At 36.0% G+C, this 72089-nt stretch overlaps 3 protein-coding genes across 3 annotated transcripts; all 3 read left to right on the forward strand.

Moving 5' to 3' along the window:
* Positions 1-4907: 4907 nt before the first annotated feature.
* LOC115964075 (putative GEM-like protein 8) lies at positions 4908-6514 on the forward strand. Its single transcript, XM_031083379.1, has 4 exons — positions 4908-5268; positions 5374-5460; positions 5544-5821; positions 6123-6514. Exons 1-4 carry the CDS (start codon positions 5121-5123, stop codon positions 6303-6305), a joined length of 696 nt encoding a protein of 231 aa, XP_030939239.1. The 5' UTR covers positions 4908-5120; the 3' UTR covers positions 6306-6514.
* Positions 6515-14540: 8026 nt separating this feature from the next.
* On the forward strand, positions 14541-22856 carry LOC115963619 (succinate--CoA ligase [ADP-forming] subunit alpha, mitochondrial). Its single transcript, XM_031082697.1, has 7 exons — positions 14541-14910; positions 16128-16337; positions 16868-17038; positions 17562-17685; positions 18305-18366; positions 21228-21309; positions 22488-22856. Exons 1-7 carry the CDS (start codon positions 14692-14694, stop codon positions 22625-22627), a joined length of 1008 nt encoding a protein of 335 aa, XP_030938557.1. The 5' UTR covers positions 14541-14691; the 3' UTR covers positions 22628-22856.
* Positions 22857-28951: 6095 nt separating this feature from the next.
* Positions 28952-35562, forward strand: LOC115963304 (dolichyl-diphosphooligosaccharide--protein glycosyltransferase subunit STT3B). Its single transcript, XM_031082262.1, has 5 exons — positions 28952-30598; positions 31327-31781; positions 32573-32695; positions 34123-34182; positions 35162-35562. Exons 1-5 carry the CDS (start codon positions 29144-29146, stop codon positions 35289-35291), a joined length of 2223 nt encoding a protein of 740 aa, XP_030938122.1. The 5' UTR covers positions 28952-29143; the 3' UTR covers positions 35292-35562.
* The last annotated feature ends 36527 nt before the right edge of the window (positions 35563-72089 follow it).

Below are 72089 nucleotides of genomic sequence, written 5' to 3' on the forward strand. Positions count from 1 at the left end.
TTGAGTGTCTGTTCAGTTGTTTATGTAAGATTGAATTTAATCAATCATTAGTAGGCTTTATTCTGTGCCAAATTTACTTATAATTCAGCATTTAGAAACCCTGTATTTAGGTGGGAATCATGTAAGGGTAATGTGTGAGAGAGTGTGAAGAAAAGCTTAAGAGTGTGCATTCAAGAAGGGCCTTGCGATTGGATCTCGCGACTGGCTCACGATTGGCAAGTTGCCAAAGGTGGCACACGTGTGAAGCATGCAGGGGAGATGAAGGGTCACGCCAGCTGTTGTACTATAGGACAAAACTTCTAGTCTGGCTAGTCAGTTAGCTCGTGACTCAAACTCGCGACTCATTCCAGTCGCGAGCTCGAGTCGCCAAAACACCCTGTTTGGTTGTAACTAACTCTTTGCATTCCATACACACCCTACTATAAATATCCTTATACCCACGAAATGTAGAGAGCCTCCAGAGAGAATTTTGAGAGAGAAACTCTAGAGAAAAACAAGATTAACTCATCCACAATCTTCATCCTTTGATTCTCTAAATTCCTCTACTCTCACCCTCTCCATTGATACATCCTTGAGAGAAACATTAGCCAAAATCCTTAACTCACCATACCCATATCTATGAGGAGGTTATTTGGTGCTTAAGAAGTTGTTCAGAAGGGACCAATTCATTTAGGTTGATGCAATGGGCTATTGCGGGATCCGATAAGATAGAGAAGACAAGGTTCGATGTAACCCTGTTAAAGTAAGAAGCTTGGAGGGCTTAGGTGCACTGGGTAGATTAGGCTTGGAGGGTCTTCTGCTATTCATGTATCCCAACTTTATTCTCTAGTGGATTATTGACCGCTTAGAGGGCAGCGGAGAGGTTTTTCGCCGAGGACTTCGATTTCCTCTTCGATGACACATTGCTGTGTTGTCTTTGTGTTTTCATCTCTTTTCCCTTAATCTTTGCCTTTTAATTACTGTTGTGGCTGTGATTAATTTCGATTTAGATTGTTTTACCATTTCTGTTTTAGCTTATTTTCATATTCCACACATACATTGTTTAATTATAAGCTTGTGTTGGTAATTTGTAAATTGGGGTTCTAAACGTTCATAGGTGTTTTATACACTATTTGAACATTCAGTTTAATTGTTTGTTTGCCTTTAACATGCTAGATTAGGGGTTTCTTTTCTTTTCTTTCTTTAATACCATGAACATGCATTCACATGTCCATTTATTGATGCATAGGTGTTGAGATGCAGTAAGAAAAGTCATGCATCCACATGAACATGCATTGGATATATATAATGATGAACTGAACATGCTTGGTTGGATGATGTGTCCTTGATGTCTAGAATGCAATCACATGTTTCTTTGATGTTGCCGTGTCTATGTTTCTACCCTTGTGATATCTTGTTGTTTGTTGCCTTGGATGAGATGATATGATATGCATGATAGATGTATGTTAGGATTGATGTGAGTTGCCATGATAGATGTATGTTAGGGTTTTTGGGATAATTGATGTCATGTTGATTGCTAGATGTATGCTAGTGTGTGTGTGAGTATAGATAACAATATTGAATGAGCCTTTAATGAGATTAAGACATAAGACACAATAATTAGAAGTTGACCCACAGGTCGGGTGGGGTTGGGTGCCTAACACCTTCCCATCCCCATACCTAAACTCCGAACATGTACTCTGGTAGTAAGACTAGTCATTCCACGAAAGGGCACTATATATATGGTTCTTGGACCTAATCTAGGTGGCAAATCCATTAGTCCACACTTATACATCATATTGAAATTCAAACTTTTACATAACATTTCATAATAATAGCATTTCTATTATTTTCTTTGAATATCATGTTCGTGAAATAAGTAATCAATATGCTTAAATCATATACTTTAGATTTTGTGAGCATCATGAACATATATTTGTTTGAAACATAAGTGTATGCAATATCTTTATTCAAAACCTTTTAATGCATAATAATATTTTTAAAATAACCCCATGACTTACCAAATGCCCATATCACTTATCCCTTACCTAAAAGTAAAGGAACCAAAAGCCTGAAGTTGAAGGAACTCAGACTTGGGTGTAGGTAACGCCTATACCAAGTAACAAAGCTTATTACTATCAATTCTACCTTAGCATAAATTTAAAGATACATCTTGAAAACCTAGCTCTCAAAATCAAGGCAATCCTAATCCCACCTCAAAGAGGTTCCGAAAACACAAGATACATATATCAAACAACATAATATGTCAAACAAAAAAAAAAAACAAAAAATCATTATTTTTATGTTCACATTCATATCATGTCAAACAGAGCTAAATTCAAGTATCATCTTCAATGTCCCAAATGGCATTACCGAACCACTTCTTAATGGAAAAGAGCTACTCTTGGGGGTAACTTTATAAGTACGTCATCGGATATCTATGATACTCTTGGGGGTAAAGCTTTCGGGTATGTCATCAGTGGATTAATGGACAATTTTTGTAATATGAAAAAATGAAAAGAAAAGCACATGATGAGATACTTATAAAGTTACCCCCAATAGGATATCTTTATACGGCAAAGCTACTCTTGTACAAATTGTTACCTTATCTTCGCTCAATCCACTTTTATTGTTAGGTACCAAGACTTTAGAGAGTGGGTACCTTCTAGCCCTAGCCTTTTTAGGTGCCAAAATGATTGAGACAATCGCACAGATGCAATGGATTTTTGGGGCATGCCTGCTAGGCCTTTGCCTTAGAGTTGCTCTTATATCTCGCATATACAAAAAAGGCTTACTCCTGTCAAGTCAATCCCACTAGAACCGTACTAGTAGAGAGATCATCAACCATATGAGTGTAGATATCCAAAGAATCATATACTTCATTTGTTAAGTTACTTAAATATAATATGGATGTTGCTTGTACAAATATTCTTAGCAATCTACATTCTACATACAAATCTAAGTTTGGGGTCATTTGCTGCATTAGTTGCAACTTTAATAGTTATGGGATGGAATATACCTCTTACAAGAGTCCAGAAGAGATACCAATCTAAGATCATGGGAACCAAGGACAATAGGATGAAATCCACTTCAGAAGTTCTTTGAAACATGAAGACTCTTAAACTTAAAGCATGGGACAATGAATTCCTTCAAAGGTTAGAGAAAAAAATATCTAAAAGTTAAACCTAGCTTTTAGATCTTCTTTTCTATTGATTTTTGTACATTACACCAGCCAAGGAACGTGAGAGTGCTAGCGTGGTTGGATTCGGACCTTATGCGTGGAGCGGCTGTAAGCAAAGGAAACGAAACGCTTGCTGAAGGAAAGGGTCTTTGGCCTATGCCAACAGCATGACCATGGGGAAGAGTGAGATTTGCACTTGACATGGACAACCAGCACTTGCACAAAAGGGAGATAGTGACCCCCTATGGTCAGATGCTACAAAACACCCCTTATGTCCCTTTCCTTGTCCAAGGTTTGCTCCCCACGTAGTAGAAGAGCCACCCTTTGTTCCATTACCCTAACATTGGCGTGCTTTCTCTATCCTCTAGCCGTTACATAGTACAATAACTGTATTAGGATTCAAATGGAGGAATCACGGTTTGACACATGTCCTTATGTACCTGGCAACATTCTTGTACTATAAAAGGAGCATGTTACTGAACTATTAGGGAAAGAACCTAGAGGGAGACTAAGAGAAAGGCTAGAAAGTTTGGGTTGGAAAGTGAGATAGAGAGGAAAGGCATTCTTTGGGAAAGAACATCACCATTGTACAAAGACCTTCATTTTTACATAATATAGAGCTCAAGAGAGTAAGGGATGTCCCCCTTTGCTCACCTGTGGTTTTTCATCCATTTCAAAGGGTTTTCCATGTATCTCCCATGTCTTCTTTACTTTCGTGCTATACTTTCTATTTCTCTTGACATTAAAGTGCTAAAGCTTTCATTTTTAGTTTTCTTAGGCTTTTTCACTTAAATGTACTGTTAGATCCATCACTCATTCTCTTACATAGTTTTGATAATCTAACTTGTACGTATAATTTTTTAGTTTTTTATGTTTTGAGAGGAGAGAGACACAAAAGGGTAGTAAAAATACAAATTTATCCTTGTTTTTATTAGAGGTGGGTAACAGGACACAAACAGAGCTTAGCTTAAGTGGGTAAAGTGCAAATTTTTAAACCACAAGTAAGCAAAATATTTTTTGGGCAAACCACAAGTAGGCAAAATGTAATTTCCCTTTTTCTTTTCATGTGAAAATACAAGTCGGCCTGACCCGTCCACAACCCGATTGATTTGACCTGTTTTTAATCGGTTTAAAATGACCCGTTCTTGAACCCGGCCAATTTTTGCCTATAACCTAATTGACTCGACTTAAACTTGACCGTTTGCCATGTTTAGGGATGGAACAAGATAATTTGCCCTATTATGCAAGACGAAGCATGGATAAAGTGAAGAAAAAAAAAAACCATATAGAGCTTTGGAGAATACTCCATCCTTCGACTCCACCTTGTCTCATTATCATGACTTAGAGCTCGTTTGGTACATGTACTTAAAAAAGAATTTTCAATTTTAAACAACATTATACATATTTCCACTTACCTCACACTTATTTCTAAAGTCCTTATTTGCTTCAAAACAAACCCCACGGAAAAAAGTTATTTAATTCTACAGTACGACTAATATGCCGGGGAAGTCTAATATGTCTAATCTACAGACAATAAATGACATAGTGTGAGCATTAAAAATAATCATTGCACATATATTTTAATATCAAAAATAAAATAAAATATTATTTATTCCGCCCCTTTTGTTTGTGTGTGTTATTATTATAATATTAATGTTCACACTTAAAGGGATCCATATAGCCACATTTCATTGACTGGAAAATTGAAATTTTGACTTTTATAATATAAAGCGAACTAACTTTCCTAGCTTGTAAATTTCCAAGAAAGTGTGCATGTTCTAGAAATCCTTGTTTTTCCTACTTTGAAAATTCAATCATAATAGTCCTTACTGCTTAGTCTAGTTTATATTCTATAATAATTTCTTCCCTCTTCTATTAATTTTGCATTAAAACTCGAAGGACAGGTGAGGTAAAGGCAGAGACTTTGAGCTTGAGATTGAATTTTCTGAAAGTGGATAAGATGGAACAATATGCGGCTCAGTTTATTGAGAGTCCATTGATGAACACTTTTGACAAAACTCCAGAGAGGAAAATTTCGACTCTATCTGAACCTGTCAGCTTGATTCATAGCCCATCTTCCTCATATGGCTCTTCCTCCTTCAAAACAAGTAAGCAATCACCTCTCTCTCTCTCTCTCTCTCTCTCCCTCTACAATTACAAGTTAAAACCAAATAAAACAAATTAAGTGATGGGCTACTCTTGGAAAAGTGCAGATAAGGGGGATTCAGAGTCAGAGATGGGCCAGAAGAAAAAACTTGGTAGGAAAAGTAGCAGTTTTGCATACAGGATTTGCGACCATGGTAAGGATATTTCATCTTAATTTTATGATGATGATAATGATGAAACTCTTTGTTTTGTTTGACATATGGAATATTAATTGTAGTGAAACTGGGTGGTCCTAAGTTGTCTCAAACTGTAAAGGGAAAGCTGAGTTTGGGGGCAAGAGTTATTCAACAAGGTGGGAGAGAGAATATGTTGAGACAAATATTTGGAATGAGTGAAGGAGAAGAGATGTTGAAAGCCTCACAATGCTATTTATCGACAACAGCTGGTCCCATTGCAGGACTCCTCTTTATTTCTACTGAAAAGATTGGCTTCTGCAGTGAAAGATCCATCACCTTTCCTTCCCCTACCGGCCATTTGATTCGAACACCATACAAGGTTTTTTTATTTATTTACTTTTTATTTTTATTTGGGGGGCTTTTGTGCGTATTTTCCAGAGTTTTGTAAAAGGAAACAGTGTGATGGAAAAGTAAGCTAAGGCCTGTTTGGTATATTATTTAAACACATGTTTTTTATTTTTAAACATTATACGTATTATCACACACTTTTTCACCCGTATATATTTTTAAAAAAATTGAAAATCGTTGTTTAAACAAACGTACTCCTAAATAAATATCTTAGATGGAACATTTATTTTAATGTCTACTGATCCACAAAGCTACGACTAATAAATTGGCAGGTTCTGATACCAGTAAAGAAGATTCAAAGAGCCAACCAAAGTGAGAACGTGAACAAGCCTTCCCAGAAGTACATAGAAATAATTACCGAGGACCATTTTGAATTTTGGTTTATGGGATTCATACGGTATGAGAAAGCTTTTCTTAACCTCCAAAAGGCCGTTTCTATGGCCAACCAAATGTAATGTAAGAAGCAAGCTTCTGTTTAAGTTAGAGGAGAGAAAATTTCACCAGGCATTAATCGTGCTTATGAAGTTGGGGAGTTGAAAAGTTCTTTCAGTGTTACTTGTACAATTTTGTTAGTTTGTAGCTGGGAAGCCACTTGTAGCCCTTTATTGTGTTAGGAATTTTAAATTAGTATAAAATAGCCATTTCAAAGTTATTTGTACAATTTTGTTAATATGTTAGTTTGTAGCCTACATGTGTGTGTGGCTGGCAGTTTGAAAGGAAAGGAGAGTTGAGGGATAATGGCTACCTCTCCTCTTATTTAGATGTTTTTAAAATTAAGTAGAAGAAAAATGAATTAATATCCCTCCTATTTGTTTGGTTGTTTTAAAAATCAAGAGGGGTGAATGATTGTATAATAAATTCATTATTTGGATTCACTTTTGCTAATTTTAAATAAACTAAAATAAATTGACAAAATTAACCATTTGAAATTTTTCTTTAAAAAAAAAATATATAAGAGAATTCTCCCAATTTGGATGATTAAAAATGAGTGGTTTGGAGGGTCTTTCCCCACTAAATCCTCTCAAACCCTTCCCCCTCCTCCCCGTTAAAAAAAATCCAAATAAGGTTTGTTAAATCCTACATATCCTAATTCTTTTTCAATTCTCTCCTTTCCCTCCATCCAAAAATATGGTAAGTTTTGCCCATTTTGAAAATATAACGACTCCATGGTTCAAGTTTTTACAATACAATATATCCAATTTTTTCTGTGGATTTTATTCTCTCACATCCACTTTTTTACATCAATTTTTCAAATCAACTTTTATGTTTTAGATGTAGATATTTTTTTTGCTTTTTAAAATGTGAACATTTCTGTATTAATTATGAATATGCGTGTAAAATATAAATATAAACCAGTATAAAAGAATATTTAAACCTCTTTATGTTGATATCACTTAGGCTCTGTGACTGTGAGTGACCCACTCTTCAACATTGTGGGCCAAGAAATTTGCAATTCATAAATGTCAAGAAGAGAAAAAGATGGAAACTTAAGGATCTGATTTCTTGAACAACGTCAGCAATTTACCAATCTGGGCAAGAGCATAGCTTAGAATTAAATCGGATCAAGAACATTGGATGGGTATTCTTCTAGAATGATGTTAGTTTAAGACCGAACGTTCTGACTTTTAAAACTGCTGAAAATGGCTTTTAAAACCTTCCTCTCAAAACTTGGGCTACAACAAGCACATTTTGAAGGTGACTCAGAACTTGTGATTAAAGCTTTACAGAGGGGCACTATGTTTTCCTTATCTTTTGGTCATTTAGCTATAGATACCATAACTCATGTTAGCTCCCGGAGTTTCTCTCACATTGTTAGGCAATGAAATATTGTTGCACATGCCTTAGCCCAGAGAGCAAAATTGTATTTTTCTTTATTAGTTTGGATGGAGTCTGTTATATCAAACATTGTTGGTTATGTTTCAAATGATTTTCTAGTTCATTGAATAAAATGAAAGCATAGTTTTCTTTCTCAAAAAAAGAAGAAGAAGTATTTAGACATATCCTAACCCAAGAAGGCTAGGCCAGCATCATCAATGGAATACAACATGTTAAAAAGCAAGGAGACATGCTAGAAAAGCTATAAGACATGCTAGAAAACAAGATAAAGCAAGAGAAATACTATGGAAAGGAATAAAGCATATTATAAAGCAAGATAAAGCAAAGGGTGTAGATTGTAGCTAAAAAGCTACATCTACACCCTTTGAACCTCAAATCCAAGTTCCTAAGACCAAGGATAGGAAAAAGGGAGTAAGAACACTACCTCTTGATTGTTGAGAAAATAGATAAATCAAAGGTTTTTTGGTGTGTTTGGGAGAGAATTTGGAGAAGAAAGAGAGAGAATCTACCTAGAAAATGCTCTAAAAAGTGACCCTTCAGCTTCGGGCGACCACTGGCTAGCTCCAATAGCCACTTTATGTGCGCTGAGCTGGTTGCCGCCATCAGTAGCTTTGACTTTTTCTAGTTCTGACTTTGACCGCGAATTTAAAGGTCTTCCCAAACTTTGATTGAGCTGATCTTGGTGCCACTGGAAATTTTTGGATGTCTAGTTTCCAAAACACTAAAGAAATTGAAATTCTGAAGGTCGGATCAAAAGTTATGTCCTTAGGAAGCATGCTAATGCGCTTTGCACTGTTTTTGAGATATCTTAACCATTTTAACTCTGATTTTGACCCATGAATAGTCGTTGGAAAGGGAATTCAATATTCTTTGTAATGACACTAGCCCTAATCCATTCTGATGGACGGATCAAAATTAGGATTTTTGGTGCCCCAAGAGTTAACCTTGGGTCAAACTTGGTCAAAATTGACAAAAATTTCTGAGTAGCTCGGGTTTGATGTAGAAACATGAAAAATGTTGTTTTGGGATGATTTTGACCAACTTTGGCTTTTCGTCAACTTAAGGTTGACTAGGGGCATTTTGGTCAATTTGATCTGAAATGACACCTCGAGTGCTCCGATGCCCAAACAAGTTATGTCACATAAATCTAGATGTCTCTGTGGCCCAATGGAGAAAAGTTAATATTTTTGGAATTTTTGGGGTTCGACACGCAAATCAAGGGTAGACAAAATACAGTATCAACACTAATCATTTTTATTTGATTATGAATAGATTAATTGAGGGGAACGGTCAAAATCAAGCTAAGGAGTTTTTGTGTTTTGAGGTATAATGTTCTAGTTCCTTTCCTTTTTCTTTTCCTTGTATTGATCTTCATTTCCTTGTTTTCTTGTTTATTTATGTTTTAATATGCCTACTTAGTCTAGGTTTTCCTTGTTTTATCGTTTTTTAAGCATGCTAGGATGTTAGCTTTAAGGTTTTGTTCTACTGTGTTCTTATGTTTCTGGGTTAGGGATTTAGGGTGTGTATGCGTACGCATGCTTTCGACATGCACACACATACTCGGAGTATGCGTACGCATACAACTGGGCTGAGCATGTAGGCCCTATGTATGCGCACTCATACTTATGTCCAGAAACCCTAATCCAAACCTTCTGCTTCTGTTTCTTAATTTTACTTATATACCTCTACCTTGTCTTGTTTTGTGCTTATGAGTCTCTGCCTCCATGTTTGCTGTTTGTTTGTCCTTCACATGATAATTAGGGTTTGTCTTTAATCTTGTTTTGTCATGAACATGCATATAACATATCCTTTCATTGATGCATAGGTGATGTGATGCGGTGAGGTAAGGCATTCATTCACATGAACAAGCATTTGGTTGTGGATGTGATCATGTCTTATCTTCTTAAATATAATGTGAGTTTTGATGAACATGAATATGCAAGTTTATATGCCATACCTTGGATGCTTATTTGATTGCTGCCATGTCTACGTTTCTACCTTGTATATGATATAATGCCATGTATGATAGATATATGCTAGAGTTTGAGGTATGATGAGATGCATCATAGATGTATATTAGAGTTTGGGATGATATGATGCCATGTTGTTTGCTAAAAGTATGCTAGTGTATGTGTGAGTCTAGAATGCAAATGTTAAATGTGCCTTTGATAAGATTAAGACGTAAGACACAATGAGTGGTAACCGACCCACAAGTCAGGTGGGGTTGGGTGCCTAACACCTTCCTATCCCCATACCTAAACTCCGAATATGTGCTCTGGTAGTAGATCAGTCCTTCCATGAAAAGCGCTATATTTATGATTTCTAGACCTATTCTAGGTAACGACTCCATTTTTCTTCTCTACCCCAATCCACTTGGCCGAGGTGTACTCTCCCTCATTGCACCCACACATAGCAATGGGGAAAAAGTCTCTACAAATTAAAGGGAGGTCACTCCTTATAAGTGCATTCTTACGTGTTTCCTTAGGTGATGTGGGATTCTATGGATTGCAAGACCCCCTTTTGGGTCTCTGCAAAAAACCTAGCTAGAAAGACTTTATTTTTGTACCTCTATGTTCTAAAAACCCTAGTTCATCTTTTCTAAATACTACCACAACACAAATGCACTTTTTTCTAAGTCTAAAAAACATTTTTCTAGCACTATAAGTAAGAGGGAAGTTTGTTCTTAATTGTTTTCAAAACCTTTTCAAAAGTTTTTGTTCTTGAGATATGATTATCTAATTCTACTATGTTCTTCATTTATCCTTGTAATCTTGATCTAATCTCAGTATCGTAGGCACTGAAAGGTCGGTAAACTAAGCTTCAAATCTATAATTTTTAAGCAAGGTGAGTCTTCTTTCATGACTTTTCCTTTGTTTGAATAAAATAATCTTGTTTGTTTGATTTGGTATATATATTTGATGTGATGATAATATGTTTTTGTATGATGTGTTCTAATATGGTCATGATATAATTTTGCTTCGTTTTTAGTATGATGTAGTTGAATATCAAGTTGGTTTATTTATGTAGGACTTTTCACATGTGTTTCCTTTGATTACAACTATTTATTTAATGTATGTTAATATGAACATGGTGCAGTTTTTCATTTAGTTTTGGTGTTTCATTTGTATTTCTCTTTGATTTAAATTCAAGTATGTAATTGATTTAATTTGAAAATGTGATTTTTATTGTTCCTGTGCTAAGGATTTGTACGCATCCTTGTGGATGTGTATGTAGAGTTTTGACCCTGCTTACGCATGGTTCAGTATGCGTATGCACCCCAAACTCAAATTTGGCAAAATCTTGTTTTTATTAATTTGGTTTTCTCACATGTTGTTTGATTTTGTTTGACCATATTTTAGGTATTTGTTTTCCATGTTTTGTTTACTTAATTTTGGCATGTTAGGTTTTATTGTGATATTTTTCCTTATGTATTTAATTAATTGTTATATTTTCCCTTTTAATAATATATGTTTGATTGTGTTTTAATTGTGTCCCATTTTCAATTGTGATGTGATATTTAACATGTTGTGTTTGCTCTTTTTATTTAGTGCATGATGTATGTTTAGGTTAAGGATTTGGGCTCACTTAATAAACTAATTATTTAAACATGACATATTAACACATAATGGAGGCTGTCCCACAAGCCGGTTGGCCTTGGGTGCCTAACACCTTTCCTAGCCATACACTAGCTCCAAACCTAATATCCGGTATGTAGACCTATGAAAGAGGCCTAATTTAGTTCCTAGACCTAACCTAGGTGACGACTTCCAAATCTCCGCCTCCAGTCCATTTGGCTTTAGGCATACTTCTCATGGGGCATGAAACATGCATGCAGTGTAAGATGATGCACTCACAAAGTGACAACTTTCTTTTTTGCTCAGTTGTTCAGGGAGAAATAGAGGTCTCAACAACTATTGCCAATGTCATTGTAGGTACCAAACACCACCTATAACTCTTACACCAGTTTGAAGTCAGGCACATGCGAAGATAAGGGAATAAGGCAACGCATAGACTATCATAGTATGCCTAAAGTGTAGATGATTTTGTAACATGTTGGAGGAAACTCCACTCATTATTAGTTTTGAGGTTTCTTTAGATGTAAACCAGTTTTCTCAAGAATAAAATAAACAGATTTAATAGTTTTCTTTAGAAGAAAATGATTTAATGGAGGGTTTAAATGCAAATTTTAAGAAGTCAATGGATGCCTTGTGTAATTAAATAAAATTTAGGGTGCAATTATATTTTTATAGTGGAATAAAATATTAATTAATGATTGCTTTGGGTTGATTATAAGAAGTTGGGTCTCACAAAATGAACGAATTGTATGGGTAATGTTGAGGGTTATTTTTTCACATTTTAACACCTTAGACACGTGTCTTGATACTAGTGGATATCATCTAGTCTAGGCATTTTTCTAAGAAGGAAGTTGAGCATGATGCTTTCGTAGAGCGAGCTTTGGGTTCTAATCCTACTGCTACCAATTTGGGCACGAACATTAAGCCCAATCCAAGAAGCAAAGCTGCGAAATGGACTTATTCTCCTCTTTCACTACCATATAAGGGGTTATTCTCCACTTTTTGTAGAAGGATCATATTTTGTTGTATAATGAGACTTTCTTTTCAGAATGGGTTATTCATCACTTTTTCTAGATGATCATTACTTCGCTTTACGATTATAAGCCTGCATAAAAAATAATAAAACCAAAGAAAGTATTCATCAATCAAATGTAGTTTACAGCATGTTAGGATACATATTCTCAAATATATCTATATATTATACTTATACGTATTCATACATATATGTATAAAATATATTCTGCAAAACAAATCGGGCCAAAAAGATTTCAACTCCAATTCACACAGCCTTATTGCCAAGAGTTGACACAAAACTATGAGGCTTGGAATGTGAATTAGATTGGCCATATTAAGATGAATATTGAGAAGCTCAAGAGAGATGTATGAGAGAGTTTTGCTAGTGGTGCATGTCAATACCATTTTGCGGTAATCTCTTTCTTTCTAGATTTATTTATTTTTATTTTTATTTTTTTTTGCGAAAGGGTGCAAGAACACTACTGGGCACAAATTCTCAACAAATTTTTCTTTTATTTATTTCTCATTATATTCTCTCATTCTTTTTCTCTCTTTCTCTCTTCCACTTGTGTTACATCCTCCCTTGGGAAGGCAATATCTACTCCTTTTATACTTGAAATTGAGTGTCTTTTAACCATTTTGTTTATTTATTTATTTATTTCTCGAACCTCCTTTTTTGTCTATCTCTACTGACTATTTTTCCTCTCTTTTCTAGGGTACAACCACGAAAGAGTTCTTTGGTTTTTTTTGGTGGGTTTACAGTTACCACTTGGTTTCTATTTAGTGTAAGTGGTGGAAGACCATCAATGCTATTTGGTTTGGTGTGAACCAACCCTATGACATGCACCTCGTAATAATCCACAACTTTTCCTCTTTTGGTATGAGTGCTTTTCCCATAAAAAACAACATCTAAAGAGTTGCGGCAGACTACCATAACTAGGATCTTCTTCCCCTTTGCCAACCAACACTTCCTTGAATCTCAGCAATGATAGGTTAAACATCCTCTATATGTCTGGGATATAGATTGGGTAATCCATTTGCCCACTTTGCTTTACCAATTGGATCACATTCTACAACTTGAAACTTGGGAATTTCCTCGTTCTGCAATGTTTTACCTATTGGATATTCCGCAATGTTTAATATTTGAGAATTTTCTCATTTTTTTACAGCATGTGTTTACTCCTTTATGCTTTCTCATTAAAGTACCTAACTTTACCTTACTTTATTTGTTGGTTTCTCTTTTGTAGTTAGGACTTGGGAAGTCTCCATTATTGGGTCTTTCACTTTTCCACTATGCTTTGCTTTGTTTTTCTCTGCTTTACCCATTAACTTTTTCCGTCTTCTTCGTTCTACAATGTTCTCTCTTCTCATTGAAATGCCAACAAAGATTCCAAGTTTCTCCAGCTTTTTCTAACTCCTTTATGCAAATGGGTTAAGCCATTTTGGGCTTATTTCATGACATTCCTTTAATGTAAGGGTCTTGGTCACTTATGGGCCCACTTATCCTCATATCTAAGCATTCTGTAGTAAAACCCTTTCTTAGGCCACTCTTAGTTAATTTAGTTGGTCATGGATTTGGGTGTTAATTCTCAGATTTTCTCTCTTAATTCTCTAAGACTCGACTTGTTGGGTTTTGGGCTAGTCCAAAGTGTGAAAATTTGGGTATTAGCAGGTAATAAGAATAAAATATTTATTCAAATAGGAAATTATAGGACAAAGTTTGGGTTAAAACATGTTTAGAGATACACGTACATGGTTGCTTCAATCTTTTTTTTTTTTTTTTTTAACCTATGACGTCCGCTTCTGATGATAACTCTTTATCATCAGACCAAGATACCAATCAATTTTTGGTGTAGATAGGAATTGAACCCCATATTTCTTATACAACCATCAAAGACTTTATCAGTTGAACTAACTGGAACCCACTACATGGTCGCTTCAATCGTCACATAGTAGGTTAGAGTAAAATAGCTGAAAAGGCATGTTTGGGAGTCAAAATGTTTTTCAAAATCAATCCATTCAAAGCTGCGTATTTTTGGGACATGAAAATTTCCTAATTTATTTTGGTTATTTGTTTCCATATCATATTGGGCCGAGATGATGAAGCACGGTCTTAGGGGTGGTTGCATACCAACTACATATGTAATGGTAATGTAGTTTAAGCTTAAAAAGTGACAAGGAAGAAAAATACCAGGGACTAAAAATACTAGTATTTGATAGTAGTGTGTAGTCGTACTCTTAGTATTAATTAAAATAAAAATATGTTTCTCAAAAAAAAATAAAAATAAAAATATTATAAAGAAAGAGAAAGAGAGCCGGCAGTAGCAGGGCAAGGGCAAGGGCAAGGCAGAGACCAGACTAGACGCACGAATCGATCTCTGCTGAAACAAGTGAAAGGAAGAAAGATTAGAATTAGATGGGTCGCCAAGCCTTCGTCAAGCTGATCGGCTCGATCTCTAAAGCTTCTTCATCTTCTTCTTCTTCATGGACTCAGACTCGGCAATACGCCGCCGCTGCTGCGCATCCTCCGCCGGCAGTTTTCGTGGACAAGAACACTCGTGTCATCTGCCAAGGCATCACCGGAAAGAACGGCACCTTCCACACCGAACAAGCCATCGAATACGGCACCAAAATGGTCTCTTCTTTTCTCTCTCCCTGCTAACATTTTCTAGGGTTTTACAAACCAAATATTCTGCCTTATATATATATATATATTTCAATGTGATATTTGGGATTTGCAATGTCATTTCTTTCTTTGTCCAAAATTTATTTATTTTCAATTTTCTCTTTCCTTTTTCTTCTATAAGGGAAAAAGAAAAATCTATGATATGTTAGGCTCACATGGATTTCAGACTTCATGACAGTTGCATCATTTTTATTTTACGAGAACATAATCATCCAGATCTTATCAACAATGATTTTGTGATGATTATGTTATCAATTTCCAAGTACAACTTAGTATAAGGATTGGACTTATAAAATGAGCAATTTAGGTTTGAAACAGTAATTTTAATTGCTGTTTGTTATGGTTACTATGCTGCTTCATGCTATTGCCATCAGCAGGATTTTGCTAGAAAACCCTTTAGAGTCATTCATTATATGTTGATTTATGCAAAAGGGCTATACTGATATTTTTACTGCCTGCAATGTACAAGTTACAGGGCAATGCAATGGTGCAGTGTAACAATGGCTGGGTTTTTATGCTCTTTAATGCAAGCTTTATATTACTTGACATTACACGGAGTTGTCATGCATTGCAATTTGTATCTCATACACATGTGAGACTTGGCTTGATTATACTCTGTTTGATTGTTTATCCTTGGTTATAAATTGTGGACATTCTGCGTCCTTTTACCACCTCTGTTTGGACTATTGTAATCAAAAGCGAAAGGTGACCTTAAGTCGCCAATGCCTTTGATTTCCCGAGGTGAGAGGCACCAAAATGACGCGCCCAGGCGCTAAAAGCGAGTTCCTCACTGAAGGTGCTTTGCCTCAAAGCCTTAGAGGTGCCTTGGTGGTGCCTCGCCTGGGAACCTAGGTGAGTGGCTGTGCAGCCTTTAACTACACTGGTTTGGACATAATGATTAAATATTTAGAACAGTTTTGTGAGCTGACTTGGTCAGATCTGTGACTGTTGAAAACACTCTTTTGTATAGGGTTTGTCAAATTTAACAGCAGGTTCATAGAAGGGCCACAATGGGAAGCCAGTCTTTAGTTGTGGTCTAACATTTAAGTATGCTCTTTTAAGTGCATAATTATAGCTTGTATCTGGTATCATTTAGTTATGATATTTATATAATATTTAAGGTCAATATTGTAAAATTTTTTTTTTTTTTTACTTTTTTGAATTAGGTGGGTGGTGTAACGCCAAAGAAGGGCGGAACAGAACACTTGGGACTTCCTGTCTTCAACACAGTTGCAGAAGCAAAGGCTGAAACAAAGGCCAATGCCTCTGTCATTTATGTTCCCCCACCTTTTGCTGCTACAGCTATTCTGGAGGCGATGGAAGCTGAGTTGGATCTTGTTGTGTGCATCACAGAGGGGATCCCTCAGCATGATATGGTAAATAAAATTACATTAGAAGGATTCTTTTTAAAAAGAAGATGTGTGCAGTGAAACTATAAATTTGTTGACCATGTCAGTGGAAATTACATTTCATAACTTCAAGAATGCTTGTGTATGACATGATTTGGATGAATTTCTACTTTTTTTTTTCTTTTTTCAAGGAATATCTGAATATCCATTCTTTTGATGGACTGGAAATATTTTTTATTCAATTTTCTAACAAATCTCAGCCATAAAAATATTTCCATCTACATGATTGAGATTGAATCTCTGGAAATCTTTTTAATTCTGTTAGCCAATGTGAATATTTCAATTCCTTTTTTTGGGGTTGTCTAGCTTATACAACAAAAATTGGTTTACAACTGACTAGTCACATTTCTACGTGATATGTGTTTGTATATATATATATATATATATATAATATTTTTTCTTTTTTGATCTGTTGACATTCCTAATTATTACATCTTGTTTTTGACCTTCCATAGTTGATTGAAAAATGGCCTTGAAGCTAGTATTTATGGTTTCAGGTACGGGTGAAGTCTGCTCTTAATAGGCAATCAAAAACTCGGTTGATTGGGCCAAACTGCCCTGGAATTATCAAGCCTGGAGAATGTAAAATTGGAATTATGCCAGGGTACATCCACAAACCTGGTCGTGTAGGAATTGTTTCGCGATCCGGTACCTTAACCTATGAAGCTGTGAGTCCTAATTTTAACCTAATGGAGAGTTTTCTTATAAGGCATTTGTAATGGTAGTTTCATGATTTATATTTTAGAAATTGACGTGATTTGGTAACTTGATTAATATTCTGTGGGACCAAGGTGAGCTGACATGTTCAAAATTGAATTTCTACAGTTACAATGTTGTGTATTTTATTTATTTATTTATTTTGATAAGTAAGAAAAATCTGTATAAATAAAACTATAGTAAAAAAGTACATAGAAAGAAAGAGAGAGCAAAAAAGAAAACTTAATTACAATGTTGTGTATTTTATCCTGTAATTACCTCTAATTGCCAGGTAAAAGCCCTGTGCTTGCTTATTGTTTTGAATCATTGTGCCTTTCTATCAACAAGAAAATAATTCCTTTGTATACCCATATGCCATATTATATGACCTACAAAAGGATAAGATGATATATTTTCACCCTCCCTTGAAGTATTGGGCATCAAAGTTTGATGCCCTATTGTTTATTTGATATTTATAATTATTTTACTTTGCAGGTGTTCCAAACTACAGCTGTTGGCCTTGGACAATCTACTTGTGTGGGTATAGGGGGGGATCCCTTTAATGGGACGAACTTTGTTGATTGCATTGAAAAGTTTCTAGTGGATCCACAGACAGAAGGTATATTGATTTTTTATTTTTTGGAATATTTAGTTTAGTTTTTTCTATTTCGTGGTGTGGATTGGAAGCTATGGTCGCTAGTATTCTCCTTTTCTGGGATTTCTTGGATAATGCCTAAATGAATGGAGTGATTGCCTTTTGGGTAATGCCTCAATTGGTGGAGTTATTGGCCTTGTTGAGATGTCATTTTAAGAAATCAGAGTTGTGTGTCTGAAATGCCATATCATTATTGGCTAATGTGGAGTGTTTGGAGAGATAGATATGCTACAACTTTTGATGAGTTGAATAATCATTGTTTTGATTGAAATCAATATTCTAGAGATGAATGTGCAATTGATTAGAGCATGCAAGAGGTTCAATTCTTCTCTCTCTCTCTCTCTTTAAAATTCCATTCCATCAAATAAGAAATCATAAGTGATTTTAAATGATTTTACACCATATTCCCCATTAGATTTGTGAAATACTAACATTATTATTGGAAGTTTGCAGGGAGTGGAGAGGATAAGAGAGGGGGCAGGGGGGAATACTAACATTTTGTTGTGAATTTTGACACCATATTGAACATCAGTGAGGAAATTAATGTGCAGACAATCAAATAATGATGCTTTGTGCATGTCAGGTATCGTTCTTATTGGAGAGATTGGTGGGACTGCAGAGGAGGATGCTGCTGCACTTATAAAGGTATGTATGAAATAGCCCTTCCACCATATTTTAGAATGCTATGTTTTTTCCTTATCCACCAACATTAGAGTTATTATAAGCTCGTGAGAGAATGGCAGTAGCATCCCCCCACTTCCTCAAAAAAAACCAATTCTGCCCATTCTTCCCTTTCTGAAAGGAAGGAAAAAAAAAAAAAATTGACATATTCTGATAGCTTGCATTGTTTTCCTATGAAATGTTGAAAGTTGCTTTGCAAACGTTGAAGAGTCCTAGGTGTCAGCTGACAAGGATTTTTTTTTAATAATAATAATAATAATAATAATAATAATAATTATTATTATTTTATTATTTTTACTATTTTTATAGGTAAGTTACACATGCATTTAATGGGTCTTGAACCCATGACAAAGATTCTTCTTCTATCACCTTCTAAATTTGATTGGGTGTGGGTATCTATCATAAATTCTATTCCACAGAAGATTATCCCTATTTCTGAAAATTTTGTAGCACATGGTTTCTTTAAAAAAGCACTTTATTATCATCAGTAAGAGTCCGTTTGGTTGGAGAGATGGAAAAGTGGGAGGATAAAAAATAGAGAAAGGATGGAAAATAGAGAGAATAGAAAAGATTTTAGTTTCCCTCATTTGTGTTTGGTTTACTCACATGCCCCTAAAGTAATAAACTATTTTTATTAAAAATTGTGTATGAAATTATGGATGGACATTCTATATGTGTGTGTGTGTGTATATATATATATATATATATATATATATAAAGAACCCAAAAAAGATAAAGAAAAAAAAAACGATGAAAAAAATTGAGGGAATCAGGAAATAAAAAAAAGAATGAAAAATCAGAAGTCAAGTTGGTGGAAATACAACGTTGCACAGTTCCTAAAAAAAAAAAAGAACTCTACACAATAATAGAAAACAAAGAAGAAAAAGACAAAAAAAAAAAAAAAAAAAGTTGAAGAAGTGAAGAACGTGCAGGGACATTTTTGTCCAAATAACTGGTCCATTTTTCTGCCTAGTTTTTTCTCTATTTTGGGGAGAAAACTTTCTGTGGGCCCCAGGAGAAAACACCTAGGCCCCACCATCTTTTTTTCCTCTCTCCCTCCCAACCAAACACCCTCCAAAAAGTTTTCCTTCCTCATTTTCTCCTTTTTTTTTTTTTGTCCTCCCTAAAATCCACTCTACCAAACACACCCTAAAATAATAAACTATTTTTATTAAAAATTGTGTATGAAATTATGGATGGACATTCTATATGTGTATATATATATATATATATATATATATATATAAAGAACCCAAAACAGATAAAGAAAAAAAAAAAAAAAACCATTAAAAAAATTGAGGGAATCAGGAAAGAAAAAAAAGAAAAGAAAAAAAAGAATGAAAAGTCACAAGTCAAGTTGTTTGGAAATACAACGTTGCACGGTTCCTTAAAAAAAATAGAACATTGCACAATAATAAAAAACAAAGCAGAAAAAGACAAAAAAAGAAAAAGAAAAAGTAGAAGAAGTGAAGAACGTTGCAGGGACATTTTTGTCCAAATAACTGGTCCATTTTTCTGCCTAGTTTTCTCTCTATTTTGGGGAGAAAACTTTCTGGTGGGCCCCACCATCTTTTTTTCCTCTCCCTCCCAACCATACACCCTCCAAAAAGTTTTCCTTCATTTTTTATTTTTTTTTTTTTCGTTCTCCCTAAAATCCACTCTACCAAACACACCCTACCCCCTTCCCCCCCACAACAAAAAGGTCCTCTCCTTGATGATGAGGGATGAGTTTTTGGGGCTTGAGGAATTGATGGAATATGGTGTTTGGGATTAATTGTGGGTTTTTAAGGTTATAGAATTGAATTGGTGAAAGGGGGTGCAGGTGTTTTGGTTTGGGGAGGAGTGGGTTTGTGGGTGGCATTGTGAGATAAATGATAAAGGTTGGAAAGGAAAAAAGTGGGGGGGGGGGGGTGTTGGTGAGTGGTAATTTATGGGTTTTGGAGAAAAAGAAAAGTAATTGGTTTAACAGAAGAAAAATGAAGAAAGCATTAAAGTAAATGGATAATTACAGCATCTCCACCAATGATAGTTGTTGCTTTTTTGTATTTTTCTTACAATCTTATTATTTTATTAGTTTAGGATATATGGGTTTTATTTTAATTGTTTTAAATAGGTTTTTACCATAATTATTTTATATGGAACATTGTATATTTTTTGACATTTTTTTTTGTCAATTTTGCTATAAAAAAAGAAAGAAAGATTTTCTAGTGTTCTAACAAAATTCAACTTTAGTAGATCCTAGGACACTCAAGATAATGCCATTTTACTCCAGAGAGACAAGTAAAACAAGGATTAAGGCCATGGACAGTTGAACACCGTTATAGGAGTTGAGTATTGAGATTTAGTTCTAGCAAAAGAGAATACTCTCTGCTGCTGACCTTTACCCTTTGAAGAACTTGCTGGGCTACACATAATTTCTTATTTAACGTGTTCAGGAGAAGTCTACATTTCTTCTTAATGAGATTTATTACTTAACAAAAGAAGCATGTCAAGGAAAAGTGAAACAAGTAGTTGATTAAGTTCCTGTGACCTTGAAAATGAGACATCTAAAACTTAATGGAAATATTTGGCCTTGTGCTTTTAACCTTTTATCGTGACTTTCTTCTTTTTATTCAACTTATCATGCTTGGCTTTTTTCCTTGTATACATTTTACATCTTGTACATGACGCCTTTTTATTGTTTGATCAAGTTTTAGTTTTATTATTATTTATAAAAAAAATTTATAGCTCATACTAAATTCTTTGTGGATCATTATGTTTACTGCTGCAGCATTTCTTGTGGTATGTATATTGGTGTTTAAACTGATCCTGTATTTAACAAACAGGAAAGTGGGACTGAGAAGCCTATAGTTGCATTTATTGCTGGTCTAACTGCCCCCCCTGGCCGTCGTATGGGTCATGCTGGAGGTATAATATTTTGACAATGCTTTAATAAGTTATGTTTGATTTGAATACACTGAACTCCAGTGCATATAATTTTTTATGAATTGATATATATATATATATATATATGTGTGTGTGTGTGTGTGTGTGTGTGTGCACGTGTAACTTATGGTTGTCTTGAATGTAGTAATGCCTATAATGGAGTTCTTTTAATGTTAGGTTTTTGTGGGAGGATATATTTTAACTGTGTTTTTGATAAATTAGTAAACTTTACTAATTAAAAGAAAAAAGACACCATACGGAGTATGGGAAATATACTTTAGGTGAATGAAGGAACAAGAAAAGTACAACTATCAAGGAAATTCAATAAGCTAGAGTCCAAAAGACCATTCACATGATACAAAGAGGGGTAGCATTCCAACCACCTCCTACACCAGTCTTAGAATACTGCCCTTTCCAACTTGGCAGCATATCTACCACCCTTTCACTGCACCCCAAACAAACAAAATACAAAGGGCCATAGCTCTGTATTCATTTGACACAGTAGCAATAAATGATCAACAGATTACACATACAGTACCATTTCACAATTAGAACCCTCCGTCTTTGTAAATTATCAGTAGTAAGGATCTTTCCCAAGGCTGTAGTCCAAGCAAAGAAAGCCACTTTGGTAGGCACTTTTCCTCTTCCATGGAAAAAGGAGTTGCCGGCCCTACATTCAACACTTTTGTAATATGATGTAACTTCAAAAAGCTTTCCTTTTGTTGGCACCCAGCAAATTGCATCCTTTGCATCCCTTGTTAATTTTGTTGAGGAGATCAGCTAGAAGAAATCTGCCAACATTCCTAATTCACAATCTTGCAAAGCCCTGTAAAAAGTCACATCCCACTGAATTGGAACCCTTTCTCCTACTGATGGGTCCGATTCAGTGGTGATGCAGAGACAATCGAACTTTCAACTGTGTTGTTTGAACTCTCTGAGTTGTTACTAACCTTTAGATTAAACCTTTTCAAGTTAAATGTGCATTTGCCAATTTGTATATTCTTAGTAAGGCATTGAACAAATGCATTGATTTAAGTTGATGGGATCCTCTCTCTCTCTCTCATTTTGAGAGGTTCTATGTCCATCTAATTGTTGCATATGAAATGAAAAAAAGTATCCTTAATTGGAGTTATTTTCTTTGCTCGTCTCTGCATGTGCAGCTATTGTGTCAGGTGGGAAGGGCACGGCCCAAGATAAGATCAAGACCCTTAGAGAAGCTGGGGTTACAGTGGTAGAGTCTCCTGCAAAGATTGGTGTTACCATGCATGATGTTTTTAAGCAGAAGGGCCTTGTGAGTTAGTTTGGTTGATTGTTTTACAATATTATATACATTTTGTTCTTGGACAAATCCAAGACGGCATGAAATGTACACCTTGATTTTAGAACTGATCCTAATGTTAGTAGAGTTTTTGGAAAGATGAGATTTCTTTCCCTTTGTTTTTGAACCAAAGCCAACGGCATTCAATAACAACGGTCTTTATCCGACAATATATTTAATGTTTTTTGTTTTAATTAATGGTAGTTTTGTTACACTGAGGGTGTTTTGGCAAAATATTCAGATCTAACTCTTTGGATTTTTACCTCATATGGAACCTTGTAATAAGTTGTTGACAAAGGACAAAGTTTCTTTCCAAACTCATTGGATTCCATTTTTTTTTTTTTTTAATGTGTATGTTAAATTTCATTTAAATCGGATGTTATTTACTCTTTATTTATAAATGATACATAAACGTATTTTTTATGCATAATTAAAACTACAAAAACTTGAAATTTTAATATTTGCTTGATAATATGACCATTGATATTTGGTTTTCTTGAAATTTTGTGAGTATGGTGCAATAAGAAAATGTATTCTAATCGTGTATTTGTCAAAATTCACATCCAGATAAGGACAGTTTGAAACTTTGTAATTTGTTGTAATTGTTGATTTTTATTTTTTATGTTATACCAGATTAAAATTGGTGTTGGTGGAATTGATATAATAAGTTTCGAGTGATTTTGTAACTGAAAGTTTACCACATGTATATTGTATTATTAATTTTTAGATCTCAGATTCTAATCAACCCCCCTTGCCGGTCAAAAATAGCTTTTCAAATATCAAGAGTTCTGTAGTTCAATTGCTTGGCATTTTCTGATGTTTTCTAGAGTCTTAACTCCATCTGATAATGATTCATTGATTTGTGTGTGTTATGAATTTCTCTTTGCCGTTGTATTTAAAAAGAATTAATTAACTTGATTGCATTATACTCACCTGTGGTTTAACCCGTTTTAAAATTATTTGCATATGGTTTTAAAAGTGTTATTTTATCCATCTAAAATCATCTCTCTAGATTTATGTAACTCATCTCATCACTTTTACCATTAAATAAATAAATAAAAGATCTAAAAGTGGGTTTTTTAAAAATCAAGAACAAAGAATGAACTTGAAAGAGCTAACCTATTTAGATTTGGGGAAAAATTAGCATTTACCTATAATTTACAAATTATGTAGCAAATTCCCATGTTTTGAAACTATTAAAATTGCCTATGTTTTTTAAACTCGATTTTAACAAAATTAAGTTACAGGTAGAACTCAAATTCTATGTATATTTTGCCAATTAAAATTTTAAAAAAATATAAGTGTAATTCAATATTATTAGTGTTGAGTTCTACTTAAAAATATACATAGAACTCAATTTTGAGGATATCGGATTTTACACATAACTCGATTTTGTTAAAATCGAGTTTAAAAAACAAGGACTTTATGCTAAATAGTTTCAAAAAATGGACATTTTGATGCATAGTTTGTAAATTTGGGGCAAATGCCCATTTTCCCCTTCAGATTTGAGTTCTAATATTGATTTTCATGGTGAGTATGAAAAGAGCTAAAAGGATTTTCTCTCCTATCTGCTATCTGCAGGTTGCAGCAACAATTAATAAATTTACATTCAGCAACCAAAATAATAATAATAATAATAAATTTACAAAAAATCTATTTTGCGAATGGGCAAAGGACAATGGCGTTTGATGGTGGAAGCAGCGTAAACAAAGAATCAATTTCATTTTCTGATATAACAAAAGCAAAACTGAAAGGCCTTTTGACAATATGAGTATGTTAAAAACCTCATTTTTTCCCCCCGAATAAATCCAAGAACCTATAAACAAAATTAAGAAAAAATGCCTTTTAGTTTTGCATATAAGAAACAAATAACTTCCAAAAAAATGCAAATAAAATACAAATGCATATATATATATATATATATATATATATATATATATATCAAACCCAAAAACATTTAATGGGGTGTCGGCTAAAGATCTTCTGAAAGTTAAGTCAATGATTGAATGATCTCCAATAACTCAAATACGAGAGTTAGGAATTTCCACGTACCTTGGAGAAAATGAGATTTGATGTTTATATATAGTGACATAGAGCTGACCAAGCTCCCGTGAATGGTAGAGTTTTTCCTTATAGGGAGCGCATAGAGTTAATGCCCCAAAAATCTTTGGACTTAACTTCCCATGTTTGGAGGATTAGAATATGTAGAAGGATTTTTGGGTGTGGTGTGCAAGTTCTTTCCATATGTGGATAGTTGGGTGGAGAATATGTAAGATGATGTGTAAGGTTGAGTACAATGAATCATTTGCCAGAAGGTATTTTTCCATCATCATAGTGTATCAAACAAATAGGTGTAAGACTAGGTTGCTTTAGAGTCTATCAGACGCATGGGGCTTGACAATCTTGGCTGGCCTTGAGTTTTTGGGTTTCCATCCACAAGTTTCTAAATTTTCAGGCTGTGTTTGGTTCATGTGAAATATTTTCCGTTTATTTTCCGGAAATGCTATTTTCGGGAAAGGAAAATATTTTCAAGTGTTTAGTTGCATTTCAAAAAATGCTTTGGAAAATATTTTCTAGTGTTTGATTGTTTTGTTGAAAATGCTCTAGAAAACCCATTTTTATCATGTTTCTCACATTTTCTTAAGATCCAAACAAATATTTTTACATAGAATCAAAATATATAAACAAGACAAGAAACAAAAATCAAAACAAAAATATCATTTATTCACAAACTCAGTGAGAGGGGGAAGAAAGAGCGAGAGATTGAGGGAAAGAGAGAATTGGAGTGGATGGAGGCGACGGCGGTCAGATCGGGTGGGTTTGGGGGTGGAGTGGAGTGGGTTGGTGGTCGGTGGCGGCCAAATCAGCGATTGGTGGTGGCTGCCAGTGCGTTGGAGAGCCTAGTGGAGCACGACCTGTGGTCGGTTGTCAAGATCAGAGCTCGTTGGTGCATGGCTGACGATCGGAGAGGTGGATCGGTGATGAGGGAGGGATGGGCTGAGATCTAGGTGGACCGATGTTTGTGGGTCTTGGGTGTTTGGCCGGCATGTGATTTGGGCAGTAGGTCGGCATGATTGGAGCTTGGCTGAGCTAGTCGGAGCTTGGTTGAGGTGAGGCGTGATCTAGGTTTTGTGGGTGTGCTCATGCTCGTGCTCAAGCTCTCTCTCTCTCTCTTTGCATGTGAGTCTAGAAATGGTTTGAAGTGAAAATTTTGACTGAAACCAATTTTCGGGTCAAAGCCATTAAAACACACGGTCAACTAAAAATATTTTCCGAAAAATTTATTTTCCATGCGCAACCAAACACCCGCATTTACGGAAAAACATTTTCGAAAGTGATTTGAAGCCAAAACAAACACAGCCTTAATCATTTCTTACTCCCTAACGTGTCCGTCTGAATGTATCATTTACCATTTCTTTTTTAATGTTGTCTTGTCTTGTCTCATGGTCTTTTCTTTCACTTTTTTATTTATATATAACTTATAAGCTCACGGGGTTAGATATGAACAAACTAGGGTTTTTTTTTTTTTTTTGGATGATGAATATAAACTAACTAGAACTATTATCATTTATAAAGATGCATAACATATTATATGGACTTTAACCAAAAATTTAATTTATAAAAATTCAAATAATATATATACTATTAGATTCATTAATATTATAATTATAAAATTTTTTTGTTTAAAAATAGCGGTAATTCCGAAACGGTACACCGCTATCTACCTGTACAAAAATATTTAATTCCCCTACCCAAACCGAAATAGTCTCCGGTACGGTATTAACTCCCTTGATAAAGAGGAGTGCAACATGGAAGAAAATTAGGTGATCTAGTGGAAAATGAATGGGAGTGTTCCTTCCACTAGTTCTTAAAATTAAGATTCAATAGGGGTAGGTATAGAGCCAGGACTTGGACTTAAGAAGAGTGACTCTGTTGTTGGTTGTCGCTGAAAGTGTTGTTTTTTTTTTTTTTTTTTTTTTTTTTTTTTTTTTGTCTCTGATGCGTGTGTCTGCTATTAGGTAAGGAAAAAATTATTTTGTTTAAAATTTTTTAAAGGGTTAGGTTGTTTGTTTTGGGTAAAATTTGTAAGTTGGGTTTGATTTTTTGTTTTTAGTTTTGCTATTGGTAATTTTTGTTATTGTGCTAATTTTTTTGGACTCGTATATTTTGTTTTAAATTTTAGATCTATAAATTTTTTTTATCGCCTTTAAAAGAAGAAAAATGTTAGAGTTGCCAATTTTTTTTTAATAAATTTGTAATATTGTAAGTGATTATTAGTAAGTAAAAAAGTGATGCAAGTGGTGGACCTAGATGTGAATCAATAAGAGTTTGTTATCTTAACAATTTGTAAAAATGTTTATAGAAAAGTTAGTGGTTATAGCATTACTTTTAAAAGTATCAATGATATTGTTAAGGGGGCAAAGTGCAATTTTATAGAACATAATTGTTAAAATTTATACCTATATATACAAATATTTAAAAAAAAAAAAATGGGAGAGGGGCCATTGCTCCCCATAGTCCAAGCATAGCTCCGTCCTTGAATAGGGGACTTATACATGCTGGTTAAAGCTGAAACCCAGAGTGTTTTCAGCATGAAAACTTGCACTAAGCTCATTTTTGCACCAAAACTTTAACCTCTTAAATTTTTTGTGTATGTTTGCACAAAAAATAAGCCCAACTTATTTTTGCAAGAAAGCTACCTTGTAGTGTTTTCGGTACGAAAACTGGCACCAAGCTCGTTTTCACACCGTATAAGCCCAACTTATTATCATACAGAAGGCAACAAACTATGTGTTTTTGGCTCAATGAGTTGCACTAAGCTCATTTTTGGTTTATTTTGGTTTGAAACGATCTTGGTGCAAGTTTTCATGCCAAAAACACTCCAAAGATAGCTTTGGAGCTAAAAAGAGCTTGATGCTTTTTTAAAACACTACAAAGATAGCTTAAACAAAAATGTTTAGTTTGGTCGTGAACTTGGCGTGAATTGAAAATTAATCATGAGAATAATCATTATGGTATGGTATATTGAAGCTATGATGCGCTTAATTGTCTTTGATTTTTTTACATAAAAGATCTAACATGTTTTTCTGCTTACTGATAAAAAGAAAGGAAAAAAATAAGAAGAAGATCTAATATGGTTTTAATGAATCATGTTAAATGTAGTCAATATTGATTGCTGTGTGATCTCATGAAAGGAGCATTGGTTCTTTGTAACTTCTTGCCTTTCTTATTATAGCTAAAGTTTTATGAGATTATTCTAGGGAGAAGTAGTCTTAACAGTGTACCAATGAGCTATAGTTTAACTGGTTCTTCACTCTCCCATAACAATGGGATAGATGGTGAGTAATGGGTTCAAGAAACACTGAATGTGTGTGTAACCTACCAATTCACCAAAAAAAAAAAAAAAAAAAAAACAGTAGGATGTCAAGATATGAGAAATTAGCAATGTGAGTGCTATTTTTGCTTGAAGTAAAATAGCTTAGGCTTTAAACCCCATGCTCTTATTTTGTTTGATTTTTTCTTTAAGCTCAACACACCAATCCAATCAAATGCTCCTTGTGTATCACCTCAACAACAATGGTTGAAACTCATCAAACCCTATGCCAACTCGATCTTTTCTTTCTAATCAAACAGTTCATTTAAGCTAAAATCTCAATCTACTTCCCTAAAAAATTTCAAAATTTCTTAAACATGATTTACACCTAAATTGTGTCTTCTTTCTTATTTTGATCACTTGAGGAATTAAAAAAAAAAAAAATTAAGGACACCACAAGTGGCATATATATAAATTTTATTGTTAACCATGTCAACTTTTTCCATTAAGCACTTAATTGTAGAGACTATTTCGACCCAATATTAAAAACATTGGAACTAAACTAACACATTTAAAATATTAAAGAACATTTTGACAATAATACAAATGCTTGGGTCTAAAATGATAATGAACTCTTTTAAAATTTATTGCGCTGAAAAATGGTAAATGAAATGAAAAGTATATTGCCTACGCATTGCATTCCTATGAGTGTTGAGGTATTTATTTATTTTTTTTGGAGGGGAGAGTTTTGAGCTTGTTGGCACGAGTGTTGTTAAAAAGAGAGAGAGAGAGAGAGAGAGAGAGAGAGAAAGTAGATGTTGTGGTTGGGTTGGGCATGACAGTACTACTACGGTAAAAAGGCCAGTTGTTGGGCCCCCAAATGAAGAATTGATAACGTGTGAAAAAAAAAGAAAAAAAAGCCCAAAGTAGAAGTGTGAAGTCTGTCAGTCAAGTCAATCTTCCGTTGTTTGCTTCCTGAGTGTCGAGTGTCGACTTACAAACAAACTGATATTTATTTGATTGGATGATATAATAAATATATAAAAAAAGAACCCTAATTCTCAAATCAAATCTTGTCTATTATCATGAGCGCATTTCATTTTATGTAGCTCACGCTCAGAGTGTAGAAATTTATTAAAGTCCTCCTAATTTCCAGTTTTAATATTCTCCCAAAAAGAAAAGAGATGGTCGGAGCCGGAGCTGGAGCTAAAAAAACTAGTCCGGAGGTGGTGAAATCGGGATCTGGATCATCGACGATGCTGATGCTGAAATTGAAACTGAAATTGAAAACAAAACAGCAAGAGCTTCTGCTCCGAGTCAGCATTCTATGTCTTGTCTATGTCCTGGCTTTCATCACGCGCCTCTTCAGCGTTCTCCGCTACGAATCCATGATCCACGAATTCGACCCTTACTTCAATTACCGAACCACCCTTTATCTCACCGAGAACGGTTTCTACGAGTTCTGGAACTGGTTCGACTCCGACAGCTGGTACCCTTTAGGCCGTATCATCGGCGGTACCCTCTACCCTGGTCTTATGGTCACCGCCGCCATCATCTACTGGCTCCTCCGCCTCCTCAGCTTCGCCGTCCATATCCGCGAGGTTTGTGTCTTGACCGCTCCCTTTTTCGCTTCCAATACAACCATTGTTGCCTATTTCTTTGGTAAAGAGATTTGGGATTCCGGTGCCGGCCTTGTCGCTGCCGCCTTGATCGCCATTTGCCCTGGATATATTTCCAGATCGGTAGCCGGGTCTTATGATAACGAAGGGGTCGCCATTTTCGCTTTGTTGTTCACCTTTTATCTGTTTGTTAAGGCCGTGAATACGGGTTCCTTGGCCTGGGCATTAGCCTCTGCTTTTGGTTACTTTTATATGGTCTCTGCTTGGGGAGGATATGTGTTCATTATCAATTTAATCCCGCTTTACGTGCTCGTGCTTTTGGTCACCGGACGGTATTCCATGAGGTTATATGTTGCCTATAATTCTATGTATGTAGTGGGGATGTTATTGGCTATGCAGATTCGCTTTGTGGGCTTTCAACATGTCCAGTCTGGGGAGCATATGGCCGCAATGGGTGTCTTCTTTTTGATGCAGGTTTTCTATATGTTGGATTGGGTTAAGTATTTGCTAGGCGATGCCAAATTGTTCCAAGCCTTTTTGAGGATCACTGTCACCACTGCACTCGCCGTGGGTGTTATAGCTCTAGGACTAGGCACGGCATCTGGGTATATCTCCCCGTGGACTGGCCGATTTTACTCTTTGCTTGATCCAACTTATGCAAAAGATCACATTCCCATTATTGCATCTGTCTCTGAGCATCAACCGACTGCTTGGTCGTCTTTCATGTTTGATTTCCATATTCTGCTCTTCCTTTTCCCTGCGGGTCTCTATTTCTGCTTCAAGCGATTGTCCGATGCCACCATCTTCATTGTCATGTATGGTCTTACAAGCATGTATTTTGCTGGTGTTATGGTTCGTTTAATTCTTGTTGCCACGCCTGCTGTATGTCTTATTAGTGCCATTGCTGTTTCTGCAACTATAAAGAATTTGACTCTCGTAGCAAGGGCCAAGGATAACAATAAGGTTTCCCACTCTGGTTCTCTCAAAGGAAGCGCTAGCAGTTCCAAGGCTTCTTCTAAGGTGAGAATGAGATCAGGTCATCACTATTCTTCTAAATACTTGTTTATTATTCTGTTTTGGTTATAGAAAGTAGTAGTGCATTTATCTCACATGTGCTCGTCTACGTTGTTTGTTGTTAGTCAAATTCCTATTGCATTGCATCTGTTGTGAATGACCTTTCTAATCATTGTCCAAGGTGTGGATGAAATATGGTTACATGCTTAAGAATTTTTTTCTACTTCTGTTTCTTCTGTGTGTTATCATTAGTTAAAACAAGTATGATCAAAGGTGTATGTGGCTATGTGCTCTTGAGCCTTAGCTCAACTTGTATGTATTTCATATGCATCAGCTATAAATATACTGATTTTAGATTCTAGTCACTTGTCAGGCACATGCTAGTATGTAAATGTTGTTGATTTGACCTTATCACCCACAAATTAATATGAAGATGAAGAAAAAATGTTGTCTAGTATTGGGAGTACTTTTGGTTGAACATGTGGAATTAGTTTGGCCATTTGAGTGTTTAGTTGGGCTGGATTCCTTATTGAAAGAACATGAAGCATAACACATTTCCTTTTGTGAACACTTATATGTTTTTCTAAATTACTCAACAAGTGTAAAGGTCCATAGATTAGGAGGTCTTTGTTATTAAACCCAACTTAGAGAATAGTTAGTGGAACGTAGTTTATTCTCCATTTGATTATGGTGGCTATATATCAAAAAGTATGTTACTTCTCCTGCACAAACAGGCTTCACTTGATCAATCCCAGCCTTTCCAGAGAAATGGTGCTATTGCGTTACTTCTTGGTGCATTTTACTTGCTCAGTAAGTATGCCACTCACTGTACCTGGGTCACATCAGAGGCATACTCATCTCCCTCAATTGTCTTGGCCGCAAGAGGTGCTCATGGCCAAAGGGTCATCTTTGATGATTATCGTGAGGCATACTTTTGGCTTCGACAGAATACTCCTCCAGATGCTAAGGTGATGTCATGGTGGGATTATGGGTACCAGATCACTGCAATGGGAAACAGAACTGTTATAGTTGATAATAACACCTGGAACAATACGCACATAGCTACTGTTGGACGTGCAATGTCATCTTATGAAGATGAGGCATATGAAATTATGAGGTCGCTTGATGTGGATTATGTATTAGTTGTCTTTGGAGGTGTTACTGGCTATTCTTCTGATGATATTAACAAGTAAGGGCATGTGAAATTACATTTTAAATTATTTGGAAATGTCTTGCACTATATGAAGGATTTCTTGAAGCTTATGATTTTAATTATTTATTTATTTTTGGTTCTTTTAAATTTGACTTTGATCATAACAAATACAATGATTTGGGTGTAATCTGAGTAAAATATTTCTAATATATTATGTTCACACTTGCACCCATTGCCCCCATTTTTCTGTGGTTTTTGAGGCTAGGAAGTGGCTTTAAGAAAGGTCATAATATATGTGGGTCATGTATCAAACAATTGTGACAAATTTGATCAAGCTGACAAAGAATAATTTTGATAAATAAGCTGGCAAAGAATAATGAGTTAATCTTAAAGGCTACTTGGTCTGTTTGACTGTTGATATCATCAACAATTGTCCCATCACAAAAGGCATAATTTTGGCAAACATGTGGATTGTAAATTTGCATCTTTGGTGAATACCCAGACCAATCTTGGTTGGTAATTAATCAGATGCTGGAACTCTGTCCTGTTAAGTGATTCTGTAGGGACTACAAATGATACTACTTTAATAAACTTATGCTTATATTGATTCTATCATACATATCTTTTGGTATCTCCTTCTCTTTGTAAAAGCAAGATGGATTGTGAGGTCATGGGTTCAAAACCCCATCGGGTGTGTAATGTACTAATTAAATGTCATTAATATCTTCAGGCATTTGCATTTTTTATTCAAATTGATGGACCCTATCTGTATAAGTTTACTGCTACTGCTCTTCCATCATTACTAATTCAAAATTTATCTATTCTAGATTTTTGTGGATGGTGAGAATTGGAGGTGGAGTTTTTCCTATAATAAAGGAACCTGATTATCTTGTTAATGGCGAGTACCGCGTTGACAAAGGAGCAGCTCCCAAGATGTTGAATTGTCTAATGTAAGTATTTAGCATTGATATGTGTATTTGTGTGGTAATTTGGAGGTGTTTCCCAATTATTCCCTAATTTTTAAAAAGGTTCAACGCAAACCTCTACTTTCTAAATTGTTTCAATTTGCCTCCTTCTCTGCCACATGAACAAAAATATTTAGGTGCAAAAAAAAAAAAAAAAAAAAAAAAAAAAAAAAAAAAACTATTGCATTTTATTATGTTTTGTTTACATGTTACGATTTTTATGCTGTTTTGTAAGCTTTTCTAGTACTAGCAATTCATCTGTGAAAGGGATTTTCAAGTTTTATTTTTGAATGAGTGTGTGCGTGTTGTCTTCAATATGCTCACTCCAACAACAACAGCCAAGCCTTAGTCTTAAAACTTTTGGGTCTGCTATAGATCTTACAAAAATAAATCAGGGTTGGCCGCGTGTATTCTTTTTCACTGTCTTATCATATTCTCTATCACCTCCTTAATCAATGCCCTTTTTTACTACTTCCACTAATGTTTTTTAAGTCTTCCTCTACATTTTCTCATTCCCTCGACTTGAATTAACTCACCCTTCTTTAATGGTGGATTAATTACTCTCATCTACATGTGAACAAATCATCTCAAACGACTCTCCATCTTTTCATAAATAAGGGCCACTTACCTTTAAGCAAATTTTCTCATACCTATCCCTATCTTATCTGGTTTTTCCACTTATCCATCTTTACTTTCTCATATAACTGATACTCATTTAATGAAGATGTTGTGTTTTTGTAGCCCGACATTCAGTATAATAGAGTATAGCTGGTCCTATAATAGAATTTTTCATTTAACTTAATAGGTATTCTACAATCACATAGTACTCTTGGTGGGTTTCTCCACTTCATCCATGTTAAGATTCACATCCTCTTTAATCTCTTCATCTTTATGAATTCTTGATCCAAGATATCCAAATTCCAAAGCACACACTCTTTAGTATTTTTTTACTATTAAGCCTTACAACCCCTTCATCTTTATTTCTACTCTCACTAAACTTACATTGCATGCTCACTTTATTTTTGATTATTTGGGATTATACCAACCCCTCCCCTCTCCCACCACAAACCAAAAAAAATCTCATTTTTCCTTCTCAATTCTATCCGTATAGTCTTCCTCTATTGAATTATTATTAAGAATTTTATATTCTTGTCAAAAGTGTAAGCTTGATGGGTTATGTTCGTATCTTATTCCTCCCCAAATTGTGTCTTGTATTCTTGCTTCTTAGCGAGGATCTTAATTTCAGCTGAGAAATTTCAATGAATTATTTATGTATACCAACTGTCATTCCAGATCCTCTCTCTCTCTCTCTCTCTCACACACACACACACTCATGAATACACCACACTACCCTTGGTAAAAAATTGATGTTTATGTTTTGTTTATTTCTTTAAATCTTTTTTGGTGATCAGGTACAAGCTGTCTTATTATCGATTTGGAGAGCTGACGACAGAATATGGAAAACCTCCTGGGTAAGTTTAAGGTTTATCTTCCATTTTGTCTTTAAAAGGGGTTGTACTACTTAGTAAAATAAAAGGTATCGTACTAATTTGTGTTTGTAATCACAGATACAATTGTGGGTAGACAAATACTAGGGTATTGCATGTCACATGCATGTGAAACAAGGAAAATGTCGGTAAAAGTTATAGCAAGTTCATGAATGAGCATGTTTTAGTGTAGGCATGCAAGCAGAGACAAATTTTTTTGGGAGGAGGGGGGGGGGGGGGGAACAGAAAAATTCTCTCTGAAGTCTCCCCAAGTAGGATTTGGACCTCTAGTCTGTAGCTTTTCACTTCCTCAGAGTTTTATTTATTGGTTATACACACACAGTGGGTTTTGAACCCATGACCTTACCATGCACCCATTCTTATGGAGGGAGGAAGTGTGCCATAAGAGCTAGAGCTCATTTGCAAGAAAAAAAAAAAAAAAAAAAGAAGCCAAAATCAAAACATGAAATAGATGCAAATCATCAAGTGTATACATTATTGATGGATACACTACAGAATAGAATGATTGGAATGATGATATTTGTCACTTTGAATAATTTTTTTTGACCTTCTGTTAACTTAATTGGATGCATTAATCATTTACACCAGAGAGGTTTGGTAAAAGCAACAAGTGCCAGTCAATCAGGTTTGCTTTAATTAAGGCTTTCTTGCACATAATCCCTGGACATGGGTGACTTGCATTTGAGGACCATATGGGAGATTGAAGTTTGAAGAAATGCTTTGATTTGTTCTTGTGTAGCTGGGTCCTAAACTCCTGATAATTGTTTCCGGTGTTCCTTAAATACTATCGGCTTCATTTTTTATATGGAATTTTAATATTCTGTTTTCTGCTTAGTGATACCTTCACTCTTCTGAATTAGTTGGCAGTAGAGGCCTTGTGTTTTTTTTAATGTGTGCCAAAGTGTGCATGCTGTATTTTGTAATGCCTTTTTTGGAATGGCAGGTATGATCGTGCCAGGGGGGTTGAAATTGGAAACAAGGATATCAAACTGGAATATTTGGAAGAGGCCTTTACAACATCTAACTGGATTGTTCGTATTTACAAAGTTAAACCTCCTAATAATAGGTGGTGAGTCTTTTTCATTCTCTCTCTGCAGGACAGCATGGTAGATGAAAACTGTTAGCATATGAGTCTTAAAAGGAAGTGTTAAAGAGAGAGAAAACTATATCTTTGTTAGAGTTTGCAGTTAGTATTTGAGGCTCTTAATGTTCTTGACCCCACTTTTGGAGATTTTGTAATGCCTTTTTAGCTCATCTATTTAAACTTTTTTGTTGATTGTATGGTTGAGAAACTTATTTAGATGAAAAATGTGATTGTTTGGCATGGTACAACTTACAGTTTCACATGATAATGTCAGTGGTCCTTAAGAGTTTTTTCTCTATCAATAAATACTAGTAAAATGAGCTTCAATGATGTTATATGCCCATGGAAATGTCTGTGTGGATTGAAATCCTTACTGGCCGCCCAATGCTTGGTACAATAGTTGGATTAAGTCAAGCACTCAAGTGGTCGAGCGTAGTTTGATAGGTAATGAAAGTTTTTATTAATTTAAAAAATAGTCAACCCGAGAACATTGGGAATGTACTATGGGCGTAGAAATTAAGAACCAAAATTACAATGGTCAAGAAAAACATGAAGGGAAAAGGAAGAAAAATGTGACAGGGCCACATTCCAAGCTAGGAGAGTATGTAAGAAGAAATACTTAATCTTTAGCAAGGACTGCTTACATCCCTCAAAACATCTAGCATTTCTTTCACTCCAAACAAACAACATCAAGCAATGTGGCACAAGTCTCCACAAATCTATATTGCAATGTCGCCCAAATTTACCTTGCCAAGACTCAAACATCTCAATAACCTAATGTAAAATAACCCAATGAAGTCCAATCAAACAAAACACCAAGGACCATAGCTCAACAACTAGGGGGCAATGAAGTAGAAGATGCTCCTTTGACTCCCCACGTTTCTTACACATGTAGCACCAATCAAGAACAATAATATGCCTCTTGCGAATGTTAATGGTTGTAAGAATCTTACTTAAGAAAGCTGACCATGAAAAGAAAGTTACCCTTAGAGAAACCTTCGATTGCAACACCAACCTCCTAGGGAAGGAAAGAGTAGGAGGGTAGAAAGAAAGATAGAAATTTCTAACCTCAAAACCTCTATTCCTTGCTGGCTTTTCACCAAACCTAGTTAAGGCCAACTTCTCGCATTTTTTAAGAGTAAACAATATCCATGTAGAGCTGGTTGTTATTCATATGAAATTTAGATTATTGAGATCGTTTCTCAAGTGATACTAAACCATGGGCACAATTGACACAAACTCTATAGGTTTCTTTCCAAATTATATATAACTAGATGATGTCTTACACGATGCGTGGACTACTTTATAATTTCATTTGAAATTATTTTTATATATATTAAGACTTGTATATATAATACTTATTTTATTGTATAATATTCATGTTTGTCCACAATATTGTTGAATACTTTGAAAGTTGAAACTTGATTTTCTTAATTCATATTTTATAAAAAATAAAATAAAATTATATAACACTATAAGACAGTAACATATTATGATATTTATTGTTAAAAGTAGATTTTATTTTTTAAATTGATTAAATGATTTTGAAATCTACAAATAAGAATTTAAAGCTTAAAATACTTTTATATCCTAAAATTTCATAAATTTAAGTGACTTCTTAAACACTTCCTCAACCACTCTATTTTCACAACCAAATATGGAGACTTCAATTACAAATACCTAATTCATTATCTCAATGAAATTAAGGAAATCATTTGTAAGTATCAACATAAAGAGAACATAATTAAACAAAGAGAAATTGGCTAAAAACACATCCATTTATCAAAATTTAATTGTCTTTAGTTGGACTTCCGTGTATATATATATATATATATATATATATATATATTTTAAAGTGAAGATACTTTGAAATCATCATCGATTTTTATTTTTATCACTATGACTCATACCGCACAAAATAACAGTAAAAAACGTACAAATAAACTTACAAAGTATGAGTTCTAACACAAATATATAAAAAATAGCTAACTTTATAAATAATCAATTAGAATGTTTCTTTTTCTTCAATTCTAAAACAAAATACATATTTTGCAAACCAAAATCTCAAACACCCAAAGACTCAAAGCAAATCACAACATTCATAAAATCTACAACGTCTGACTTTAATATCAAAACTGTAAGCTACCATCACTGAATAAAAAATGCAAGCCCCCTTCCTAAGTCATAGCCTACTCATACGGGATAGATACAAATAGTACTGCAATGTTGGAGTTATGTAGGTGTTGTTGGAAGGTTGAAGGCAAATGACATCGTTTTTTGTTTGAGTGTATTTAAGATGGGATGGCATGAAAGACTGTAAGCATGTGTATATAAAGGAGTAGAGGTGAAAAGTGTGAATGAAAATGCAAAAAGTTTTTTTTGTATATGAGGGAGAGGAAAAGTCTTGGAACATTGAACTAAATGAAATAAAATAGTAGTTTTAAAACATTGAATAAAAAATGTAACAAAAAGTAGTCTTGAAACATTAAACCAAAGGAAATAAAGAGTCTATATTTTTAAATTTGTTCTTATCTCTGATGTGGTTTAAGAGTATTTCAATTCTCTTCATAGAGTGCACCACATGGCAGAATCTCATGCTCTCTTGTATGAAGTCTCTACTTTTATATATACTAACTTGTAACCCCATGCATATGCATGGATATACTTAAAAGATACACATTAAGATGTATAGTATAATTCTTACATATATAATTTAAATATTATTGATAGTCATTCTTATATATATATTTTAACTCTTTAAAAAGTTTTGTAAGAATGTTATTAGGTAGAAAATGTAAATTGTCAATTTTTTTAAAATATTTTTATGTTCATTAATTCTAAACTCATTGGTTTTTGTACACAACAACTCACTTGAATGGATATTTATAATATGGTTCCACATTTGATTCGAAAATTAAGAAACAAAACTCTCTCTAAAAATAAATAAATTAGGACACATGACACAAAATTAGACTTCAATTGTAGAATCTAATTGGATTTTCTCTAAGCTATATATATATATATATATATAGAGAGAGAGAGAGAGAGAGAGAGAGAGAGAGAGAGAGAGAGAGAGAGAGAGAGAGAGAGAGAGAGAGAGAGGATTTATAAATTTGAATTGTTTTTAGTTATAAAAAAAGGCTCATAAATATAAAATCATTTAAACTCTCTCTTCCTCATTTTCTATTCTAAATTAACTCATTTGACACAAAAATAAAAAAAATTTCGATTAGATGGAACACGTGTTGTAAAATTAAATTCTAATTGAAATTCAATTTTTACATCGAACCAACTAACTTGGTACAAAAATTTAAATTTTTTTGATTAGATGGGACATGTGGTACAAAATTAGACTCTAATTGAATTCCAATTTGGAATATAATTGGATTTTTTCTTAACTTTACCTATTAATATATATATATATATATATTTATTTATATAGATGACTTATAAACTTGAATTGTTTTTAGTTCTAAAAAAAAAAAGGCTCATAAATATAAAAATCATTCAAAAATCATTTTTTTAATAGTTTACTTATATTGGACTCCTCGTTTTTTTACACTAAATTAACTCATTTGGTACAAAAATTAAAAAAAAAAACTTAAATTAGATGGGACACATGTCACAAAATTAAATTCTAATTGAAATCCAATTTTTACATTGAATTAATTCACTTGGCACAAAAATTTAAAAACTTAAATTAGATGAGACATGTGGCACAAAATTAAACTCTAATTGAATTTTATTATATATATATATATATATATATTGATTGATTGATATTAATTGATTACCTGTTTATGCAATTTTTTATAAGTATCTCTTGTCCGCATATTGTGTGCATGGATCTATATCTCAATAATAAAAAATAAAAATTTACATTTAAAAGAATTTAGCTTTACAGGAATTTGTGAATTTAATGTTTTTATTTATATGCATCATGTTATTTTTATAACATGTTGCTTATGAATTGGATTCTATAATATAATAATGAAATTAAATATGTTTATATTTTTGGCTTTTAATTCTTTCTTTACAGGCAGTGAACCCTTGAGCAAAGTCTTTATTTACCGCTTACTATTTTACTCAACAAAACATAGGTTGTATTAAACATACAAGTCGTCAATTTATTTGTATAACAAAAACATTAGTAAAGTAATATAGTTGAGCAATACAGAGAGCGAAGGCAATACATATAATTATAAAAATGTTATCGTGAGTAAAAGCTAATGGGTTTGATAGAAGAATAACCCTTCTTACTATTTACCACTTACTACCTTACTAAACAGAAGCGAGGTTGTATTAAACATACAAGTCGTCAATTTATTTGTACCCAAAAAAAAAAAAAAGCAAATTAATATAGTTGAGCAATAAAGAGGGCGAAGGTAATACATATAAACATGTTAGCATAAGTAAAAGCTAATGGGTTTGATAGAAGAATAACCCTTCTTGGTTTCACAGTGAAACAATAAACTTGAAAACTTATGAAAATAAGTGTATCTTCTTCTCCTAAATATCATATAGACATACTTTTTTTTTTTCTTCTTTTAGGAAGAAAACTAGGAACTTTTATTAATGTAAGCTGTTTAAATCAACCTGTAATACAGAAGAAAACTGTTGTGGAATATACTCCATTCACACAAAAAAATCTGGAATATCAATAACATATCTTACTAGATTGTGAGCAACTAATAAGTTACCTTCTTTCTTAGTATGATAGTAAAGTAATTGATCAAAACTTTGTGACTTACCCTTCACATCTTCGACCAACAAACCAAATGAAGCCATAGAAGCTTCTTCATCCATCAAAGCTTTTATTAACACCAGAAAATCTCCCTCCAAAACTGCACTTGAAACACCAATTTCCGAAGCAAAAGAAAGAGCCACTGCCGCTGCCAATGCTTCTATTTCATCTCCACTGTAAGCTTGAGGCAGTTTTTTAGAGCACAACGCAATGACTAAGCCCTGATTATCCTAATGACCACTCCAATCCCAGCCTTATTCTCCTTAGGAAACACCCACCCCCTCAGTTTATTTTCACAAAATTCGAAAGGGGAGGTTGCGAACATACTTATGAAGATAACTCGTACAACTATTTGTTGGCCCCAAAAGGATGGTGGCTGGGTTTTAGAACCTTTTGGTATTTTAACCAAGCCCTCCTATCCAAATTAACCTGGTGGATTTTAACCAGCAAGTATTACCCATGTATTAAGCTCCTTATTGCAAAATACAAGGTTCAAGGCAATTGGCTTTGTCACTTATTTAATGGAAATGCTTCCCCGGTTTGAAAAAGCATTGAAGGAACTAAGCACCTCATTGTTAGGGGTTCATTTGGTTGGAGGAGTGGAAAAGTGAGAGGATAGAAAATGAGGAGGAGATAGAAAAGTCAAAATTGGGAGGATAGAATAGATTTAATTTTCTCTTATTTGTGTTTGGTTGGGTGGATAGGAAAGTGGAGAGATGAAAAATTTATTTGTTTGGTTGATAGAAAAAATGAGGGGATGAAAAATGAAGTTGGTATAAATTTACAATTATGTCTCCATTTAATAAGACAAAAAAGTAACATATTTTTTTATTAAAAAAAAATTGTGCATGGACACTTAATTTGTTTTTTTTTAAAAAAACACTAAAATTGGAATGGGACAAAAAAAAAAAGGCAATTGGATGAAATCCATGTGCAAGTACACATGGGCATTTTTGTCAATCAAGCAAATCAGACTCCCACCCCCCCCCCCCTTTCCCCCCAATTTTGGAGAGAAATTTTTTTGGTGGGCCTAGGTAGAAAATGCTTGGGCCTTACCACATTTGTTTCCTCTCCCCCTCTCAACCAAACACCCACTAAAACTTCTTTTTCTCTACTCTTCTCTTCTAAAATTTTTCATCCTCCCTAAAATCCCTCCAAACAAACATTAGAATCTAGGAGAACCCTTGGGTGCCTAACTTCCATCATTCATACCAAAGCCTAAGGAGGTTGTTAACACAAAATAGGCTCACATGGTATCTCAACTCATTTGCAACAGTTGGTTAAGTTAGTGATAAGTCAAAAAATAACATGGGATCGTCATTCCCATTAATGACGATCAAAGTAAGCGTTACGCATTTATTGCATGCATTGATGATGAAGCGTAACGGATGGAGCAACGGTAACAAGTGAGTTGTGCACTTAGAGCTCCCATTGATGACGTACTAGCCTTTGAACATAAATACAGACATTCATTGTGCATTAAGGCGAGGAACAACTATAAAAGAAATAAGAAATAGAATCCAAAGGTACACACAAATACTCATCCAAAAATCACTCCAAGTTATTTTTCTCTCTAAACAAACTCTCTCTCTTTCTGACTTAAGCATCAGAGTGTTTTTGGCAAATGCCACATTGGTGCCTTCCATTTATTTCCAAAGCTTTCTTGCGGGCTGACATAGGAGACACAACCAATCATAGGATCATCCAGCCACTGAGACGAGGATCTCAACTGCTGATTTTTCACATCATTAGTTTAGCGCCGTCTTTGGGGACGCTAATCATTCAAGCCATCTTCCCTAAGTGACAAAAGATAATCACAAGATGGATGCTGAACAAGTCGCACAATAGATTCAAGCCTTGATAGCCAGCATGGAGGAATTGACTTGCCAGAATGAAGTAATAAGGAGAGCTGCCGAATCTTTGAACGAAGAATGGCAGATGACTACTGAGAACCAGAATGAAGAAGAACGCTGGAGGATCGAAGGAAACCATAATGAGGAAGAATCTAATAGTCAGGTTAACAGGAGGATGAAGGCATTAGAAGAAAATTTGTCCAGAATGGAGAGTGAGCTTCGTAACATGAAGAGGGAGATGGACGAGCTTAGGAATGCAGTAAAAGATAGAGCAATAGAAAACTTGGATGGAATGATTTGAAGGACGAATTCACCATTCACCACAGAAGTGTTGAATCGTCCTCTCCCACCAAAGTTCCACCTTCCCCAGTTGGAGTCATTTGATGGTTCAAGAGATCCCTTGGATCACATTGAATCGTTCAAAACTTTGATACTTTTGCAGATGACCCCAAACGAAGTAATGTGAAGGGCCTTCTGAACAACGCTGAAGGACGTAGCCATGGAGTGGTTTGGCAAGCTACCCTTAGGAACTATTGTGAACTTCAAGCAACTTAGCAAGGGTTTTGTTCATCATTTCATTGGAGGACAATGACACAAGAAGCCAACTGGGCATTTTCTCAACATACTCTAAGCAAAGGGAGAATCGCTGAGGCAATATGTGATGCACTTCAATAAAGAGTTGCTACAGGTGGACGAAGTGGAAGATTAAGTCATCCTAACGACCTTCCAAGTAGGATTGCTACCAAGAGATTTCTTCTTCTCAATCACCAAGAGTCCGCCGAAAATAATGGCAAAACTACTTCACAAGGGCTAGAAGTATATGAATGTAGAGGACGCGGTGACTGCTAAAGGAGTGACGACCAAAAGGAAATGAGATGAAGGAACTAGTCACAACCCTGATAGGAAGAAGGAGACACGGGGCACTGGGCATGCATTGGAAAAAAAGAGGAACCTCCCAGATCAAAGGCCTAAGTTCACTAGCTTCACCCCCTTAATGATGCCAATTGAGCAAGTACTGATGGAGATAAAGGATAAACCATCTCTATAATGGCCCAGGCCAATTTATGCACTAGCAGAAGTGAAAGACAAAAGCAAGTACTGTAGATTCCACCAAGAGTACAGGCATCGCACTGACAAATGCAGACATTTGAAGGATCGAGTAGAAACCCTGATCCGTTAAGGGAAATTACAGAATTTTGTACAAAAATCTGAGCTATATAAACGACAACAGAGGAATGGGAAAAACAGGGAACTAGAGACAGGGGGTAAGAAGGCCCCTATAAGAGAAATAAGGATGATCTCAGGAGGATTGGTAGCGGAAGGATCCTCCAAGTCACTGAAGAAGGTGTATGCAAAGGAAGTAACTAGCGTCCATTTGCAGTTCCCACCTTAAAAAATGCCTAGATGTAGCAAATCGGACATCATCTTTTCCGAAAGGGATTCTTGGAGCGTTAGACAGCCCATGGCGATCCACTGGTACTAATGCTCAGAATGGAAGAATTCAACATTCATCGGGTGCTAGTAGACAATGGAAGCTCAACAGACACCATCTATCTACTAACTTTCCAACAGATGAAGCTGAGCAAGGAAAGGCTTCAACCATTCACTTCGTCATTGGTAAGTTTCACCGGGGACAGGGTTATTCCCAAAGGTGTTGTTAAACTAACCATAATTACAGGTACTTATCCAGCATAAGTCTCCAAGGAGATTGATTTCCTTGTGGTAGGTTGCCTATCAACATACAACGTCATCCTTGGACGACCAACACTCAATAAGTAAAAAGCGGCAACATCGACTTATTATATAAATGTGAAATTCCCTACAGCCCACAGCATAGGGGAAATCAGAGGAGACCAAGTCCTTGCAAGGGAATGCTATCAAGCCACCCTAGCATCAGGGGAAAATCATAGATAGATGATAGATGAACCTGAACCAATTCCTGAATTGTTAGAAGTGCCACAAGAGGTTGAGGTCGTCCCTGGAGATACATCTAAGGTTTTGAAGATAGGATCAACATTTTTAGCCACATAAAAGATGAAGATAACAACCTTCCTAAGAGAAAACCAAGATTTTTTTGCTTGGAAGCACGAGGATATGCCCAGAATCGACAGGGAAGTCATTTAGCATCGTCTTAACATTAATCTAGAGTGCAAACTAGTGCAGTAGAGACGAATAATATTTGCGCTTGAATGCAATAGGGTAGTAGTAGAAGAGGTTGAGAAACTCCTAGAAGCAGGTTTCATAAAGGAAGTTTTCTACCCCGAGTAGCTCGCCAATGTGGTAATGGTAAAGAAGAATAACGACAAGTGGAGGATGTGTGTTTACTTCACAGATCTCAACAAGGCATGCTCGAGGGATAGCTTCCCCTTACCCAAGATTGACCAACTAATGGATTCAATTGCTGAACATAAGCTTTTAAGTTTCATGGATTCCTTCTTTGGCTACAATCAGATTATGATGGACAAAGAAGATCAAGAGAATACCGCATTCGTCATTAGCCAAGGGTTATATTGTTACAAGGTGATGCCTTTTGGACTGAAGAATGCTGGGGTCACATACTAAAGGTTGGTGAATCGCATGTTCTCTCATTAGAAAGGAAGAAATGTGGAAGTATATGTAGATGATATGCTGGTGAATAGCAATGATGAAGCAGACCACCTGGACGACCTGAGGGAGACCTTCGACACACTATGTAAGTATAAAATGAAGCTGAACCCAACGAAATGTGTTTTTGTTGTTTCATCAAGGAAATTCTTGAGATTCATGGTATTTCAATGGGGCATAGAGGCTAATCTAGACAAGATAAATGTAATAATGGAGATAAGGTCCCGAAAGACAATGAAGGAAGTATATAGCTTAACGGGAAAAGTTGTAGCCCTGAACAGATTGGTCTCTTGATCAACAGAAAAGTGCCTACCCTTCTTCAAAATCTTAAAGAAGTCCTTTCAGTAGACTGGCGAATGCGAAGAAGCCCTGATGAAGCTAAAAGGCTACCTAACATAGCTGCCATTGTTAAGCCCTTTAGTAACAGGAGATAAGTTGCATCTCTATTTCGTAGTATCTAATATGGCAGTAAGCTCAGCACCAATTAGGGAAAATGAGGATGTGCAGAGGTCGGTGTACTATACCAACCAAGCATTCTAGGGAGCTGAAGCGAATTACCCAAGGATAGAGAAAATCGCCTTTGCTCTAGTAGTTGCCTCCAGAAAACTATGCCATTACGTTCAGGCACATCCCATCATCGTCATGACAGACCAAACAATAAGAAAGACGATGAACAAGATAGATGTAGCAGGGCGCCTCATCCAATGGGCCATAGAGTTTGGCTAGTTCAACATAGAATATCGGCCCTGGTTGCAATCAAAGCCCAAGACCTCGCAGATTTCATTGTAGAGTTCATATGCCCTTTAGAAAAAGAAGAGCCCCAAAAGAAGACATAGACAGTCCAAACAGATGGGCCCGTCACCAAGAAAGCTAAAGGAGCAGGTGTAGTCCTCATATCACCAGAAGGAGAAATCCTAAAGTAAGCTGTCAGATTACAGTTCCCAACAACCAACAATAAAGCCGAGTATAAAGCACTTCTAACAAGGTTAAGTCTTGCAAGAGTACTCAAAGCCAAGGCCTTCATCATCCAAGCCGACTCTCAGCTCGTAATTGGCCAGGTAAGAGGAGATTATGAAGTAAAGGAAGAGAGGATGCAGAAGAATCTGAAGATCATTTGAGAACTCTTGTAGTATTTCGACAGTGTCAAAGTAAAGAATGCTAAAGCTGATTTCTTAGCATGACTAGCCTCGTCAGACAAACATGGCATATCTCCTAAATTATGCATGGAAACAAAGGGACATCTTAGCACTGAAGGAGAACAGGTAATGAAGATACAAGAACAAGACGAATGGATGACTCCCATCGTCTGTTACTTGAAAGAAGGACAACTCCCTGAAGATAGGAATGAAGCACGAAAGGTACTGATCAGAGCTACCCGCTTTGCCATTATTGACGATGTCTTGTACAGACAGGGATACTCCCTCTTTCATCTCTGATGTGCTAACAAGGAAGGGGCCAACTATGTACTTCGAGAAATACACAAAGGAATTTGTGGTAACCACACGGGAGAAAGATATTTGGTAGAAAAAGAAGTCAGAGTAGGTTATTACTGGCCAACATTATAGTAGGATGCATATGACCTTGTCAAAGTATGCGACTAGTGTCAACGCTTCATGAGTGTTCAAGCACGACTAGGGGAGCCAATGACGACGATAACTGCACCTAGGCCTTTCGCCCAATGGGGGATCGACATAATGAGACCATTCCTTATAGGGAGGAAGCAATTCAAGTTCCTCATTGTTGCAATCAATTACTTCATAAAGTGGGTGGAAGTCGAGCCAACAACGACAATCACAGAAGCCAAGATTACCAGCTTCGTATGGAAGAACATAGTTTGTAGATTCAGGATTCCTAACGTAATCATATCGGACAATGGAAGACAGTTTGACAACCCTAAGTTTCAAAAATTTTGCCTGGACTTAGGCATAAAAAATCACTACTGTTCCCTAAGACACCTTCAAGTTAACGATCAAACCAAAGTAACGAACAAAAGCCTTCTGAAAATTATCAAAAATCGGCTTGAGGGGGCAATGGGTGCATGGCCTGAAGAGCTACCTTATGTTTTATGGGTGTATTGGACAACCATAAGAGTGCCAATGGGAGACACCATTTAGACTGACGTTTGGAATTGAAGCCGTTATATCAGTGAAGTAGGACTGACAAACATCTAGATCAAGGAATACAAAGAGTAGAAGAACCAGCAAGAACTCAACAACAATCTAGACTTGATTGACATGATGAGAGACGAAGCTATGAAGCGGATGACAAAGTACAAGGGAGCAATGGCCAGATACTACAACAAGAAGGTGAATGTGAGAAGATTCGACATAGGCAACCTCATCCTTAGAAAAGTCTCGCAGGCGACAAAGGACTCATCCCAGAGAAGGATCATACTACCTAAAGACCCTAGACGGCCAAGAACTACCTCGTCCATAGAACATAGAACACCAAAAGAGATACTATCAGTAAGAATCCCCAAGTATTCCAAAATGCTTAGTTTTATTTAGATGTATTTTCCTTTTTATTTTTGCTTACCGTCCATAGACAAAGGAATATTTTGTCTCTCTATCAATAAAACATGAGCAGAAGTACTATTCGGGAATTATTTTCGTAGATTTTTCCATTAAGAACTATTCGCCAAATTGTCATTGATACATGACTTAGAAAAAAGTATTAATATGTAATAACGTCATCATTCATGCATGAATAAGAAAAATTATAAATACATAACAACATCATCATTTATACATGACTCAATAAAAGTTATTAATACATAACAACGTCGTCATTTATACATGACTCAATAACAGTTATTAATACATAACAACATTGTCATTCATACATGACTTAAGCAAAGTTATTAATACATTACTGATAATAGCTTAATTTTGCGTATTTATATCATTATTAGAAAGCATCATCATACTTATTTTGAGTTAATTCATGCATTTTAAAGCTGGTTTTGGAATAATGCTAAATAATCAATTTTGTGCTTAATTGAATTTTAATACATGAATTTGTCTTTTGTAAGATAATGAAATTAAATAAGTGGATTTGTGGAAAGAAGAAATCTAATGGACTTTACTTTTACAAGGACCATGATGAAGTCAAAGAAGGCCAACCCAATTAAATTCGAGTCCAATTGGAGAAAGGAATCAAAGAAAATTTGCACCAAATCCAAGTCCAATTCGGATTAGCATTCCAACGCACACCAGGTAGTATTTCGAGCATAACTTTCGGCTCAGATGTCCAATTGAGATGATTCAAGTTGGCCTGGAAATTTAACTTAAAGGCATAAAACTTTGTAGTTTACCAAAAGTCCGAATTCTGAAGTTAAATGGGCCGAAATCATCAGTTAAATGAAGCCTGAAAACCTGGGATTTTCTCCAAACGGGAAGTAATAGGATTCCTTGACCTATTTAAACGCTCTTTAGGGAAAAATTCAATGGAGAGCTGCCGTAGAACATAATTTAGGTTTTCTTAAAGTTTCTTTATAGTTTTTAGTGTTATATTTGTGTTATGACTTGCTAGAAGCCTTGCTAAGGCAAGGGGTGATACCCAACCGTTTATTGGTACGTTCTTAACAATTATTTTATGGTTTTAGTGCTTATGTTTTTATGTTTTTGATTGATTTACTCATCTAGAAAAGTGTTTAGTTCTATATAATTCTTTGATTTATCGTAGACTCCCTGCGAACTTATTCACTAGTTCTGTTTTGCCTAAAATCACTCAATTTCATGAAACTACCTTAGACAATTAATTCTTGAGTTTTTATTGTTAAATCATCCGACTAAGATCATCCTTTGTATGAATTTTAGTTGAGTTATAAAATAAATATTGTTAAGACTACCAATAGATATGTTGTGTGTGGATCCCTAAACCTTAGTGCCTTAATATATTGTTATTTTCCCTCAATTTAAGTAGTTTAGTTTTCCTTTAGATTTTTTCTTTTATTTTTACTTCTTTTTATTGTTAAAGGTATTACTTTTTTTTTTTTCTTTCTTGCTTTACTATTGCATGCCTGTTTGGTGTTGTGATAGTGATAATCACTTGGTTAGAATTGAGTCTAATAATTTGTTTGGCAATTTATCTGATTCTTTCATAGTTTCTCACACACTTGATATCATGGCGGACTTAGAGAGTAATCATGGTCATGTGCTTCTCATTTATCATGTTCAATTGTTCATATCGGGAACGGGCCCATTTAGCTTCTGACAACTCTGTTTGTGACAAGATTTTGAGAGATGGGATCTCTACATCTGTAGGGAGGACGACTTCCATGTTGTAAACCAAGGAATACGGGGTTGCACCCGTGGAAGTACGAACAGAAGTGTGATAGGCACACAAGGCAAATGGCAAGAACTCATGCCAATCCTTATAGGTGTCTATCATCTTCACTAAGATCTTCTTTATTTTCTTGTTGGTGGCTTTTACTGTACCATTCATTTGAGGGTGGTAAGGAACTGAATTTCGGTGTTCAATCTTAAACTGTTGGCAAAGTTGCTCGATCATTTTCCCATTCAAATTCTTTCCGTTATCCATAATGAGCTCTGCTGGTACGCTGTAGCGGCAAATGATGTTTTATTTCAAGAATCAAGTCACCACAGCTTGGGTGATGCTTTTGTAGGAAGCAGCTTCTACCCATTTGGTGAAGTAATTGATAGCCAGCAAGATATACTCATGCCCATTGGAGGCTTTCGGAATTACGGGTCCGATGATGTTCATTCCCCAAGCTGAAAAAGGCCATGGCACTGCTAGAGAGTGTAAAGGCTGAGGAGGAACATTCTTTCTATTCTGATAGACTTGGCAATGGTGGTACGTCCTAACATGCTTAATGCAGTCGCTTCCAATGGTGAGCCAATAGTGACTAGCTCTCATAATTTTTTGGGCTAATAGGGGTCCACTGAAATAGGCTCCAAGCAAAACTTCATGCATCTCTTCCTTCAAATGGTTAGCCTCGGGGGCATCTATGCATCGAAAGTAAAGTTGTATCGTGGTTCCTTTTGTATAGGACTTCCTCACTTAAGAAGAATTGGCACACCATGCACCTGATGAATTTCTTCTCACTGTTTATGGCCGTAGGTGGGTATTCACTATCTTTGATATAAGAGTTGATATCATGGTACCATGGCTTCTTGTTGATTTCAGCTTCGACATTCATGCATTCTTCGATATTTATGTAGTAGGCTAGCACACCGTGGACCTCTATGTGCAATTGTTGCATATCATCTCCTTTTTCCAACTTAACCATGCTAGCCAGGGTGGTTAGAGCATCTGCAAACTGGTTATGTGCTCGGGGCAAATAAGCAAAGGTGATGTTCCAAAACTTCAGGATTAGGCGGTTGACGCACTTCTAATACAGAATCAACTTGGGGTCTCGGGCTTGCCACTTCCCCTTTATTTGGGAGATGATCAACAGTGAATCTCCAAAGATGCTTAGATCATATGCGCCGAACTCTATGAAAACTTGCAAGCCTACTATGCACGCCTCGTACTTTGTGATGTTGTTGGTGCAATCAAAATTCAGCTTGACTGATAATAGCATAATTTTGCATATTTATATCATTATTAGATAGCATTATCATACTTATTTTGAGTTAATTCATGCATTTTATAGTTGGTTTTGGAATAATGCTAAATAATCAATTTTGTGCTTAATTGAATTTTAATGCATGAATTTGTCTTTTGTATGAGAATTAAATTAAATGAGCGAATTTGTGCAAAGAAGAAGGCTAATGGAATTTAATTTTATAAGTGCCATAATCAAGTCAAAGTAGGTCAACCCAATTAAATTAAAGTCCAATTGGAGAAAGAAATCAAAGGAAATTTGCACCAAATCCAAGTCCAATTTGGATTAGGATTTCAGCCTGTATATCAGTTAGTATTTGAAGCATAACTTTCGGCTCAAATGTCCAATCGAGATAATTCAAGTTGGCATGGAAATTTAACTTAAAGGCCTACAACTTTGTATTTGACTAAAACTCCGAATACTGAAGTTAAATGGGCTGAAAATTTCGGTTAAGTGTAGCCTAGAAACCTGGGATTTTCTCCAAATGGGAATTCAACTTATAATATGATTCCTTGACCTATTTAAAGGCTCTTTAGGACAAATTCTAGGGGAAAGCTTCCATAGAATGCAATTTATGTTTTATTAAAGTTTCTTTACAGTTTTTAGAGTTTTATTTTTGTTATGGCTTGCTAGAAACCTTGCTAAGGCAAGGGGTGAAACCCAACCGTTTATTAGTATGTTCTTAACAATTATTTTATGGTTTTAATGCTTATGTTATTATGTTTTTGATTGATTTACTCATTTAGAAAAGTGTTTAGCCTTGTATAATTCTTTGATTTATTGTAGACTCCGGGCATGTTAAATGCTTAGTATTCCCTGCGAACTAATTCACTAGTTTGTTCTGCCTAAAATCAATCAATTTCATGAAACTACTTTAGACAATTAATTCTTGAGTTCTTATTGTTAAATCATCTGACTAAGATCATCCTTCGTATGAATTTTAGTTGAGTTATAAAATAAATATTGTTAAGACTACCAATAGTTGTGTTGTGTGTGGATCCCTAAACCTTAGCACCTTAATATATTGTTATTTTCTCTCAATTTAAATTAACTTTACTAAACCATCAAAAATATCTTCAATTAAACTTTATTATTTTAGATTTATTCTCTTGTGGTTTGCTAATCAATTCCCTTTTCCTTGTGGATTCGACCTCGAACTTACCGAGTTATTACTTTGCAACAATCCTGCACTTGGGAGCATTGTTTAAGTTGCATCAAGTTTTTGGCACCGTTGCTGGGGATTAGGCGATTAAAGAAGCGTTCCACTTCATTTGAAGAGGTTTTTGACATTAAATTTCTTCACATATTTGGTAATATCTATCCAACTCTTTTCTTTTTAAGTAGTTTAGTTTTCCTTTAGAGTTTTTCTTTTTATTTTTACTTCTTTTTATTGTTAAAGGTATTTTTTTTCATTTCGTTTCTTTTTCTTTTTCATTCTTGCTTTACTATTGCATGCGTGTTTGGTGTCATGATAGTGATAATCGCCTGGTTAGAATTGAGTCTAATAATTTGTTTGACAATTTATCTGATTCTTTCACACGTTCTCACACACTTGATATCATGGTGGACTTAGAGAGTAATCATGGTGATGAGAATAATTTAAATAATGAAAACTTTCATGCTCACCAACTCATTAGAACTCTCAGGGATTATTTGCAACCTACTAGGAGTAGTGCACCATCATGCTGTTAGGATGTGTGCCCTTAAATCCTAGTGTATGATACTATGTATGACATTATGTATGACTTAATGTTGTGATTAATAAAGTTGTTTTATTATTATCTAAAATAATGGTAACATGAATATTTGGACATTATCATATAGTCCATGACATGCATAGTATGTGATTTATGTGATTTCGTCACAGAAGATATAAATCATAAGTTCTTTGTAAACTTAGAATTTTAGTTCGTAGTCATTGATGAAATTGGGCATTTCATTTGCGAAGACTATAACATATCAACTAAGATGATTTGTCTTGATCATGGAAGTGGAGACTTCTAGTAGATATGTTAATATGTTTTAAGAGTTAAGACATATTAAACTGGATCGCCGTAAGATTTATTATTCTCCTAACGACTGTTAAATGAATAATAAATCTCACGACTTCTATTTACATGAACTCTTAATCCTGAGAGAATAATGGACTTGATCATGAAGTGTAGGTTGCTTTGATATATCATGAGTGAGATCTAAAGTAACGATCAAAACCTCAGTATGTTGGGTAGCCACATTTAGTGTTGATGGAGCATATATTCTCAAGATGGAATTCATAATCTCTTAACAGAGATATAAAATATTCCATTGAGATAAGTTTAATGGGTTTGGTTATTCAGAATGTTAGGCATAACTACTTTAGTAAGGAGTTACTAAAGTATATATTTATGAAATTAGATTTCATAAATATATGATAAATAACTTAAAGGATTAAACTAGGTACTCAAGGATTAAGATGTAGTAATCTTCAAAGTGGCAGCTTACATTCATTGTCTAAAATAATGAATGAATTGGTAGCGGCGGAAGCCATTCTTGGTATATCTAGTGTTGATGATAATATGGCTGAAGCTTCTACTTCTCAACCTAAGTTGAAAGGTAAGGGTAAAAAGAAGAAGAAGAAGGACTTCACTAAGCAAGATGGTAAAAAAATTGCCTTAGGAGTTGCCAACAAGGGAAAGAAAAAGGAGTACGCCAAAGGAAAGTGTTTCCATTGTGGGGAGAAAGGTCATTGGAAGAGGAATTGTCCAATATTTAGAGCTACCAAGAATAAGGGTATGAAAAGTTCATTCCTTCTTGAAATATGTTTAGTACAAAATCCCACGGATTCCTGGTGTGTGGATTCAAGTTGTACTAATCATATCTGCAATTCTTTGCAGGGGTTCCAAGAGATCAGAAAGCTGAATATAGGGGAATTGTTTCTTACTTTGGCTGATGGGAGTAGAATTCTAGTTGTAACTGTTGAAGTGTTTAATTTATGATTTGATTCTAGAGTTTTAATATTGGAAGACTGTTTATATGTACCTAATGTTCATAGGAATTTAATTTCTACAATTTATTTAGGTAAACATGGATATTGTGTTATCTTGAAAGATAATGTTGTAATAAAGAAGGATAAAGTGCTTATCTGTTTTGGCAATATTGCGGATGGTCTTTATATTTTAGCTCCTGATAAGCATGAATTATATAATTATGAATTAGATAATGACTCTCATGTAAAATCATTAGAGAGAAATTTTCCTTCTACTAATGATGCATATCTTTGGCACTTGCATTTGGGTCATATTAATCCAAACAGAATTCAAAGGTTGATCAAAGATGGACTCTTAGAGCCATTGGACTTTGATGGATTTCTAGTCTGTGAATCTTGTTTGTAGGCTAAAATGACCAAAAGACCTTTTAATGCAAAAGGTAGAAGAGCCCAAGAGTTGCTTGAATTAGTTCATATGGATGTATCTTGTCCTATGTCAACCTAAGCAAAAGGAGGTTATGAGTACTTCATCACTTTTACGGATTATTACTCAAGATATGGTTATGTGTATCTAATGAAATGGAAGTCCGAAGCTTTTAAAAAATTCAAAGAGTTTAGGGCTGAAGTTGAGAATCAATTGGGTAAATGCATAAAAGCCATTCGATCCGATCAAGGTAGGGAATACCTTCATGGGGATTTCAAGGATTGCTTAACTCAAAATGGGATTGTATTCCAATTGACTGCACTTGGAACTCCCCAACAAAATAGAGTGGCAGAAAGAATGAATAGGACTCTTTTAGAAATAGTTAGGTCCATGATGAGTTACTCAACTTTACCAATTCCCTTTGGCGGTATGCCTTAAATATAGCAATACATTTTTTAAATTTAGTTCCATCAAAATCTGTTCCCAAAACACCCATGGAATTGTGGAGTGGGTGTAAGCCTAGTATGAGATGCCTCCACATTTGGGGTAGTCTAGCACACGTGCTAAAAGGGAAGCTTGATAAATTGAAACCAAAATCAGAAGTATGTTTGCTTATGGGTTGTCCAAAAGAAACTAGGGGTTATTTATTCTATAGTTGTAATGATAACAAAGTTTTTGTTAGTACAAATGCTAAATTTTAGTAAAATGACTATATTAATAATTTTACTCCTAGAAGTAGAGTTGTTTTGGCTGAAATGAATGAACTTGTAATTGAACAATTAATGGATGAAACTAGGGATGATGTGGTTGTATCAGATACACCACAAGATATTTCTCATGAGATGACTAGTACACAGGAGGCTCATTATAGTGGGGGGATTGTTAGGCCACCTATAAGATTTATAGGCTTGGGAGAAACTTATGAAGTTATCTTAAAAGAGGCCGAATTTGATCCTTACACTTATGAAAGGGCAAAGCTATAAAATCTGAATTGGATTCAATGTATTCTAATCAAGTTTGGGATCTTGTAAAGGCACCTAACGACATTATATATGTTGGCTGCAAATGGGTTTACAAGAGGAAGAGAGGGATAGATGGAAATGTTGAAACCTTTAAAGCAAGGCTAATGGCAAAAGGGTATACACAAAAAGAAGGTACTGATTATGAAGAAACCTTTTCAACGGTAGCAATACTTAAATCTATCAGAATTCTCTTATCCATTGCTACTCATTATGATTATGAGATTTGACAAATGGATGTCAAGACTGCAAAAATGAGAAGGATGTTGGCTGCAAAGTTCTTCAGTTCATCCACACGATGAAGATCAAGAAGCTCCTTGGTTACAAAACCCTTGGTCGTAGATGCAGCAGCTTCTTTAAGAGAAAGATGAACTAGGGCAATTTTTGTCTTCGGTCATAATGTGAGTGCAACAACAATTGCTACAACCTTTGCATCGAGTGAAATGGCCCTTAAAATAATCCTTATATATGTCTAAGGTTGAAAGAAAAGAAACCTTACACAAATAACTTGGATATGTGTGAAAAACAGATATGAAAATCTGAATTTCGTAACTCTCAATAGATACAGCTGTCAAGCTATCTGTTGAGTTTCGAATATTAAATCTCGATAGATACATCTGTCGAAATATCTATCAAACTTTAATGAGCGACATTTCTTCACTTGATTCTTGGACAGATTTGCATGGCTTCAATACTTGGACTTGAACTCTTGTTCCTTGAAGTATTAAACACATTCTAAATCTACCCAATTACAGGTAAAGTGCATTTTGTCAAAAGATTAACCAATTCTAAATGACATATGCTCATAACAAGTTCCACATATGTCCTAACATGCAATCTTTATTTTTGTTTCACACTAAGATGCCTTGATGAGTTTTCTTTAAAGTGTTTTAGAAAGATAGGTTGTGAAAATCTATCATGCCATAAACTCTTTTCTTGCAAAGTTTTTCAAGAGTTTGTGTTAGGGTTATATATTTTTTTTTGTATTCCAACAAGTGCATATGAGTTTAGTGATTTAAGACTTCTCTCATGATTCATTTGTTTGTTGTGGTTTTGTCACAGATTACCAAAGGGGGAGATTGTTAGGACATATATGAGAATTGTTAGAGACATATGTTATGTAAATTGGCTAATCTTTTGAAAAACGCACTTTACTTGTAATTGGGTAGATATAAGATAGGTTTAGTACTTCAATAAACAAGTGTTCCAGTTTAGTATTGAAGCCATGCAAGTCTGACCAAGAAACAAGTGATGAAGGGTTGTATATTAAAGCTCGATAGATGTCTCAACAGAATCATATCTATCGAGGTTTAATGTTGAAGCTCGATAGAAGCTTGACAGTAGATGTATCTGTCAAGAATTATGAAATTAGAATTTCCAGATCTGATTTCACACATATTTATGTGTATTTGTGTAGGGTTTCTTTTCTCACAACCCTAGACATATATAAGGATTATTTTAAGGGCCATCACAGAAGGATGCAACTTGATGCAAAGTGATAATACATGCATATTGCGACCGGAGACAATTTCACCTAGTTCATTATATTCTATCCAGAAGCTACTGTGTCTTTGCGCCAAGGGTTTTGTAACCAAGGAGCTTTTTGATCTTCATCATGTGGATGAACTGAAGAACTTTGCAGCCAACATCCTTCTCAGTTTTGCAGTCTTGACATCCATTTGCCAATCTCATAATCATAATGAGCAGCAATGGATAAGAGAATTCTGATAGATTTAAACATTGCTACTGTTGAAAAGGTTTCTTCATAATCAGTACCTTCTTTTTGTGTATACCCTTTTGCCATTAGCCTTGCAATTGCTATCATTCTTTGCTTGTCTGCTGGCTACTTTCTTTGTTTGTTTCATGTACATGCATAGAGCAAGGACACTTGGAGTGAGGGCATGACCTCCTAGGTGCAAGCAACAAGGGCAAGGATACAGGCAAGAAGACCTAAGCCCAAAAAGGGCAATGTTTAGTGGATTAGGAGGCCTAGCCTCCCCTAGTGGTTACATCTTTCTCCTTCTCTCTTAGCCTCTTCTCTAGAGCATTGTATTAGGGTTTCTTCTCCATGTACCCTTTATCTTTCCTATACCTTGCTGGGACATATCTTTGGGACGTTGGCAATGTCAGTTTTACTTTCCCCTGGTCAACTTGACCAAAATGTCCCTAGTCAACCCTGGGTTGTCTGAAAGTCAAAGTTGGGTCAAAATCTGCCCAAAACAATATTTTTCATGTTTCTACATCAAACTTGAGCTATACGGTGATTTTCGTCAACTTTGACAAAGTTTGACCAAGTTTGACCTGAGGTTGACTCCTGGGGGCACTAGAAACCCTATTTTGATCTGACCATCAGAGTTGGTTGGGACTAGTGCCATTATGAAGATTATTAAATTCTGTTTCCAACGACTATTCATGGGTCGAAATCGGAGTTAAAATGGTTGAGATATCCAGAAAATCATAAAAAGCATGTCAGTACACTTCCTGAGATTATAACTTTTGATCCTACCATTGGATTTTCAATTACTTTATTGTTCTGGAAACTAGACATCTACAGTTTCCCAGGCACACTAAGATTAGCTCAATCTGAGTCCAAGAAGGCCTTCAAATATGTGTCCAAAGTCGAACTAGGAAAAGTCTAGAATTGCTGACATCAGCAGGGTGGTCAGCGGCCCTTGAAGGTGTGCCGACAGTTGAAGGGTCACTTTTTCAAACACAACCAAACATATCGAAACACATCATAACACCTTAGAACACCAAAAATTCTCACTTTTTCTCTACAAGCTTCAAGATAGCGTTCTTGCACCTAATCTTCCCCTCCTTTGTTCCATACCTTGGATTTGAGGTTTAGGGGTGTGGATGTAGATTTTTAGCTACAATCCACACCCCTTTTTCTTTCTTGCTTTTCCTTGCTCCTTTTTCTTAAATAAAATGCTTTATTTGCTTTTCATGCATCTTTTAGTCTCCTCACATGTTTTATAGCTTTCCTAGCATGTCTACTTGCTTTTTACAATGATTTATCACTTTGATGTTGTTGGCCAAGCCTTCTTGGGCTAAGATATGTCTACTTTTCATGTTTGTGCTTAGATCCACATGTTGTTTAGGCTCCTTTCTATGTTTATGCTTTGATCTATGTTCATGTGCTTGGATCTACATGTTTGTGCCAGCCTAGCCTTCTTGGGCTAAGATATGTCTACTTTTCATGTTTGTGCTTAGATCCACGTGTTATTTGGGCTCCTTTCTATGTTTATGCTTAGATCTATGTTCATGTGCTTAGATTCAAATCTTTATGCTTAGATGTTTGTGCTTAGATCTACATCCTTATGCCTAGATCTATGTGTTTATGTGCTCCGTGCCATGCTTTTGGGCTCAGATCTACGTTGGTTGCTATGCTATGTGCTACTTTAGTCCTTTTGTCTCATGTTATCTCTCTTTCTTGCTTTTTGGCCCTTCCGGTGGGGTGTAGACCTAGATCTTGTGGTCTAGGCCTAAATTCGCACACCTAGGCTTATATTAAAGGGTTTGGATCATTTCCTTTATGCATATCCATGTTTGCTTGCTTGCTTCTATGCTTTATCTCCATGTTAGTGTTGGAAAAACATATGGAAAATACAGTTTTGTATCTCATACAAAAACACATTGTGGAATATAAACGGATCTACTTCATTCATGTAAGATAGCATGTAATGTCTAAGTTTTACAAACAAAGGACAAGAAAGCGTACCTTGATGTAGTGAAATTCAAAACAAATGAAGATTGGACTTGAGAAGCCTTTCAATCTTCACTCCAATTCCATAATGTGCCCAAGATGTGTGGTCTTTTAATTAGTTCTATACGTAATCTTTAAAGAGAATAAATTTTCTTCTTAAGTGTCTCCCTTAAGAACTCTAAATTTTTTCTCCTTTTCAATCATACATATACTTCTGCATTTTTTAGTTATAACTGATTATTTAATTGAGTTAGCCTTTTGGGCCAGCCAATTGGGCTTTAGTGTGTGGCTTGAAATGGGACCAAAGGGACAAATAAAGCTCTAACTCTAATGGGCTTTAGACTTATTTGTCAACTCTTGACAAGTTCAAAGTTACCATTAATTATATTTAATACCATTATATAAATATAATTGCACTCTAAGCCTTATTAATAAATTATATCCCAAGACTGTATTAAACATTTAACCCCTTCATGAAAATTTTCATAGTAATACAAAGTCATAAAGTGTAACTGTCACTTTGAAAATTACTACCTCTTGGTCTATGAGTACCCGATTTAATCCTTTAAGTTATTCATATATATTTAATGAAAGCTAATTTCATAAAATATAAATTTTAGTAACTCTTTACAAAAGTGGTTAGGCCTAACACTCTGAATAACCAAACCCATTAAACTTATTTTAAGGGACTAATTTATATCTCTATAAAGAGACTATGAATTTCATATTGAGAATATGTGTTCCTTCATCATTACGTGCGGTTGCCCAACATATTAAGATTTTGACCATTTGTCTAGATCTCACTCCTGATATATTAAAGTAATCTACATTTCATGGTCGGGTTCACTATTCCCTCAGGATTGAGAGTTTATGTAAATGAGAAGTCGTGAGATTTATTATTCATTTGATAGTTGTTGATAGAATAATAAATCTCATAGTAGTCCAGTTAAATATGTTTTATATACTTAAAACATATTAACATATCAACTAGAAGTCTCCGCATTCATGATCAAGACAAATCATTTTAATTGACATGTTATAGTCTTCGTAGATGAAATGCCCAATTTCATCACCGACTACGAACTAAGACTTTGAGTTTATAAAGAACTTGTGATTTATATCTTCTATGACCAAATCACATAAATCACATACTGTGCATCTCAAGGACTATATGATAATGTCCAAACATTCATGCTACCATTATTTTAGATAATAATAAAACAAGTTTATTACATAGAACATAATGTCATACATAATGTTATACATGGCATACAATAGGATTTTAGGGCACTAATCCTAACAGTTAGCCGCTTTAGATCTAGGCTTTGCTATGTGCTTTGTGCCCTTCATGGGTTTGTGCTTAGGTGGTTACACCCATCCCTCCTAGGGTTTGTTTGGATGTGACAACCTGTGAGATACACCTCTGTGGTGTTGGTGTGCTAGATTCACACCTTTCTTTGCCCCGCACAATGCTGATATGCTTGTCTTGCTTGCTTTGTGCCACCCGTTTGGCTTTCTTTGCTTCTATGCTTGTTTTGCATGCTTGCCTACATGTTCATGCATAAGTCTGTGTTTCGTCCATACTTCAATCCAACGGAGCTATGGAAATTTGATGCAAACCTACATTTATCCTCCTAGGACACCCCCTTTTGTTTGATAACATGTTTGTTTGCTCTTTCATGTGCTTCACATGTTTGTTTGTCCCCATTTGGCATCTTTTCCTAGCTTGTCTTTAGCATGCTATCTCCTTTGTTTGTTTCTTTGCTTGTCTACTGGCTTGTTTCTTTTTACTTTGCATGTACACACATGGAGCAAGGATACTTGGAGCAAGGGTGCAATCTCCTAGGCGCAAGCAAAAAGGGAAAGGATGCAAATTAAAGGATGCAAGCCCACAAAAGGAAATAATCAGTAGATTAGGGGGCCTAGCTCCTTTAGAGTGCTCTTCTCTTTCCCTCTCTTTAAGCCTCTTCTCTAGAGCATGTATTAGGGTCCCCGTCCATGTATGCCCTTTTCTTTTCCTACTCTTTGCTTGGGTTGCGTTCCCTAGGTATGGCAATTTCTGTTTTACATTTCTGTACCTTGCTAGGCCATACCCTTGGAGTGTTCGTAATGTTTGGTTTATTTTCTCGCTCTGTGTGATGTCATATATATATATATATATATACCTGAGTGTGTGTGGGTGGTTGTGCACTGTGTATAATGGACTCTTGTGGCTACATGAGTGATCATCTCTAGTCTTGAGATCTCTTGACCTTGTAGTATGGGTATGCACTCAAGGCAATTGCCATAGGTGCATATTCATGCTATATTGTGTGCACGACTATTGCAGTGTGATTTTTTTAATCCATGTCACCAAGTCACATTCGTTTCCTCATGTATGCGACATGTATCAACATGTTCTAACACTTTGGAGGGCTTCAGCTCACCATGGTGCAAGCATGTTGATACGTGCCATATACACAAATGCGAAACCCTGCCGATGCGTCACAGCGCACAAAACGTGAAACTCTACTGGATTTTCTCTGTGAAAATGGGGAATCTCCATTATCGTATTCTCACATTGAAAGCTTGGTGAGAATAGCGTTTGGCATGCTATAATGCATTTTAGGTGAAGCACTACCGGATTTTTGCCATGAAAATAAGGTGAAATGCTGTCGAATTTTTGCCATGGAAATTTGGTAGCGACTTCAAACATACTTGGAAGGCATCGATCAGGACCACACCCATTCCAAAACCAAACCTCAAAGCCCAACACAATTAAAGTCCCGAAAACTAATGCCAATAGCTTGTTTTAAACTACTAATGTTCGAAAATTATGATTTTACCAAAACAAAGGATTGTCTTTGGACAGGCATTGTGGGGTGCTTGACACCTTTCCCACACGTAACCAGGCTTCCAAACTCAAGAATCAAGATTTTTTGCCCATCCACATTAAATTAGGGAAAAGAACCTTTTTCTTAACTTAGGATTGGTAATAAAATTAAATAGAGTTAGGAGACCAATCACACCTTATAAAAAGCCCAATGATTGGTGGCGACTTCACTTACCCTTGGTAATTTCCTTAAAATTGACTCATTCCAATCACACACCCGAGGTACGACACACCTCCTCCACATATGCGTCCGAGCATCACCGCGATGGGTGGTCAACATGAAAGCCGTGAGTTCGGTGTTGATAGACTGGCGACTCCATTAGGGATACTCAGATAGTTTAGCCTTTAGAGCTTTTGATAAAATCCTAATCTTTGGACATTGGCTTTCAAAAACATTGAAATTGGCATTTGTCTTCAGGGCTTTCTTTTTGAAAATTTCTTTTACTATATGCTAGTAAACTATTTTCAAAACTCAAAAATATTTTCCAAAAATGTTTTCAAAATGGTTTTCCAAAAACTGGCTTTGAGGTATTTTTGTATGTGTGAAGCTTTACTTCTTTCCTAAAGCATGCTTTAAAGCTTTCCTTCATATGTGCGAATCTAGGGTAGTAAGACTTAATTTTTGCTAAACCTTTATCGGTGCTTATATTTGTTGTGGTTGGAAAGTCTTACCCATTCATTTCAAAATGCATGACATCACTCCTCATATTGAGTCAAACCTAGGCTCAGTGTTGAAGGCTAATGCTGGATGCGTAAACCTTAGATTGTTATTGGATGCCGAATTGTAGGCTTTTCCTGGGTGCATAGGTGGACATGATTATGTTGAAAAGGCCCCCTTGATCTGCTCTATCCCACAACTTCTATGAAGGGAAGGATTAGATGATCGAGGTCCCCCCTAAGAATAGGACCAATTTACCAGTTAAGTTGTGTCTCAAATAATTGGCCTAAACTACGTTAAACCCATGAGAACTAGGTAGAGCCAAATCCGAGTGAACATCCCAGCCTAGGATAGATATCCTTCATAAGATTGTTTTCAAAATGAGTCAAGGGGAAAGTGTCCAATTTATGTTTGCAGGTTTGCCCTTTTTGCTTGCATCAAAAGAGTCATGCTCTACTCTAGGTTCTATCTATCCAATTTGCACAGCATCTATGATTACTCCTAGGGAAAAGCAACCCCGTTACTCACACATTAGATCATACCCGGTGCCTAAGGGTTTCCACCCCTACAAGGGCATGCATGCATACATTAATGGCTCTGTCATGTAAATGTGTATAGATAAAATTTGTGCTAAGTAACCAAAACTCCGTACCAGGGAGGACATTGCCCAGAGTTCAAGATTTTCTCTGAGGAAGCCAAACTATCAAGAATGAAGTTTTTCATTGTAAATTTGAATTTCCTTGTATTGTAAAAGGCCCACTGTTGGAGCCATTGTCTATAGCCCATGATCTTGGGGCATTGTAAAAAGTCAAATTTTGTAAAAGCATTACTTTTCCATGTAATCAAAAGAGAAGGGTCCATCCCACAATTTCAAGCATGATATGGAAGTTCTAGTTACTTACCAAGCTTGTGAATTAATTTTGCATCAATATAGAGACTCACCATGATAAATACTAGATCAAGGGTTCAAGCCAATATTTTGAAAAAGATAGGTGCATTTTAAATAAGCAAGAACATGAACTAACTTCTGGCTTGTTTTGTGTTTCCACACTATCAAATTTTCAAATGTACCCTATTTCTCTCCCATCCCATTCTTTTCCTTTCAAGGTTTCTAAAAAGCAAAAATTGCTCAAAGGAAACGGTTTAAGTTACCATCACACTATGATCCTATCATCACTAGGCCTTATGCTAAAGAGATGTGTACTAGTGGTCCTTCCCCTAATTGAGAAAATCCTTATCATAGAGGGCTTTAGCGCCTGAGGAAGTGTCGATTTAGACAGTCTGACCAATTTCCCTTAGGTCATTATGCCTCCTAAGTTCAAGGCACTCGAGTTTGTTAAGTATGATGGCACTGGAGATCCTTGCACCCATCTGCGCATGTTCTGTAGGAAGATGGCACCCTATGGAGATAATCATCCTTTGCTTTGCTAGATTTTCTCTGATAGCTTGATCGGCGTAAGATTAGAAAAGACCTCTAGCTGGAGAGAGATGGCCAATGAATTCTTGGAATACTACCGATTCAATACTGAGATAGTGTCCGATAGCACAGTTCTTCAAAGGACAGAAAAGAAGAGTTAGCCGCCCAAGTGCTTCCTCCTATGATGGAAGACGAGATGATCAAGTGGTTCATTGATAACCTTAAGCCTCCTTACTACAAGAAGATGATCAGTGCCCATGTCACTCACTTCGCAAGCCTAATTCCTATTGAGGAGCGCATTGACGAGGCTATTAGGAGCAAGAAGATAGTCAATCCTAAAACTTTGATAGAATAACATGTGAAAAAGGAAACCAGATACAAGGGGAAGAAATTCGATGTTCATGTGATTGACAAAGTGCCTAAAGGGCCTAAGGGTGTTACTTTTGCTTATGCAGCCCCAAATGCCCGACCTTATCCACAATAGGTTTAGCTAGCCCAGGCACCTTACTGAGCATTCAATTCGATATCAGGGTGGAAGGCTTGATCCACCACAATATCCCAAGGCGGAACCACGAAAATTCACTCCGTCACCCTTGGAGAAAAAGCTAGTGACTCCAATTTTCATGAGATCTAAAGACGGTCCTCCTTTACCCGGTTTTGGCCCATCCATGAAATGTGAACACCATTTTGGAGCCAAGGAACATACCCTAGAAGAGTGTGCACATTTGAGACACCGAATCCAGGATCTCATTAACAACAAGTTAATACAGTTCGACGACATGGCCAGGCCAAATGTCATTACTAACCCTTTACCCCCTCACCAGGAAAGGAACGTGAATGCTATCTCAATAGAGCAGGAGAGAATCCCTGATTTCTCATCCCCTTCATTCCCTTAGAAAGCCATGCTACGGGACTTAGCCTAGAAAAGTCAGATTGTTGTCGAGAACATAGAACCACTAGGTTTTGACTTGGGAGTCTGCTCATTCTATAACAGTGGGGACCAACATGCCCTATTTGAATGTAAAGTGCTCTGAGCACAAGTTACAGTCTAGCTGAACATAGTATCATCTAGATCAAAAAAGAATCTATGCTAAGGAGCGATTGCATGGCAGCCAGCCTATGCCCTCCAAATACCCAAGCAAGAACTAGGCACAATGCTATATCAATGGGATCAAGGAAAGATTGGGATGAATACTTGCAAGAGCGCTTATGTAGGATTCCTCTAACTCCTTGAGCTTTAGTCGTTATCAAAGAGATTACAAAATCACCTGTGGATTCAGAGATGCCATCTCCAAAGAAAGGATAAGCCATGCCGGCCATCGAAGGCTTTACTCCTCTAGTCTTGGCATTACCTGTAGTCACAAAGCCATCTCTAGGATTTATCCAGAGAGGAACCTCTATCATCCCTGCTATTCGAGGTTTCGATCCTCTAATTCTGCCAAAGCCAATCCAAGGAATCTCTAGGGCTCCTAGCCCAAAAGCTTTAGAAGATGCTCTGCCCAGCCCAATCATCATCAGTCCAAAAATGTTCTCCCTAGCACCAAATTTGCAAACTTAAGAAGGTGTGTTCCATGGAAGTATGATGTGACTTTGATTTCCACCTAAACTGGAAAGGAAGAGGTTTGCTCCAATATCTCTTCAAGCCTAGTCAGACTCACCAGGAGTGGTCGATGTTATACTTCTAAAGAATTAGAAAAGAGAAGGAAAGAGATTGGCAATAGCACAGTCGAACCAGTTAGGAATAGGGTCACCACTGAAAAAGACGAGGAATTCTTGAAAACCATCCAAAAGGTTGATTACAGTGTGATTCAATAGTTGAACAAATCTCCAATTCAGATTTCAATCTTAGCCTTGTTGCTATCTTCTGAGGTTCATCATGAAGCTTTATTGAAGGTGTTGAAGGAAACACATGTTCCTACTAGTATTAGGGACTCTTCCTTTGAGGTTATGGTATCATTGTTGTTGGCCACCAACCAAGTCTCATTTTCAGATGATGAATTGCCTCTAGAAGGTAGAGATCACACCTTGGCCATGCACATCGTAGTCAAGTGTGAAGACATGATTGTCGCAAGGGTGCTAATCAATAATGGATTAGCCTTGAATGTCTACCCAATGGCTACTCTTCAATGCCTGAAGGTGGATATGTCTCTTATTAAGCCTAGCACTATGATCATCATAGCCTTTGATAGCACACGTCGAGAAGTGCAAGGTGAGATCGAGCTAATGATTGAGATTGGCCCAACATCCTTCATGGTCAACTTACAAGTGATTAAGGTTGACTTTCCATACAATAGACTTTTAGGGAGACCCTGGTTGCATACAGCAGGTATAGTCACGTCTACCCTCCACAGGAGACTCAAGTTCATCTCCGAGAATCAGTTGATCACCATTATGGCTAAAGAGCCCATGACTATATTCCAAGTGACATCTATCCCTTACATCGATGCTAATGCCTTCCTGAAGCATCTTTCCATAGCTTCGAGCTAGTTTCCATGATTCACAATTCCTTAGAGCTTGAGTCTGGCCTACAATAGTTCTAATGGCCGCAAAGGAGATGCTTAAGTTTGGCTACAAATTAGGCCAAGGCCTCGAAGCCATAAGGCATGGGAGCCCTACTCTTGTTGAACTCTTAGACAACAAAGGAAAATTCAATTTGGGGTATGAACCCATTCATGAAGAACTCTTTCAAGCTTCTAGAGGCAAGAAAAGGAAGTGCGACACTTCAGGGATGTCTATTCCCCATATTAGAACCACTTTTCTGACTCCAGCCAAAGTCATTATGCTAGAACCTTTCAAGGGATTGGAAGATTAAGACCCTGATCTGGCTTGCATTATTTGACTCTATCCCAAAGAGTTCTCCGTGAATGCTATCCTATCTCCTGAAGATAATCCAACTTCTACTATCTGACCAGGGATGTCGGGCAAGTCGGTAGGCCTTTGGACCATCGAGCCTTGCTTTGTCAAAGGATTAGCCAATTCTAAATGACATATGTTCATAACAAGTTCCACATATGTCCTAACAATCTCCCCCTTTGGCAATCCATGACAAAACCACAACAAACAAATGAAATATGAGAGAAGTCATAAATCCCTCAACTCAGAATCGCTTGTTGAATAAAATAAAATCTAATCCTAACACAAACTCTTGAAAAACTTTGCAAGAATAAAGTTCACGGCATGATAGATTTTGACAACTTGTATTTTTGAAACACTTTAAACAAAACTCATCAAGGCATCATAGTGTGAAACATAAATAAAAGATTGCATACAATAAATAAGAAACTTGTGTATAAAGAGAGAAAAGAAACAACACATGTAAAGATAGGTGAAATGTGATAACATCATCAAATATATATATCGAGGATAAATACAATGTTTGCTATCACTAAGTGGTCATAAGATCGATGTACAAAAAGATAATGTATCCAAAAAGAAAGAAAAGAAAAGATACATAAGTCCTCACTACATCCATCAAAAGATATAAACACTCCTTCTAACAAAAAGTCTTGTACTTACTCTCCCCCTAAGTACATGACTACTCTCATACCCAAAACTAATTCCCCTTTTTGTCACGAATGACAAAGGGCAAGTCACTGAGAAGTAATCATCTCTTCATCACCGGAAGAGCTAGCATCCTCATCCTCATCATCATCATCATCACCGAAGCTATCATCATCATCCTCGTCATCTGAAGCCTGTGGAGATGGAGAGGGAGAAGCAATAAAGCCACCAAGGCGAGCATGTCGTCGTGCAATATGACCCACACGGGTGGTCACTGACTCATCTTATCAGTGAGAGTGTCAAGGCGAGCATCCATGCGCTGAAGTTGCGCCATGATCGCCTCAGCGTCACACCACCCACGAAAGAAAAAGAAGAAGTGGAGGTGGATAGAGTGGAATGGGCCAGAGGAGTCGCTGTCTTGGTCCAAGGTCTCTTCGGTTGAAGTTGGGCCTTGCTTCGACTAACGGACACCGCCCTGATGGCACCCATAACGTTGAAGTGAGCAAACTCGGGATAAGAGATAGAGGAGTGGTGAATGATCCTCGTGATAGCAGAAGGAAAGATAAGCTTATCATAGGTCATCGTATCCTTATAGACATCTATAAGGGAGAGTATGAAATGAGAGAGAAAGTCAATAGTGAGGTCCTGGATGAGGGATAACAAAAAGCGAGCACAAGGCTCAGCAATAGAATTATAGTGAGACAAGGGATGTAGAACAAATGTTATCACCATATTCAGGAACCTTGGACCTTTTGCAGAGCTCGAGCATAAGGTGTTTTTGAAGGTCACCCCATGATGAAGGTGTCTCACAAAAGAGAGACAAGAGTTTGTCTTTGGACATAGTCCACAGACGAGGACATTTGGAGTAATCAGGATGTTATTCCCTTGGAATATGTAGCACATCAGAGATAAGCTCTGGAGTGACTATAAAACGAGTATCTTGAAAAAATGATGAAACGAGGTATAGAATAATCAAAACTGTGCATATTGGAGTAAATCTCCTATATGATCATGGAAGGACAACTCACGGGTATCTCACAAAGAGATTCCCAACCCCACCTATTAATGACAATCAAAAAAGTAGTATCAGAGAAGTTCAATAGGATAACGTGGCATTCCAAATGAATGCACGTTTGGAGAAGTTCTCCGAGAAGCCCTGACGGGCCTTCTCATCATGGAACCTGACAAGGAGTGGAGTAGGATCAGAAGAGGATGCCCTAGAATGAAGAGGGTTTCGGGACGGAGTAGTTTTGCGCTTGGGTGCCATGCGCAGACTATGAGAGAGAGAGAGAGAGAGAGAGAGAGAGAGAGAGAGAGAGAGAGAGAGAAACAAAAAAGCACCAATCAAAAAAATGTACTAAAAAAAGAAAAAGGTACGTATGCATGAATAATGCATGATCATGTGATGTGCAAAGAAAAAATGCATCATGGGCTCAGCCCAATCCAATCCTACCAGCATACAAGGTTCCAACATATAAACACACATCTATAATGCACGAAACATTGTGAGAATGCAAATGTAATGCAATGCATGAGCATATAACATCATTTAAGCAAAACCCAACTCAAAAATTTCACCAAGTACTCAACAATTTTCAAAAGCCCCAAAAATTTTACAAAAAACCCAAAACCTAAGTCTAAATGTGTGAAATGCATGAAGAATGAAGGAAAGAGAGATCATACCAAGTGAGAAATGATCACTCTAGGCCGAAATCCACGTGGGTTTGAGGTTAAGAGAGTGTAGAAGGTGTTTGGGAGGTGAAGAGACAAGTTTCTGTCGAGAGAGAATGAGAGAACTGAAATCTGATTTCGTATTTAAAGAAATCGTGTCTCGATCGATTGAGGATTTGTTGAGCACTAATTCTCAACAAATAAATTTGTCGTGGTGCTGTCAAGAATCTGTCGACGGCAAAAGTACCTCGATGGATCAACAGCTATCGAGAAGTTTTCAAGTAGATAGACACTTTCTCGATGGATTGAGAATCTGTCGTGAAGCTATCGAGACAAATTCCAGAAAGCTTTAATGGATCGAAGATGTGATAATATCTATCGACAAAAGAAGTCCAAGGGTCCCGATAGATAGCTATCTGTCGAGATCTGTTGAGAATCTGTCAAGCTTGATAAAATCAATTTTTCAAAAAGGAGAAAAACAAAAAAATGAATGCAATCAAGCAAACAACTCAACCAAAGATCCAATCAACATATTAAGCACTCAAAAACATCTCTCAACAAGAAAAATGTAAAGCATTTAGGATCCAAACACACACACACACATTAAACAAGTTTAACCAATTTTATATTTCAAAAATAAGTCAAGACAATTTAGTGAGCATATATTAACACATGTATTCATTGTGATGGCCAAATCACATTATACCTGTACATGTATCAAAAGTAGCAAAGAATTTTGTGTGTTGTTTGTGAAAAACATTGCAAGATTGCATGTGTCTCATGTTATGACAATTTGAGATATGAGAAAATCAATTTAACTCACACACAATCATAACTGCTTGATGGGGACTATCACCTTTGAGATACATCCTATAACTCTCACATCTCCTAGAAACATGCTTGCAACCATATTTAAAAGCATTTTTATTCTTTTTGCTTTTGATTTTTCTTTGCATATTTCTTATTTTGAGCATATCATGCATGGACATATAAGAGAGAGAAGAAATACCCAATTATGTTAAGCCAAAAACATCATAATTTTTTTATTCCGAAGCATACAGATGTTATTTCATAATTGGCAAGCTTTAGTGGTGAGATGGTTATTTTTGCCTTTCTGTTAGGATTTTTTAGTATTTCCCATCAAAAAAAGTGATATGAGTGTTAAGTACAAAAGATCACTTAATCTTACTCATCATAAACACGAGCCACAAAGCTCACTTGCTTAGTTGTGCATAGAGATGCTCATCTGAGCTACAAAAGATATAAAGTTTAGAAAACTTTGTTTCAATTGCCATCCAAGGTACACAAGTACCAATGTACACAAAACAGACTATTTTCGCATTTTTCTAATTTTTCAAAATTTTTATTTTTATTTTTATGAAAAACAAAATAAAGCAAAACTGAAAACAAACGAATAAAACCATGTTAAACAAAACATAGCATAAACTAGATGCAAATGCATGAGGAAGGAGGAGAAGGAGACGAGATCAATCTATGGAGATAACACCAATGTTTTGGTGAAGGAGTTCAAACCATTTGCTACCAAGAGGTTTGGTGAACAAATCAACCTTCTGATTATCAGTGTGAATGAACTCAAGAGTAAGGGTACCATCTTCAACAAGCTCTCGAATGAAGTGGTGTTGAATCTGTATATGTTTCGTTCAAGAATGTTGAACAGGATTCTCAGAGATGTTATTGTCACTGGTATTGTCACAATAGATGATAAAATGTTCTTGATGAATACCATAATCAATGAGGAGTTTTTGCATCCATAAAAGTTGGGTGCAGCAGCTACCAACAATGATGTATTCAACCTCTACAGTGGATACTGAGATGGAATTCTACTTTTTGCTCATCCAGGAGACAAGGTTATTACCCACATAAAAACAACCGCCCGAAGTACTCTTTCTATCATCAGTATTCCTAGCCTAGTCTACGTCAGAATACCCAGCTAAGACATCATTAGTGTCCTTGCTATGCCACACACTGAAATCGACAGTGGATTTTGAAAGTTCAAATAGTGTATAAAACACCCTTGAACGTTTAGACCCCCAATCACAAAATAACCAATTCAAGCTTTATGACAAACAACTAGTGTGCGGAAAATGAACACAAGCTATAAACAGAATTGGTAAACAATCTAAGCCAATTAAAATCACATCCACAGCAGAAAATAAAAGGCAAAGATAAAGGGAAGGAAGATGCAAACACAAGGACAACATACGATGTGTTATCGAAGAGGAAACCGAAGCCCTCGGCGTAAAACCTCTCCGCCGCCCGCCGAGCGGTAAGTAATCCACTAGAAAATGTAGTTGGGATAAATGAACAGCAATAGACCTTCCAAGCCTAATCTACCCAATGTACCTAAGCCCTCCAAGCTTCTTGCTCCAACGAGGTTGTGCCGAACCTATTTCTTTTCTAGCTTCTCGGATTTCGCTACTTTACCATAACATCAACCAATGTAAATTGGTTCCTTCCTAACTGCTTCCCAGAACACCAAACAGCCCTCTCATAGTAATGGATATGGTGAGATAAGGTTTTGGTAAAAGGCCTCTTAAGGATTTAACAATGGAGAGGAAGAAAGTTGAGGAATTTGAAGAGTCTCTTATGTGAAGATTGTGGATGAATCAATCTTGTATAACTCTAGGATTTCTCTCTCAAAATTCTCTCTGGAAGCCCTCTTTCTTTCGTGGGTATAAGGGGTATTTATACTGAGGTGAGAATGGAATGTGAAGAGTTAGGTTTTTCAAAACAGGGCTGGCTCGCGGCTTGGCCTCGTGGCTTGACTGAGTTGTGAGATGCAGCCGCGAGATAACAGAACAGCCAGTTGTCCTATTTTGTCCTGTAGTGCTCCAGCTAGCATGACGCTTCAACTTCTGGCATGCCTGGCACGTGTGCATCTTCTAGTGGCTTGCAGCCACGAGTCACCCGCGAGATCCAGTCGTGAGTCTTTGTTTTCCTTGCACACTCTTGAGCATTTCATCACTCTATCTCACTCACTACCCTTACAACAATCCCACCTAAATATAGGGTTACTAATTGCTGAAATATAAGCAAATTTGACGCGAAATAAAGCCAACAAGATGGTTGATTAAATTCAACCTTACAGTTTTGACATACTTTATGATTCTTTTCAAAGCAATCATATGAGACTCTTTGGGATTAGCCTAATATCTAGCACACATTCCCACACTATAACTAATGTCAGGTCTACTAGCAGTAAGGTAAAGAAGACTGCCTATCATGCTTCTATAGAGAGAAGAATCAATTATCCCAAAAAATCAATAATGAGTTTAACATTTGCACTCATGGGGGTTCTAACAGAACTAGTAGATTCCAAACCAAACCTTTTCACAAGATTTTTAGCATATTTAGATTGTGATAGGAATATACCTGACTCTTGCTAATGAATCTGCAACCCAAGGAAGTGATTTAACTCTCCAATCATGCTCATCTCGACCTCGGCTTGGATGAGTTTGGAGAAATTATGAGCAAGTTCATTCTATGTAGACCTGAAGATGATATCATCAACATATACTTGAGCAACTATTAACTCGCCATCTTCCCTCTTGATGAAGAGTGTTTGATCAGCTTTTCCTCTTGTGAAACCATGTGAGACTAGATATTGTTTAAGGCGATCATACCAAGCTCTGGGTGCTTGCTTTAATCCATAGAGTGCCTTCTTGAGGTACAACACATGATCTGGAAAGTGTGGATCAATGAATCCTTTAGGTTGAGCCATGTAGACATCTTCTTTAAGGAACCCGTTCAAGAATGCAGTCTT

Source organism: Quercus lobata, chromosome 10, assembly GCF_001633185.2.
Source record: "Quercus lobata isolate SW786 chromosome 10, ValleyOak3.0 Primary Assembly, whole genome shotgun sequence".
NCBI classification, from domain to species: Eukaryota; Viridiplantae; Streptophyta; class Magnoliopsida; order Fagales; family Fagaceae; genus Quercus; species Quercus lobata.

Bases quoted from the DNA above. Each gene is read 5' to 3' on its own strand.
- LOC115963619 (XM_031082697.1), top strand. From the start codon at position 14,692: ATGGGTCGCCAAGCCTTCGTCAAGCTGATCGGCTCGATCTCTAAAGCT. The intron at 14,911-16,127 runs GTCTCTTCTTTT...TTTTTGAATTAG, and splicing joins TCGAATACGGCACCAAAATG to GTGGGTGGTGTAACGCCAAA. The intron at 17,686-18,304 runs GTATATTGATTT...TGTGCATGTCAG, and splicing joins AGTGGATCCACAGACAGAAG to GTATCGTTCTTATTGGAGAG.
- LOC115964075 (XM_031083379.1), top strand. From the start codon at position 5,121: ATGGAACAATATGCGGCTCAGTTTATTGAGAGTCCATTGATGAACACT. The intron at 5,269-5,373 runs GTAAGCAATCAC...GGAAAAGTGCAG, and splicing joins CTCTTCCTCCTTCAAAACAA to ATAAGGGGGATTCAGAGTCA. The intron at 5,461-5,543 runs GTAAGGATATTT...TATTAATTGTAG, and splicing joins ATACAGGATTTGCGACCATG to TGAAACTGGGTGGTCCTAAG.
- LOC115963304 (XM_031082262.1), top strand. From the start codon at position 29,144: ATGGTCGGAGCCGGAGCTGGAGCTAAAAAAACTAGTCCGGAGGTGGTG. The intron at 31,782-32,572 runs GTAAGGGCATGT...TATCTATTCTAG, and splicing joins TCTTCTGATGATATTAACAA to ATTTTTGTGGATGGTGAGAA. The intron at 32,696-34,122 runs GTAAGTATTTAG...TTTGGTGATCAG, and splicing joins AAGATGTTGAATTGTCTAAT to GTACAAGCTGTCTTATTATC.